The sequence below is a fragment of the Diadema antillarum genome, unplaced genomic scaffold (assembly GCF_040938485.1).
Source record: "Diadema antillarum isolate AM-2024a unplaced genomic scaffold, OU_Dant_1.0 seq00000616_RagTag, whole genome shotgun sequence".
NCBI classification, from domain to species: Eukaryota; Metazoa; Echinodermata; class Echinoidea; order Diadematoida; family Diadematidae; genus Diadema; species Diadema antillarum.
Window position 1 is genome coordinate 707,694 of NW_027271540.1, and position 72,089 is coordinate 779,782.

Consider the following 72,089-nt stretch of genomic DNA (forward strand, 5'->3'; position numbering starts at 1 on the left):
TTTTCGCTCTTTCATTTACAAAATCATTTGAACAATCACACTGAACTTACAGAAACTCTTTTAAGGAAAAGAAGTCAAATTCTCTAGTAACAGCGACCAGTGGTAGACGTTTGCTTTCTTGTCAATGAATCCCTCTAACACGTGATTGGACCAAAGAATGAGCACCATACACCTGAAGTGTCCACGAGTAATTTCATCTTCGAACATTGGAGTATGGGATTTTAAAACTAGTTTCATTTTCCTTTCGTTGTACTTACTTACCTTTTACATCTTGCGTTACTGTCCAAATGCGTGTAGACCCAATAGATGATGTGAGCCTTAATGTTTATCTGTGTGTGTGTGTTAATGTTACCCCATGTACGACAAAAAGTGAAAAGTTATGAATGGAAGTAAACAGTAATGAAATATTTCGACAGATAAATGAATGGCAATTTCATTTTCATCGTCATATCCTCAACGACTATATATGTGTGAATGTGAAAAAAGAGACTGCTAGACAGTGTCACGTGATCACTTGAAATGTGACGATATTGTTGCTTTACAGATGAATCCAGTCAGCTGCTCAAAATTTTCCAGTTTGTGATTTGTGATTAGTGAAGAGCAAATATAAACATTTATAAAGTTCTCAGTAAGAAAAGATACAAGAGTTGCGTTTCTTCTAATCATTAGGGATGATTTTAACGAATTGCTAAAGGGAATGTTATCCTTTTCAGTTACATCAATTGACCTGCTGACAGAGGTAACAATCTAACAAACTCCTATCCGACTACCAAGACTTGAAATTCCTTCTAGAATCTCATAAATGTTTATCTTTGATATGTGATTTGCAGATGAAAGGTGTACCGGTAACCCCAGCTCTGAGTATTTTGTTTGATCTCGTGCTCTTGATGAAGTTAGGAACAGCCGCCTGGATACGGTTTCTTGTCTGGGTAGCCATTGGTAAGCGTACTTGGTGATTTTTTCTCATTGTTTGAAATTGCGTTCAATTCACACGCCTATTTTCAAATGCATTATTTCATATAAAGAACCCTTCCTTGTAACATGTACGTCAGTTAATGTGTGCGAGAACCTTACTGGCCAGGATGTTAGGATGAAACATACAGGCAAGTTAGTACTGACCTACCTGTGGTAACTAATGATTGAGCCTTTGCACTCATACTTTTAGCTTGACGGCACTAAAATGCACAAGGTTTAACGTTGCAAGGGACACTTTTCTTCATGTTTAAAGCGACCTAACTAAGAAGGGTCAAGGAAGACAACTTAAACAGTAAGATCATGAAAGTTAGTTGAGAGTTGAAGTGTTTGCGAAATTTCAAATTTATGATTATTACAGTGGCATCGATCGTGGATACATAAGGAAAGCAGACAAGGCGCCAATTTTATCACTTTACGACTTTGATATTAGCCTTTACATAGATTTAAATACTTGTAGATTATCCACATTTCAGTAACTGTATCTTATTCGAAAGACATCGTTTTTCTAAATCGTTCAATTGTGAAGTACTAGTGTATGATTTTTCATTTCATGTTCATGTCAAGGTGGTAAAAAATGTGCAGGCGAATCGGGGACATTTTAAGCTCTGATATCATCATCTTACCTACTCAGTAATTTGTGCGAGATTCACAGATTACATGTGTGTGTGTGTGTGTGTGTGTGTGTGTGTGTGTGTGTGTGTGCGTGTGTGTGTGCAAAACAGGCAAAACTAAGAAAACATTTTCCGTTTGTTTGGATTAATTGAAACACTGTTGCGTTTGTTTAAAGGGATGGTATAGTGTTGATAAAGATGAGGATTCAGCTCTTAACTTTTTGCGAGATACATGTACTCGAAACCACTCTCCTGCTCTATATGAAATATTAAAAAGCATACAATTCTAAGAGGAATTCAAAGTTTATTAGATGAAAATCGGTTTTGAAATGGCTGAAATATTAAACAAAAATAACTAAACCAAAGCCATCCTAATAAAAGATGGGTTCCAGCTTTTATAAGGATTTCTTTGTTTTGGATATTTTAACATTTTTCAAAACCAACTTTCATCAAATAAACTTTGAATTCATCTTTCAATCATTATGTTCTCTCATATTTCGTAAGAGGTTTCTCATTATCTCACAAACAAAGTTGAAAACCTGTAGCCCAATCTCTTCGAAACTATACCACCCCTTTAAGTTCTGTTGATGAAAATAAATTGGAACATGTAATGGATTTCAACTTAACCAGTTAGATGATGAAGAGCATTGTATACGTAACAAACAGAAGAGCTTACGTCACTGCATTGACGCTTATCGCTTATTTTTCAGGTGTGATTGTGTACTTCATGTATGGATACTGGCACAGTTTGGAGAGAGGCCGAGAGGAGGCCACCCAGGAAGACGAACATGAGAATCAGCAGGCGTCTTGTGCATCATATGGAACCTTAGACTAAAACTTTCTCTTCCATCACACCAAAATTGTCAGAAATTATGTAAATATTATATGGATAGCATATTCTTTTTTTTAATCTGTATTTTCTAAACATAATGAAGAACAGCCATCGTGGCGATGGTTGAAGCTTGTGCCGCGCTGAAATAAAACAAATGAATATATATATATATATATATATATATATATATATATATATATATTTATCAGCATATATACATATATATGCAGATATATATATAGGTATATATGTATATATATATATATTTATATATATATATATATACTTGTATATATATGCTGCAGAATATTCGTTTTATATGACATTGCATTATATATCGTGGCACATTATGCCATTTAGATAATATTATTGTTCTTTTTGGTAGATCCTGATGAAGGCCTGATGACCGGCCGAAAGCTCGATTGATTAAAAGGGAGAACAAGATCGAGAGCAACGTCAACCTCAAGTCTAATTGCTTTCACTACCATATATATATATATATATATATATATATATATGTATATATGATATTTTTATCATCATTTAAATTTTGATATTCCACAATAAATTATATCATATCATATTATGATGCAAAATTTAATAGACAGGAAAGGCTTGTTTAGATGGTTTAGATGGTATCCAAGCTTGGATTTCTGTTCCGGCTGATGCCTCATCAACAACTAAATCAGTTTCCTGCTATTAAGCCATAGAGCGTAAGATATACATATAGTTCAGGTGTAGTCAAGCAAGCAAATTAAGGATATCGTATACGTGTGTGTGGCTACAGAACACAACGGGGCTGATCATGACACTGTACAGGCCTCCATAGCCTTCAAAGAGGTTTTAACGTGGGGCGGGGGTGTGGGTAGTTTGAGCGTGTATTTCACATGGGGGGGGGGGGGGGATCAATCATACCATGCGAGGGAAAACCTCTTATGTTTTCAGGTTAAGTTACATTTAAGAGTTCACAGTTACTGGTTTCTTGGCCGTGATGATGTAGTGTTCCTCCCACAGTCACGCCTTACACCGGGTTTGTTTTGGGTGAGTAGAGTTGTGTATGTCTGACGATTATCGAGGTGAGTAAGTAGGGTGTGCCTTCATTTTCAGTCCCCATAATGTACTTACTGAGCTCAGTTTTCCCTATTGGTGAGACTTGATATGCGTATTCATATTGCGTTCTTTTGAACGAGGTTGATATGAGGCCGATGTAGACTTTCTCGTCACCAGAGATCTCTATAACTTCTGTATGAGGCTCAGTCGGTAGTGTGTCTGCCTCCCAATCCAAATGACACGGGTTCGATTTCCGAGTCTTGTTGAACAATGTTGTGTGTAAGCATAGCGTCTCTGCAAAAGAGGTAAAACACTCAAGGTCCCGACGTGTGCGAGAGAATCAAAACCCACGCACGGAAAAGATCATAACCCGGTGAAGTGGTCCCGAATCCAAGTGGAATCCATGGAAGATCACCAAACAAAAGTTTGATGAAAATAGGTTTTGAAATGGCTGTGATATCAAAAAGCAAAGTAAAATAAAGCGCTCCTGATCAAAGGTGGGTCCTACCTTTTATTGGGATGACTTTATTTTTGGATACCTCACACCTGCCTCAGCCATTTCAAAACCAATTCTCATCAAGTAAAGTTTGAATTCCTCTTAGAATTGTGTACTCTTTCATTATTTCATAAAAGGTTTCTCATTATCTCATAAACTCGTCATAAAAACATTGGAAACCTGACATGCCTGAAGCCCATCTGAACCGAAACTGTACCATTCCTTTAAAATCTATTGATAATTTTGCTCCCATTGAAGATCTCTGGACCAGCACCAAGCGACAGAACGCGTAGAGTCTATTTCCAGCCTCTTTACAAACACATGTGATCAATGTTCCTCTTCCCCTTCACTCTTGAATTTTATTCCAAAGTCGATGGATGACGTTGCGCCTAATATTTCTGTGACTTTTTTTAAAATTTACCGTAAATGGGTCCTTCGCCCTTGTTCTTGAAATATGTCTGGTGCGGCTGTACTTACTAGTAGGTTCTTTAGGTTCTATTTCCTTAACTTCATGTCATTGTGTTCATGTCGGATACGTCTTAATTGTACGGTACTTACGTGTTTGATATATTTGATGTGTATGACCCCTGGTAATATTGATACCTGAAAGAATTGTCTTGCAAATATATGGTGGAACTGTAACGAAAACATGCTTGCTTCTATCGACACATTATGTCAGGATGTTTTATGTACAATGTCTCAAGCATTTGGACATGCACAAAGATTTTTCGTTTTGTAGCACTGCTACAATAGTGATGAATTTATTGATTGGATAATTTTTCTTTTCGTCAATATTTCCTAAACAAAATTACTCCGTCATCAATATTGCCATTGATACAATCATTATTCTCCTCATCATTATCATTTTTATCATAACGCCGTTATGCTACAGCTTCATCATCATCATCATCAGCAACACTGCCATATCTTCATCTTTGAATTATTCATAAAGACACTATATGCTTGCGAAATCCCAAAAGGCCCACATCATCCCAGTTACTGAAACCTTACTTAGACCAATAAATCTGATTGTAATTCAATATTATAGAAACAAAACAAAAGCCATCATATTTGTAAGAAGTGGTGCTAGTCTTTTTTCTTCCTGTACAAAGAATGTTTTAGATTTTACCAGTTGCTTGGAGAAATAATTAAATTCATGACGTACGTAGATCTCAGATTGTTTTATCAAAACATCCTGGAACTACAAAATGAGGAAAAAATAATGAACTATCATCGGAAGCAAGAACAATGAGGAAAAAGAACAAAGACACGAGTTTTGAAAGTAAAGTGACATATTACGAACGCTTGCATAACTCACGTTTTCATATATAGATTTCGAAAATGTACATAAATTAGGCTCGACTTGTATAAACTGAAACAAAACGAACACGTGTTTTTCCTAACTTGACTTTGGCTTTGGCTTTGGTGTGCATCACAAACAACTCTTAAGAATGATCACAGGTCTATCTCTTCTTTAAAGATCACTCCCTTGTGTTGTGGCCAGCGATTTGTCCCTATTGCTCTCCTCTATACTACCATAAGATGGACTGGGTTGATCTTGATGGCCGTCCTCTTCTCGTACCCGTTCCTGCTCCCCTCTCCGGCCTTCCTTGCTATGTCGAAATCCATAGAGAGCATAGATTAGTAGTCCTGTAGAAATATTAACAGTAAAAAGAAATCAACGAAACACCAAATGAAAATGTATAACAGAATAAAGTTCAAGTTGATTTCAATTTAGAATTAGAGGAATTCGACTGCAGCGAAGAGTTGACTGGGACACAGCTCCACTTCTCATGCAATCACTATTATCTGTCGCACGCACAAGGATCTTCAATCATTTCATTTCATTTGATGAGGTTCATTAAAGTTAAAAACATCACGGACTGATTTACAGAAATGTCTCTCTGGACAGGGGAAATATATCATTTTTTATTCTTTCCATTAGGTGTTAGGACATTTAAGGTAATTGGACTGCACAATACTCTTTAATTCCAAGCACTAATGGGGGAACGACACCCGCATTGGTATGTGTGGGTTGGGTAATATGGCAATATTAGTCGAAGACAACAGTGAACTTTTAGGAAAATCGGACAATCTCCTCAAAAGTAATTAATTTTTAAAGATCTGGTGACATCACCAATACTTAAAGCACACAACAGCGCAATGGGATAAAGAAAATATCAACCGAATTCCATTTAGCATCTTTTATTGTTTTGTTTCTTTATAGAATAATAATAACAGAGCACGTAAATTAGATACTTCTTTCGGGAAGCAGAGTGAACAATACTACCCTTACCGTTATGTCACTGAGAAATCGTGGGAATTTTTGCTTTTGATAAGAAATGAAACAGATTTTTGTTAGAAAAATATCCGAGACAAAGAAAGGGAGAGATTCAGATTCAGATTCCGATTTATTCAACACTATCAGTAAAAACAGAGGAAAAATACAGAAAATTGGCAACACCATACTATAACAAGAAAATAATGACCACAATAAGCATTAGTATAACATTACGAAAGGTGAACATATCACATCGGGGCTCTTTTCATTGTTATCCACCCAGAATCCATTGAGTCCTACCTATAACGACCCAGATCAGAAATCGAAGCCAGGTGACAGGCTTGAGTTGCAGGACCAGCATCATATCACACAGGATGCTTAAACCAGGAAGTAACGGAACGAAGTCAACCTGTAGCAGGAGCACGTATGATATAAAGACGATGGAATAATGAGTAAAAACTATACGTGAACCCGCTTCTACAAAACACAATATACAATTTTTAAATCGTCTCGTTGCATTTTTTTTTGGCACCGCCTATTAACAACGTTCTACAAATGAAACTCTGATAACTTTATGCTTTACGTTGCGGCATACGTGTCAGAAAGGGAAAGAGAATGCCCGAGTTGAATCTTCAGAATGGGGATTATTTTTTCTTTAAATTTTCGCTTCCAAAACACGTGATGAATGTCGCACAATGGATTCTTAGTTTTTTATATCCTACGTCCACGTGACGTCTATATGTTCTCGAAAAACTCAGAGAACCACATTAGTTTTCAATGGGATAATCATTGATGCAGCGAGAGTAATTACTATATCTGTCCACTTGAAAAATCATCTATAGCGAATGTAGCCTTGAAAAAAAAAAAACAAAGAACTTTTCCACTGGGAAACACTCTTTATTCTTATCAAAATCATTCATAGATAATTCCTTAAACAGGTTATTCACATTTATCTTGTCAAGCAGCCAGCAAAGTGACTTTCGTGTAGAGACATATTTATCAAATCAAACAAAGAATGAGCTCAGACAGGGTCCTTTCCTGGATGTAATGATAATAACATATTCATGATAACTACATATCTATGTAGCGCATTTTCCACGGCATGCTCAAATGCGAAAGTCCCAGAACTGCAACTTTCAACGACTGTTAATACTGTGCTACACGGTATTATTGTAAAAAGCGCCAAATGTAGCATAACCTAATAATGATTCCAACAAATCGAAGCATATCTTTTCAGGAAATAAGCATCAATACACCCTTGTGTAGCGTAAGTTATCTTTGAATTCGAATAATCGCAATAAGTCGCAAATCACCGCTGGGAGTACTCTATTTTGTTGTGACGTCAGACTCTGACCAAAAGTTTGTTACAGAATGCGCTCCTCTTTGACTACTAACAGACCACGCCCCCTTCTGTCTAAGGGCAAGGAGCACTCCTTTCTATCTGACAACAAGGCACGTCCCTCTTTACTACGACAGTGTCTGTCCCTTTCTGAATTGGTTAGCAGGGTGCACCCCTGTGACTTACCTCATGATAAGTTCTCTATTAATAAAAAGGATGTTCTCCTCTTTAACAATTAAGCACAACAAAAATATAGACTATAACAATATTCTAATGAGCTGACAAATCAGAAACCAGGACATACCAAAAGCTAGGTAGATCTAGGGGAAAATTATGTTGATTGTCAAAAGGAATCAAGTTTTTAAATGAGGTCACACTTGATTGATACGTTGCAATTTTATTGTATGGAAACAGAAGTATATCCATGATGCAGAATATACCGTGTGTCTACCCCCCCCCCAAAAAAAACAAACAAAAACAAAAACAAAAAACAAACAAAAACAAAAACCAAACAAACAAACAAACAAAACACCAACAACTATACACTTTTGAAATGCCCACCGAATGAAAAAATATACAATTCTGGCGGAAAGGTTTATACGTATGGATAGCTTATGGACTCATCTTTCATATAACACCAAAAAATCTGAAAATATTTCATGCTAAGATGAGCACTGCTCACTTTGTAAAGGGTATGAAAATTAGGCTGCGCAGGAACTAGCCTTTCAATTTTGCGAGAGGTGAGTCTGTTGGAGCTTACAAAACTGAATTTGATATGATAGGTAGAGATTGTGTAAAATTGAATATTTAATCATTGATTGTCCAAAAGCAAAAAAGAATGTCAAAGATGTCAGCTATTTGTTCTTCAGGTCAATGGGTAGTCAAGATACTGGACGCATTTCCCACACTAACACACGCATACACATGCATGCACCGGCACAATGCGCCCAACCGCTGACTGCGACATTCCACCAATTGGTACTCCCGAAAAAAATCAGGAGGGGTGGATCTTGTGTACTACAGTGTACATACAGACACCATCAACGTACGTCCGTACGTACGCGGGTACACTGCTTACGAATACAGTCCAGGAAGTGGACTAGTCAATGGGTAACCTGAATAATGAGTAGCCAGTAGCTGTGAAATTCCAACAAAATGTATTTGAATAATGACGTGATATTATCTCTATCTGGTTATTGAATAAATCAATGAGCTATTCTACTAGTCTGAAAATAACTGCACTGTGGGGCGAAGGTTTTCATTCAAGTCACAGATGTAAAAAATAAGAGTGTGTAACACGGTAATTGCAACATGTACCATCACCTCATCCTGACTCACAAGAACACACCACTGAGTCTACCAGGGAAATTTGCAATGCTCCAACAACATATATGCAACTGCGGTTTACTCATGCAAAAAAAAAATTGTTTAATACACCATAAAATTCACTCTGCAAACCCAAATTGACAATAAATTCATCATATCAACTTCAGTATTGAAAGCTCCAACGGACTCACCTGTCGCAAATTTAAAAGGCTGATTCCTGCTCAACCTAATTTTCATATCCTTTACAAAAGTGAGCAGTGCTCGTTTAAGCATGAATTAGGTGATCCGGTTATCCTTCGGATCACCTTCTGTATCTGTACTGATTCTTTATTTCTGGACAAAAGTTGTGCAGAGATTAACTCAGAAAGTCCTCTGCCTATCAATTTCAAAATTATACCATATATGTATCATGTCACAAAGACGACAGATTTTGTAAAATCATTGTGATTAATGTACCGTGACGTCACTATGACGTCATTATATGAAAACATATTTTCATTAATATCTCATTAATGGAATGGAATTTTTCAATGATATTCACGTCACATATAGTTCAAATCAAGCGCATTCTATACACATTTTCTTAAATTTCAGTTTACACTTAAACCGTGCGCGTACGCGCACGTTAAAATGTTGACATGCTCCAATCGAGCTCAATTTTTTTTTGCACACGTTTCAGATCATTTGGAGCATTTTTTGAAAAATTGAAAAAATTGGACGGACGCGTACGCGCGCGCGCATATTCGCACGTACAGCTCATATGCAATTGAAATTTCCCGTTTTTTCACACGGTTCGGATGTATGAAATGTCAAGGAATATTTCTACGAAGTTAAAAGTCAATACTCAGTATGACGTCATACGGGCCCGTAAAAGTTGAAATTCCGCGCGCGCGTCAATGGCGATGTACAGTGCAACTATGCCAAAAAAACTGCCAAATTTAAATCCGATTTTACTCGTCAGGATGGACGGTGACCCCCCCCCCCCCCAATTTCTTTACATATTCGAAAAGCTGATGAGTTGTACATGTCATATCATAGGTTGGCAATGCTGGCAAAATGATTAAAAGATATCAAATTTCTTAAAGTAAAAAAAGTAAATTTTCAAAATGACGTCATCAAATTTCAAGTTCATTCGATCGTCTCTCACTAATCCTTGGCCTATTTTCCCCCGGATTTCAGTATATTGTAGCTTAATTAATGTTCTTTCAAACGTAAATTTACAAAATTTTGATTGGATGACGGTATGACCTCGTAAAAATGGATTGAAAATAATCTTGTCTAATTTGACTAGTTTACGTGTTATCTCTATGGGAGTGCAGTTTTTCTGGAAATGAAAATTGACATGACTATCTTTATCGAGCACTAGCTCACTTACCCTTTGGTAAATTTCTCCCAGATTTTAATATGTTGTAGCTGAGACTTTACGCTACCGTCGGTGTGTTTTTTCTTTTTCATAAGATGTCGGGATCACGTCAAAAATTTTGGTTGAAATGAAAGCTTATCTTCAATGTATTGAGATATTTCTTTCTTTCTGCAACTTTCTTTGCAATAATTCAAGAAAAACAGCCTGTATCACTTCCATATTTTGCACATGTTTAGTTCATGTCACGTACATTATTTCATAAAATAACAACTACTTGATCGGACACCATCTTGGGTATGTAGATTAGGGTCAAAGGTCATACATGTTTCATCCTGTATCTTGGTGAATACCTGTTCTATCTTTCCCATATTTTGCACACTCAAAGACCATGTTACAAGGATCATTTTACAAAATAACGACTTTTTGCTCAGATGCCATCTTGTCTGTGCAAATTGGGGTCAAAGATCATATGTACTTCTTTCTGTATCTTCGTTATGACGTGTTATCTCTATGGGAGGTAATTTTTTTTAATGTGAAAATTGACGTGATTGTCTTTATCGAGCACTAGCTCACTTACCCTTTGGTGAATTTCTCCCAGATTTTAATATGTTGTAGCTAAGACTTTGCGCTATCGTATGTGTGCCCTTTGTTTTTTCATATGGTGTCGGGATCACGTCAAAATTTTGGTTGAAATGAAAGCTTATCTTCGATGTATTGAGATATTTCTTTCTTTCTGCAACTAAATGATCGGACAACATCTTGGGTATGTAAATAAGGGTCAAAGGTCATAAATGTTGCATCTTGTATCTTGGTGAATACCTGTCCTATCTTTCCCATATTTTGCACACGTATAGACGATGTCGCAAGAATCATTTCACAAAATAACCACTTTTTCCTCAGATAACATATTGGGAGTGTAAAGGTGGGTCAAAGGTCATATGTATTCGTTGCTGTATCTTCGTTATTCAGTGTATACAGAATTTGGTACCAAAATTGGCAGATATGACTCCCTTTTCCAAATAATGAGAATCCAAACATCACACGGCCAATGTCTCTAAACACAGATGAAACTTGTATGGTCATGCGTATTGCGATCAGGACTCGAATCATTGATTAAAAAAAAAATCGGATCACCTTAATTTGTCAGTGATGACAAATTACAATCTCTAGTTATCTTTAGACTTTTTGGTGTCATATAAAAGTTGAGTCCATAAACTATCCATACATATAAATGTTTTTTCCCAGAATCATATACTTCTTATTAGGCAGCCATTTCAAAAGCATATAGTGTTTATTTTTTTGAGACACACAGTATATTGCATATACATATATTTGATTTAACGTACAGTGCTGCAGATTAGTCAGAACTTATTCTTTCATAATTACTTGGTAAACATATGCCAAATCATTACATAAAACTGTAACTTAAATACTTTTTTTTTTTAGGCGGAATGGGTATCCTATGTGTAGTTGCTTATTATTATAATGACGTACATGATATTAGATATATCTAAGAGTTTATTTCTGCTTGTTTACATACTTCAGTTTGGCCTTTCGTTCTGAAAAAAAATCCTTCTTTCCTTTTTCATCCTGGAGGCATGTACGTCATAATGGTACGGTCAGTCGTCGAGCAATTTTGTCTCTAAAAAAAAATGAAAGCCACCCGCATAGCGAATGAATTAATGACAATAGATATTAGGAAATTATTCATCGGCAGTGTGCCTTTGGTGACATGCTGAAGTTGCCTCATGATAAGATAGGGAACACTTTGATAAAAGAAATTGATGGAATTAACTCTCATGAGTTTGAAGTTTTTTTTTTTTTTGTGCTCCCCACAGGATAAAAAAAAATATATCCTTCGCAAATGAACGGATTTTTGTACAGACTGAATGGTCTCTAGCCCAACCAAGGATTGAAAGATTTCAGTACACGTGTATACCAATGTGACATGTAAGCAAATGATTAGCACATATTATTACATAATTTCCTTGTGGATATAACATACCCTGTAGTAGTTCCCTGAAGCCTCGTTCTGCTTGTGAAGTGGTATGACAAGAAAAGAGAGGAGACCTCCGCTCAGGGTGATGACGAGGAGAGAAACCGCCCACCACTCCCCCGAGAGGAGTTGCTGCAAACCGAATTCAAGGATAGCCACGGCGCAGAGAAAGAGGACGAACGAGATTCCAAGGCACGTGTTCACCACCAAGCCAGGTCTAAATCTTGTCAGCTCTTTGAGAACGGGCACTCCTCTGAACTCTTCTCGCAGAGTTCCAGGCACACCAAGATAAGGGTCGCCAAGTAGTCGCTCTTCGTCTTTTGATCTGCTGCTTTGTGACGGCGTGGTCCCTCGATCAGTGCTGGCGCTCGGGTGGTCTTGAGATATTGTGTGCATCTCTAATGTCACACTCTCCTCGACCAGCAGTGAGTCGGGCTGGTAGCGCAAGATGATCACTGCCACAGAGACAAACATGTACCCGAGCAGAACGCCGATCGACAAAAATTCCACCAATTCTGACAGAGAGAAGAACAGAGTCAGGAGAACTACTAGAGTCATAGCGAAGAGAGTGGCAACAACTGGAACTCCTGTGCTCTCATTAACCTCTCCCAAACAACTGAATAGCAAACCATCCGTCGCCATGGCATAGATGGATCTTGGAAGGCAATACATGCTCATGAGTACTGATGTGAACATGGCGCAGAGAGCGCCTACTCCAACAGCCCACTGGGCCCACTTCACGCCAGTCACGACAAATGCATTGGCAAAGGCAGACGACACGTCCAATTCCGGATAGGGGACCATCAAAGTTAGTACTGCAGAACAAAGGACGTACACAACGGTTGCGATTACGACCGATATAAAGGTGGCTCGGGGGATGCTCTTACGGGGGTCCACCGTCTCCTCATTAGCGACTGCAATAGCGTCAAACCCGACGTAGGAGAAAAACAGCGTCGCAGCGCCGGCGAGGACACTTTCAGGACCTCTGGGCACAAAGCCACCATAGTCTTGCCAGTTTCTTATGTCAGACTTCTGGAATCCAAGAATGATGATAATCGAGATGATCACTGCATTGATGGCCATGAAAAGACCATTAATCCATGCAGAGACCTTCGCTCCACATATGATGGCCAATGTGGTAAGAATGACAAAGAGAGCAGCGAAGATGTTAGGATAGGGAGCAAGGAAAGACACCGTCCATAGCTTGCCTCTCAATAGTGTGTTGATGATAAAATTCGACAGAGCATTTCCACACAGAAAATCGAGGTAACCAATAAAGGAGCTGGCGACGGAAGCACCTGCTATGGAGTATTCCAGAATGAGATTCCAACCAATCAAAAATGCCCATAGCTCTCCCAGAGAAATGTACGTGAAGGTGTACGCTGATCCGGTGCGCGGAATGCGGCAGGCAAATTCTACATAGCAGAGTGCTGACAACATCGCGGCTATTCCAGCGAGAGCGTAGGAGATGACGATTGCGGGTCCAGTCACTTCCTTCGCCTCTACACCTGTCAATACGTAAAGTCCTGCTCCTATCATGGCACCCAGTCCCATCAAGACAAGTTGGAAGGTGGTGAGTGTGCGGCGCAGTGGCGTGTGGTACATTTCCTCCTCGGTCCCGAGATTCTTCTTCCGACATAACAGGCCGAGAAGCTGCCAGCAGGAGGTGCACGCCATGATGGTAATGCGTCAAGACGTCGTCTGTAGTCAATCAACGCTTCGCTTCCAACTGCTAGTCACACGTCCTGTTCTTGTATGTACTCGGTTATTAACTGGAGTCTCGTCTTGCATCGCTATCTGCTGGCTTCGTACCCTGTGACACAGACAAAAGGACAAAGACGATGAAACCGAGCATGAAATTAATTGAATTTGAATTGAATTGAATTTATTTCCACTTCATGGGGTGGAACACCCTGATCAGCAGAGCTGGTTTCCATAGGGGTCCACATACATACATTAATGGTAAAAAGCGAAAAATACATACATCTTGAGTAAAAACAAATATCATGTATACACAACAATTCATACAAATCGATATTAGAAAACATAAAACAAGCTTCTTTTGAAATTCTTTTCTTGCCAATTTCATTTCAGAAACTTGTTAACTTTACTACAACTACGGTTTTGGATGGTCGACTGTTCAAAAGACTGGAAGAAGAAGAAAAAAAAGTAATACGAAAGAAAAAAAAACCACTCTGACAATACAAGATCAGAAGTTTTTTGTGAAACTTAAGCATAAGGTGACCATTATTCCCTTAGCAAAATGTCTAATCTAATAGACAAATAATGACAGGAAAAGAATGGCTTTTGTGCTAAATATATGCTTCTGATTCTCAATATCAGTTATATGTCTGGATGACATACGCTGGTGTTTTCGTTCACTTTTATAACTTCCCAGATAAGTATTTCTGACCCGTTTTTTTTTTTTTCATTTTCCCTCCATAGAGCATAGAAAGTGTCGATGAATATTTAACTTCTGGCCCCGGCCCACTATTCCAGGGATGTTTCTTTTAACCCATTATTTCCCATTGCACAACAGCCTGTCATGACTACACAATTGATTGGGCCGTAGTTAGTACCTTTGGTTATAGATAGACGGAGTTATAACTCACTCGTGTAAATTCGAGTTCCTGCAAGCACATGCTCGGCTGAAAGTTTTTCACAGTATATAAGCTCAGAGCTCATTTTTATTCAACGGTTTCGAGTGTACTGACTAACAAAGTGTAATCACAAGTGAAAAGAATTAGTGTTAAGATTTGCCCTCTGTTTTAACACCTGTGATCGAAAATAATAATAATAATAATAATTGCATTTATATGGCGCTTCATATTGACGTTTCTAAGCGCACTTTGCTACTCATACAAATAGACTCGAAAACACAATAACATTAACAAAATTAACGTTAACAGTAACAAAAGAAGAAGAAAGAAAAGAAAAGAAAAGAAAAATACATGTGATACAATGGTACAATAATTGATAACTGTGTGCGCCTCCAGAAAAAAAGAAATTACAGCTGATCAAACAGGTGAGTTTTAAGAAGAATTTTAAATGATTCGACAGATGAGGCATTCTGAATATAAAGAGGGAGTTTATTCCAAAGAGTGGGAGCAATGGAAGAGAAGGCTCGGTCACCATAACGGGTTTTTGTACGTGGGCCATGAAGTAATTGGAGAGAGGAAGATGAACGGAGGGGTCTGGCAGAAGAGGAGGAGCGGAGAGAGACTAGGTTTTGAAGATATATGGGTGCAAGATTACGTGTGATTTTGTACGTCAGAAGTAGGATCTTGAAAGTAATACGGGAATGTACTGGAAGCCAATGGAGTGAGCGGAGAACAGGAGATATATGGTCATGTCTCCTACTAAGGGAAACTAATCTAGCGGCTGAATTTTGGATACGTTGGAGAGGGGATATGTGAGAAAGAGGGAGGCCGGCAAGGAGGGAGTTGCAGTACTCCAGATAGGAGGAGACGAAGGCATGGACGAGCCGCTCAGCTGATGATTGATCAAGCAGACGCCTGATCTTCCCTATTTTGAAAATACCCCATGATGCAGACTTACAAATGTTTGTGATATGGTGTTTAAGAGTTAAGTGTTTGTCCAAAGTAAAGCCAAGGTCTCTAACACAGTCAGAGACCTTAATAATCCCATCCCGAGTAGTTAGATCTGGTAGAGGAACTGTGCTCCTAAACTGTGATGAGAAATGGATGAGTTCAGACTTGTCTTCATTCAGACGGAGTCTGTTGGCAGTGGACCAGGCTTTGATGTCGTTGAGACATTCTCTCAGTGAATTAACAGCAGCAATCCTATCGCCAGGTGACATAGTTATGTAAATTTGAGTGTCGTCAGCATACATAGCGTAGTTGACTCCATGATGACAATTGATGATTCTGGTGAGTGGACCTGTATAGAGGAGAAAAAGAAGGGGGCCGGCAACGGATCCTTGCGGAACTCCGCAGCTGATAGGACTAGGACGTGACCAGGCCCCATTGATTATCACCCTCTGTGTGCGATCTTGAAGATATGACTTGATCCATTGGATGGCAGTGTCTGTGATGGAATAGTCATTACTAAGTCGTTGTAGTAGCAACGTGTGGTCGAGCGTGTCAAACGCAGCCGAATAGTCAAGAAGAAGAAGAGCAGCCTCATTGCCCTTGTCGACAGCAAGGAGATCGTTGAGCACTTTCAACAAGGCAGTTTCTGTTGAGTGGAGGTTGCGGTATGCTGACTGGTTTGTGGGAAGCAGATGATTACTGTAAACATAAGACATTAACTGTGTAGACACAATCCTTTCAAGAAGCTTACTCACAAATGGCAGATTGGCAATTGGTCGGTAATTGCTCAGGACATCGGGATCTAGGTTCGGTTTCTTCAACAGAGGGGAAACAAGAGATGTCTTGAAAGGTATTGGAACTATACCCGATGACAATGATGTGTTAATGATGTTTTTTAGAACCGGAAGCAGCTCATCAAGGCACTCTTTGAGCAGCCAAGTTGGAAGAGGGTCCAGACTGCAAGATTTTGGTGGAGATAGCATGATGAGACGTCGAAGCTGTTCATCAGTGACTGGATTAAACTCGCTCAGGTTGCAGTTCAAAGAGTTCTCAGGAGCCTGGACGGATAACTCCAAATGGTTCACGTCAGATACAAAGGAAGACACAATATCATCGATTTTCTTCATGAAGAATATACTGAACCTGTGCGCCAGTTCTGAATCAGATGAGTGTTCAGGATAGATAGAAGAGTCAAAAGGGGTGGACAGTTTCTTCACAAAGTTGAATAGTCGTTTCGAGTCAGCATTGGCGATCTCTTTTCTCAGGTACTGGGACTTTGCATCAGTAATCAGACTGTAGTACAGCTCACATTCTTGACGATACAGGTCCATGTCAGTCTGCATGCCGGACTTCAACATGCGACGTTCAGCACGACGCCGACGCCTCCTGGCCTCCCTAATCTCATCAGAGAACCAAGGGGCATTGGGTCTAATTGTCACAGTCACGGTTTTAACAGGGGCATGCTTGTCCAACAGATTAACCAGCATGTCATTATACATTGAAATTGCTTCTGTAGGACAAGACGTACACTGGGAACTCAACAAAGCCTGTTTAATATCCTGGCGGAAAGAGTTGGTGTCAATATTGCGAAGCTTTCTAAAGCTTACTTTCCTTCTAGGATTTGGTGGGCCTTTAAGATTAATGGCGGAAAGAATGGCGGAGTGATCAGATGGCAAAGATGGCAATACAGTGATATGGGAAATAATATCTTCAGATTTCCTACTAAAGACTAAATCAAGTGTGTGGCCTGCTTGGTGAGTGGCACCCTTAACATGTTGATGAAACCCAAAGGCTTCAACGACATTGAGAAAAGACTGAGCGAAACTATCAGCAGAATCATCTACATGTATATTAAAGTCGCCAAGAAGAATGGTTGGATGAGCATCAACAGCAGTACTCTCGAGGAGAGTTAAAAACTCATCAAGAAAGTCGTTGCTGGTAAAGGTGTGACGAGAGGATGGGATGGGCGATAAATGCAATAAACCCGAACAGTAGATGAAGAAGTGAGATGAATCGTGAAATCTAGCAGTTCAAAATACATAAATTTGTGTGTGTCATTGACAACACAACGCGCAGCAGACCTATTCAGGACGCAGATACCACCTCCTCTAGATGTCTTTCTGGGATGATTGATAATATTGAAATTTGGAAGGGATAATTTCAATTCAGCAAGGGTAGGCTCATCCCTCTGGTCACCTGAAAGCCATGAATCAGTGATGACTAACACATCAATATCATTATCTATGATCAGAGTTGACACTGCATCGACTTTATTCGTCAAGGATCTTGCGTTCCATAAACCAAATTGAGACCCACTGGAAGCATCACAAAGGGACTGTGACCTTGGAATCCTCCGCCTACGGCGTCCCCTGTGAGTACGCCGCTGCTGCGCAATCCCAAGATCACATACCCTTCTCCAAACAGTCAAAGGAAGTAGATGACTGGGCTTCCCATTAAACTGATGGAGGGCATGTACATCATATGTAATACGATTCGGTTGAAAACTACTGCAATACTCATTAGCATGTTGCATTACATCGACATCAGTACATGGACCTGGGTTTGTTTGAATGTCACCGGACAGTAGGATGGCTAACTGAAAACATGCACATGTGTTGCTATAGTATGCAACAGGTTTACCACAGTGTCTGACAAGCCTGTGAACAGGAGAATTAAAGTAGACTGTGATTACAGTTACAAGCATCAGTTGGCAGCATGAATACATGGTTCACGTTCAAGAGAGATACAATCAGAGGTATACAAAAGAAGAGATTCCAGAGACGCCAGATCTTAATCCCCTCCATTGCTGTGGAGGTGATGCTATTGACATACACATGTGAACGGTGTGACAACAAAAGGTGCTATTGAAAGTACAAAGCAAGTACACATACAAGATGCATGAAGCAAGTGTACAACACTGAGCTGGACACTGAAAATGGCAATACAGAGTAGGCTACAGTATCAACATACAAAATTCATCTGCTTAAATATACAGCTAACTTACCAACAAATTGACTGGAAATGGTCTAGCAAGATCCTTGACACAAACAGAATACAGTATAAACAACCATACTGCAAAAATGCAGCAAAAACCAGGTAAAAAAGACAATATAATCAGAGCCCTAAATGAGTGGGGCTACCTATGGAGGCGCACACCAAAAAAGAAAAAAAAAAGAAAAAAAGAAAAAAAAAGGGAACTGCGTTTGGCTAAAATGATTAAAAATATTTGATAATCGATTAGACGATCACAAATCGTTATGATTAGGTATGCTTCTATACAGAAAAGTGAGTTTGTAGCAATCACACGATCTACTGTACGGGGTTCAGGGTTTTCCATCATAATATAGTATGACACTTAAAGGAAACTCCATATACGTCATACGTCTATAAGTAATTCAACCCAGTTTGCCAGCAAAATCTGCTATACGTTAGCTTGTACATATTGATTACAATAATCATACATGCAAACCGTGTGTGGGAGAGAGGTCTCTAACTGGTATGAACCGTACGTGTGATCTCTTTGTACTGACACGAGTACCAGCAACTGTAGAGACAACCCTGAGTAAGTCGGTGCAATGCTGCTACACATATTACACTAAGGTTGGCTAAGCATCACCCTGTTGACAGAACAAATCCGTGAACAACCTATGGGCTTAACATGGTTAACATTCAATATGATCATACTGTAAATTTACCAATAATCGACAGCATGAAATTTGTACAAAATATTAAAGTTGGGAAGTGAACGAATTTATTGGCATTCTGCTAGTATTAATCTCTCAAAATGCCCAAATCAGATTCCGAAAACTCATTGTCTTGGTTTGTTGAATCTCTCTCTCTCTCTCTCTCTTTCACACACACACACACACACACACACACACACACACACACACACACACAAAGACAATTGCCTTTTTAAACAGGCAGATTCACTCAAAGATTGTCGTAATGAGAAAGTTCTTTTCAGATAAACCACAGGTGTCGCTTAAAACTGACTATAACTAGCACGATACACTTTACACACATACATAACATACAACACATACATAAAGACAGACAGACAGACACACACACACACACACACATACACAAACCTCAGCAAAAATCAAAGGAACCTGTATCCCGATAGACCAATTTAATAAAACATTCCAATTTTATGCCGGCCTTTCTGACAATGGTTCTGCTTGACGACATGGAAGCTTGCCCGAGGTTTGCCCAACGTAGCAACAATTAACGTGTGCAAACTGTGTTCTAATTCAGTATTGAATACTGTCTTGGAGGTACGAATTAATCACGTCTTAGCTCGTGACTACGTCTGGACGGGAGAAACATCTTTGAAATAGGTCTCGTTTTGTAAACCAGTCAATTCATGTACAGGCGGCGAGGTAGTATTCTAAACTAGGTTTCACATGACGTGATATCATATGACGTATCATATGAAGGGGATAAAGGGGTGATCATTCGTACTTGAGTAACTCCACTATCCATGTGACCGTCTGAATGGTGAGGATTTCTTTTCTTTTTTAATGATTACGGTGAATGCTCATATCTAAGTCCAAACTGAAGACATACATGATTATAGATTAGATTACGAGATGGACTCGTCATGGGTATTGGATACAGTGACGTAAAGAAAAGCTGCCAGGAAAAAAAAAAAAGGCTATAGAGGATTGGCACTGCATGCAGTATACCTGTACACTGTGGGTTCATACACTGTATCTCACATCTGCTCTACGGTGTATGATAATCCGGAGCATAATAATCTGAATGAACAGAATGAGTGGTATTTTTAGGTATAGTCTAATAAACACAGACAGACGTATCCTGGTACCGCTGAGGACAATTGCTAGTATAGGGGCCGGGTGTCTGCATTCTTGGTAGCTTTGGTACAGAACAGCTCTCTCTCTCTCTCTCTCTCTCTCTCTCTCTCTCTCTATATATATATATATATATATATATATATATATATATATATATATATATATATGTGTGTGTGTGTGTGTGTGTGCGTGTGTGTGTGTTTGCTTGTCATCTTGTTTTAGATTTTATATTGTTTTGGGTATATATTATACAATTTAAACAGAATTTAAGAAGACATAGAGTATAATGATTATTGTATTTCGTATCATAAACATCATCATTATCATTATTACTATTAGTAGTAGTAGTAGTAGTAGCAGTAGTAGTAGTAGTATTAATTACTTTATCAATTTATGTATTTATTTATCTATAAATTTTTACGTCTGACAGCAACAATTAGTCATTTATTCATTTTTACGTCTGAGGGCGACAGCCCGTCCCCAGCACGTAGGCTCCTATTCGATGTTCTAGCATGCAAACATTTCCACCAACTACTCTTAGTACACAAAATCAGACTGTACTGAATGAATTCCTGAAACGTGATCTAAGAATGTTAACCGTTGCGACAATTCATGGTCAAGTCTCATGAACAATCCTTTTGATCCGTATGAAGATTTCAATGTAGATCAAATTCCACGTAACAATTTGCATATTGTTTACGACACTCTCTATGATCTGCTTGGTATGGAGTTTTAGGCCGTTAGGTCAAAGCATTCCCATTATATCTCATCACCTTTAGAATCTCTAAAACAGCTGCCTTTGCTTCAACATAGAAAAACTGCAAAACCACGTCTCTTCAACAAAGAGGTAAACTGGAACGAGGAATTTTAACGGTAGTTTAGCTGTACATGGAGATCGGCAGGTTATTGATTTGTACGTATTCTAGTCACACATATTGTCATCTGGGTTTAAAGCTTTTTCTTCCATTTCCGTGGAGATCACTGTCTGAGAACAAACTATGTATAGGCCCAACACGAAACCATGCTGATGCATGTCCTTGTTATACTGTCATAATCAATATTCGTGTTAATGGCACTGACCCTTTTTTCTGTGGTTAAAAACTGTTCAAGTGGTGTATTTGCTAACAGATGGTGCTCGGTTGACGTTGTCAAACAGCACTAGTTTGGCGAATAAGTATCATGCTTCAATAGGCTGAAACACAATATGGATGTTTGTGCTACAGCACTGACGAATTCTGTGCCATATAGGCCTATTGATATTACGGAGGCATTCTTTGTACATGCACATTTTAGACAGGGGAGACCTGTAGATGATAAACTAGGACTATAGTCGTATATTAGCATACACGATGCAATGATGTACTGCATTATTTATCCACTATATCCACTATATTTATCCAGCCGAGCAAATGTTTTCTTAAATCAAAAACATAGATACATTTGACTTCAAAAAACCTATGTAACACAATGGCTTCCTCTGAATATCTTTATAAAGTAAATTATTCATTAAGGAGCTGTCATATTTCTTTCTTGCATGCTTACACGTCACTATTAAACAAGGATACCAGGATTTGTGTTAAAAGCACAGATATAGACAATATAAGACAATAAAAGTATTGGTTATTCATTTTTTTAATTATTCTGGGTTAAAAGTCTCTGGTTGTTGTCCTTCACGTCAACACTTCTACAGCAACTGGAATGAAACAAAATGTTGCACTTTAAACTGTTAAAAAGTGATAATATCTTGCCTCATAATCCCGTTGACATTGAAAGTTTGAATATTCCACTCGACCAAAATGGTTAGTGTTCTTAAAATCGGCTATGATATAGGGACATAGGCCTATGAGTTTTCACGAGACAGTAGCCTTAAGGCTGCGTTCACATAGAAGTATTCGGGCTCGTTTTTCGAGGGCACGCGAATAGCTTGAATCGAACGATAGGATTTCCTCACACCGGTTCACATAGGAGGGCACTATTCGAAAGTACCGAATAGCTGCGAAAAGTATAGCAAAGTGGGAATCGAGCTTGTTCGATTTTCTTGCAGCGTATACCGTCTCTCGTTTATGAAATAATGACACTTTTGGTCTGGATTTGCCCTTTATCAAAAATAAGCATGTAGACTGACATTCTGATGCAGTTTAGAAATTGTTAATAAGATTTGCTGGGATGTAGGAGGAAGAAATCCTCACTGCATGGGATGATGAGTTGACGGTGCGGGTGATGGTGTACTCGGTGCCCGAATAGCGAATAGCGAATAGCGAGTAGCGAATACCGAATACTTCTATGTGAATGCAGCCTTAAGATGGCACTTGTATGAGAGAGTAACAACTCATGCACGTAAAATATCCCGCTTCATTCATTCATCACAAAGAGCAGGGTGTTTAACCCGGTGAAGTGGTCCCACCTCACACCCAACTGGACCCCATGGAAAACCAGCTTAACGTAGCTGAATATTGGCTATCCAGCCATCTTCTCAGATGGAAAATGAATCAAACAAACAAACAAACAAAACTTTAACAGTTTTCAGATCAATCCTCGTCAATATTGATAATAATGTTAAGGTCAGATGAGGTGATGTCATAGCCTCTTTAAAAACACAAAATATTCTCTCTTGAAATGACAGCAAACTTATTGGAATATCACATCAAATTAAAGCAAAGCTCCAGTAAAGACAGTCAAACGTGGCTCTTGGAAGTTTTTATATACGCACCCTGATAACTTGTACTCTCGTGTCCATACCTTGTAGTAGCTTTCCTTCGCAAGATACGGAGCTTGAATCCTGAAAGGAAAGTAATATGATTATGCGTGAAGTACACAATGTATATTATATAAAAAAAATACCCGAACACTTTCGACAAAAATTGTCACAAAGCGTCTCTGAGAATTTGATTAGATCAGGGAAACTGGGTCTTCCGGCTACCTTTTATTACGTCTTCATGAAGGAGCAGTAGACCTACACACGCGTTGCTCACAATCTATGATTACCATAGACTGCCCCCATAGACCAGGGAGGTATTAAGCTCAACTGGTACCTATCTTCTTGGTGAGCTCTTTCACCCAAAGTGCCCCCATCCCGCGATGGCGAAGCACCGAGCACAGCCAATTTACTCAATGTTTTGTTTTGAAATGCCTTTATTGAATAGAATTTTGAATCTTTAGTTCTTATTTTTTCCTCTTTTGTTTCGGTTCGTCTGCAACGAGAGTCACGTGATAATTGTGACCTAAACTGGACGCTTAAAAAAAATCAGTCGGTACTCACCAAGAATGCAACAAAACTGCAGAGAACAGGATCGGCTCTCGTGCCCACGGAAAGACTCTGACAAACAGCTAAGAACATCTGTGTAAAACGTTACATCTAGATTTCCGTGGTTAAAAACTGTGAAACAAACCGCAATGCAGCCCTGACTGTGCCTTTGTCATTAAGCAATCACGCGTCACGGTATAACGTGACTTCACCTGCTACAGCAGCTCTATAGTCTTTAAATCAGGCTCAATTTCTGCAGCACATCTTCGTTTTACTTTGAAAATTTGACTAATAAAACATGAAAATCTACTAAGTCATTCTGACAATGTGTGTTTATGTTGGTTGCTTGTTTGTGGGGGGGAGGGATGTTCAAGGTGTAGCCCCCTCTCATCGGAACGAAATCCTGAGATGAACCCTCTGAAAATGTTTGATTGTTGGGAGGTTTGTTTGTTTGTTTGTTTTTTCGTTTGTTTATTTAATGCAAAAAAGGAGCTGCAGTTCGATGCCCAAATGTTTCCCTTGCAAATGTATTTCATGTCTTTGATGGAACTTTGTAAAACGTCGTTACTTTGTTTTCATCTATTAACGTAGCGAACCGTGGGAATTACTTGTTGACCGTCTTCGCCCTAACGGTAATGATCACACGTTGTATCACGTGTATAATCTATACTCTATAATACTGACGGCTTCACAGGACAACCACACAAGACTTGTCATTTTGCGCAAAACACGAGTCACACACACAAAAAATCCCAACCACCAGTCCTATCTAACAGTCTGACTGTCATTCAATAGTAAAGTCACTAAAACAATGAGCTTCCTACACACACACACACACACACACACACACACACACACACACACACACATACAATAAATATTATTCATCATAACGTACACCATCACACACATAAACAGACGACCACGTGCTCCTTTGATAAACCCCTCAATTACTTGTTTAGGAATGTATACTACTAAATTTTTACATGCATGGAGCTGTAAAATGCAATGTCTTGAAATGATATTAATCCACATGCAAATCTTTTAATGTCTCCTTTTACTCCCTGACATATCAAGTTTAATGCTAAGTCTTACCGCCGGTAACAACAAAAAAAGGTATATAATATGGCGGAAAGTTACCTTTCTTCGTAGCCACAGCACTGCGTTGTCTAACCGTGTAATATCAGTAGATGCTTTTCATACTGGTGGCTCAAAGCATAGGGCCTACTGTACAATACTATGTTTGTAATGAAATATAATATCCTCCCACACATCCTTTCATCGAGACACGTTTCCACAAAAGGGCAAAATTAGTTCACAAGAACTCAAGAATCTGGAAACGCCCTCTACAGGCGATTTTCTTTTTAATGTAAGTGCTGCCATACGGTTCTACTGCTGCCACTTTTAGCCACTTTTAAAGTCAGATTTCCAATTTTAACAACACATGATACAAATACATGTATTTGTATAATTTGTATTGGGAAATTGGAAATCTAACTTGAAAAGTGGCTAAAAGGGGGAGCAAATGTTGGTAAGAAGGTAAAGCTTATATCACAGGGTCAAATTGATTTTGATCTTTTTTTTTCGGAAATAAAAACAATCTGAAGATTGTGTTTGAATTTAATTTGGGATTATTCTTTTCCGTCACCAAAATGGTGAAATGTCTATGCTCTCGTCGAAAAATGGAATAAAATTCTTATTGAATTGAATGAAAGTGAAAGGCAAAAATCAAATATCTTAAAAGTGTGCGATTGATTCGTTATGAAAATCTATGAAAACAAAGCTTAGATAAATTTTAAGCAAATCGATATCTTTATGCAACTCTAAAGGAATATTTGTGATGATCTCTACCTTACAAAAAATAATGTAAAATGTATACATTCTTCGAAATGCATTTACAAGTGGTGCATGTGCTTTTAGCGCTTTGGTTGTATATGGATATCAATAAGTGTAATACATGTTGGAGATGACCCGGCAACCGCATACTGGGTGGAGTTGTCTTCCGGTTGTCATTGTCCTAAAGGACATTCAGGTTTAAAAAGGTTGCAGCTGGGTAATTCACATTTTGACCCTTTTCGGGTTCGCCCTGGAACATATAGTGAGTCAGTTATTTAATCAACCGTGTGAACAAAGCTTCACCATAATGGAAAGAAAAGAAGTTACCTACTGGTGGTATGGGAAGAATGCTTGCATTGCTCCTATAAGAAATTCAAAAGTCTTAATTATGTTCTGATAGGCTCATTTGTGCTGACTGCTGACATAAAAATTTTAATGAAAAAAAAACTGGCTGAGGTCGAGGATTGTAAGGAATGAGGCTTGGAAGGAGGCCAGCAAACACAAGAGACTGAAGGCAAAATAGATGAGAATCAAAAAGTATATCTTTATGTATTGCTCCGATTGGATCATTACAGGGATGAGCTGATATTACCATGGAAAAACTCGCCTCCCGTCTATCACCCTGCACAAAGAATCTTCACAATTTCAGTTGATAGTTGAATAATTCTTGCATCCTCTCGTCACACTGCATGCTGCCACATTATTTTTCTTGACTAATGTTTGATTTATTATGTGTAGGCTTACTCTCAAAAGACAATGTAGTTTGAAGGAACATATTGACAGTTTCAGGTTTTTGGAATCATAACAAAAAATGAATGTGTAGAAGATTTGAAACGTGCATATTGTAAGGTTGCATGAAATATGGAGATTGAGCGATGTCATCCGTGCCCTGTATCTGATTTGATATTCCACATCGCTCGCTTTATTTGAGGCAAGCAAGGTGAAAGCGTGAGAGTTGCAACTACAGACAACTGTAGGCAACTTGTTGAATAGAAATCAAGCAGAGTATTAAGTGGGAAGAAATCATATAATGCAATAATACACACCACATTCAAGTCGATAAGAAGAGTAAGATTAGGTGAACCGATTTCAATATTCAAGAACAGAAAGACTAAGATGACACAATTATTCAAACTCGTCATTTCCTCACAAAACCTTGCACATTTCTCACGCAAGCACTCTGTATTGTTAAAGAAAGAATGAGCTTTTACAGTTTAACTATGGCGTGCTTCGTTTGAAAAACAAAATATTTCAGACTTGGCTTATCAGGGAAAACTGTTAATTGATCGCCATGATGAAGTAACCTGTGAGATGATTCCGCCCCACGCTCTATTCAATGAGCTATTTAGACTTTTTGTGTTGTTCACTGTTGTTTGTGTCGGTAAGATGTTAGATCGACATGGCCGGGGTATCAAACCTTGTCCATAGGCCTACACTCTTTGAGATTAGATATTTTTCAGAGAAATCTGACCAGAAAATGTTTCATGAGGAATAAAAGCAGTTGAATGATGAAGGAGTCACAAATCTAACGGTAGGATTTTATTGGAACCCTGTTTGATTTCTTCATAAGCCATATAGACCCTGCATCATTTCTACTTTAAATACGTGTAATTACTCCTTAGACCAATATTTCTCCTTAAATCCTATACAATTCTTTTTAAACCATACACAATTCTCCTTAGACCGTATATCTTCTCTCAGTAGAAACTGTATCATTCCATTTTAAACCCTGTATCAATTTTCTGGAACCCTGTATCATTTCTCAATAGGAACGGTATAATTTCTCCTTAAACTCTGCATCACCTTTCTTACACCTCTCTTCATTAATCTCATTAAACCCTGTATGATTTTCTATTTGAACTTGTGTAATTTCTCCGCGAATCCCATAATCATTTCTCCTTAAAACCTGAATCACGTAAACCCTGTATCATTTCTCTGTACACCCTTATGTGTAATTTTTCTTTAGACTCTGTGTCACTTTCATTAAACAATGTATTATTTCTCCCTTGTGTAAGTGTTGTGTCATGTCTACTTAAACCCGTATTAATTCTTCTTGAAACCAGCTTAATCTCTTTTTTAAACCCTCAATAATATTTCCTTAAACGCTGTAAAAATTCTTGCTAAGTCTAGTGTAATTTCTTCTTAAAACCATGCATTACTTTTCCTTAAACATCGTATCCATACTCCAACTTTTTACTAGTTTCCTCCTTCTGCGTGGTCCATTACACTTCCACATATCAATCATACATTTTGATTCTACTCATTGCACTCTTATGCTTTGTAAATAAAGACCGTAGGTAATTGGTAATGATTTTATGTTTTTTTTCGATGAATTTTGACTGCTTAACAATAATTATGGTTATTCACTATTACTAACAATGACTAAATTGCAACTAACCTCAAAGAAAATCGTTTATTTCTTATTTCGTCATTTCTTGCCTTTTCCTTTATGCTACTATTAGAGTTCTCAATGAATACCTTGATGTCGTAGATGAATATCAGTTTGTTATGAAAACATAATATTGTTATACTTGAGTAATAGTGTATCATTAAAAAAAGGACAATAAAAAGATATCAAGCATATTAGATCACGCCACGCATTGCGAAAATATTTCTTTTAAATGTCATATGTTGTAATTATGCAAGGGAAACATAAAGATACCAGCAAGAATTTAATTGCTTTCCATTATGTTTTTATGAATGCTCTGTGGCAAGGCATGGAAATGACACATGAACTAATACCGTAACTTCACTAAATAGAAAACATTGTCTTTTTTTTTCTTCACGCCTACAAAATGGCATCTCACGGTGAAGCACTCTAGTGAAATACAGACTCTTCCTGTCATATTCAAAGTACAATTTCTATCTTTAATGCTCAAACATATTGTTTATAATCATTAATTTTGAAAATGCAACGAATTACAACCTCGTCCTTGTATTTCAAACAACGTTAACAGTCGGCTTACTACAGGATTTCCCAGTCAGTCTTGCGTTATGCTTCAAACACTTTGAGCAATGGATTTCAATAAAAAAAACCCCGATCGCATAAAAAGGAGATTTATATTCCCTTTTGGTCCCTCAAACATATCATGTCAAACTCAACAACTCACTGATTGAAATACAAAGTACGCCGATCAGTTTGAAACAGTGCGAAATGTTATTCGTTAATCGTAAATCAAATTTATCTAACCGTAACTTTGTTATCAATTGAATGCTTCGGTAAATCCTTCTATCCATAGAGACACTTACCTATCAAACTCCATGGTCTATAGAATCAACGCTAACACTTACATCTGTTCTGTGTTGTATTTCACTTTATTTCAGTTCACTCTCATATAAAATTTATGTTGACAGACTACATTATTTCTCAGAACTGACTTAATTGACAGCCAATACATGAACAATAGTTCCCCCATCCTCCAGTACGCTTCCATCACCAGTGAGGACGGATGTAAAATTATTATCGAGGCTTTCAAAGACAACTATGGACTATTAATACCTGCATCGCGAAATGGCTGACCAAGGATCTGTCGCCACATTCTTGCCAACAGAGTGAAGCGACAAATTACCTTGAAGTGGCAACGAGAACAGAATGATTGACAATAACTTTCAAACAAGTCCCATGTGAGTATCAGTACCGTCAAGAGTTATTCTTTATATTAATACATTTGACTGCTAAAAAACCCCCACACATTTGCGTACACTACAATGAAATTGCTTATTGTTTGTGTAAATCTGAATGATATTTAGGCACGATACGCGTGCACATTCTATTTGATTAGCATTACATAAAGTTTCTATGGTGGGAGTTAACGATTTACCGGGACATTCTACATGTTCTATGTGTTATAGTCACAAAGTTGCAGAAAATGAAAGGGAAGAAAATTTTAGATAGTTTTTGGTGTATTGTGGCAACACGACCTTACTCCTAGCGCAATTGCAAGATCGGAGAATGAACTAAGAATTAGGTCCTACACCCTATCAGAAAAAAAGTGTTTTCTTGTCGCTAAGTGCATACTTCTTTTCATATGATGGTTTCGTCATCAGAATCAATGAGAATTACCTCGTATTCCTTTTCAGCTTGGTCAGCACCAACAACTGGGTGGAAATTCGTGGGACCTCTTCTTTTGTTAAATCTGTATTTACATCTATGTATGGATGTATGCACGCATCTTTGTCCAATATGAATGTCTAACAAATCTTCATCTTCCCCTGAACGTCATAAAACGGCGTATTAGTTTGAAATAGCAGGAAAATGCTGCAAAATTACAGGATTGGCCAAAAAAAAAGTCACGACGTATACACAAAATATAAGGTACAGAAACGATACCAGAATCTCTATGATAATCATTATTACACTACCACACTAGGGAAGGGTATAGCAACTAGCCTAAACAGTTCTACAATGGCAAGGGGCAACAAAACTATTAGGCCCGAATTCACGAAGGTGATACAATTTAAACATGATTTAAACCATGGACAATTTGTATCGAGCTCCAAGTGTTGCATGACCTATTTCGCTCCGAAATCAGTCATTTCGTCGATAAAATGATAATTTGTAACGAAATGACAACATTTCGTCGACGAATGATTATTTCGTTGACGAAATGAACATTTCGTCAACGCAATGGTCAATTTGTCGACGAAATGACTATTAAATTTCGTAACGAAATAGGCCATGCGACACTTGGCGCTCCATACAAATTGTCCATGGTTTAAACCATGGTTTCAATAATACCAACTCACCAACAAAGTGATAAGCAATTCATCACCCCATATCATGACAATTATCTTTTATATCACAGTACTGATCAGCCATATTAGTAAATGATTCTTATTTGTAAATTACGACATTAAAATTTTCATTACACACCCTCGCAACTTCAAATCCCATTTCAGTACCATAAGCATCACCAGTCAGTCCCTTTACAGATCTCACAGGCTCCAGACAAAACAGCATAATAACATAATTGTCATATAAATTCGAAGAGTTCCTACCATTTCCCTGTGATTCTTGTGATACCAGAAAAGAAACAAAACATAAAGATCATTGCATCATATCCACAAAAGCACCCATGACTAGAATCAAAATATCACCCGATAACTAGTATACATTAATGATGTTGTATGCTAAGATTCCCTTTCTGGATAAGAGTTTTCTTGCAGACGGAAGACTTGATATAGATATTTATAATCCTAGAATACTGAGAATTTTTGAAGTCGCATATATAATAACTCAGCTTAAAAGGTAGTGCGATTTAAGATCAGAACATGGGATTACATTATTTGAGCGAGGATGGCACTGCAGCAAAACATTGCAACAAAACCCACGTAGCATTCATATCAAACAGATAAAATATAAAGTGAGATTAAAAAAATCAGCCAACAATTTTTGAAATCTTTGATGGTTGTGAAATGTCAGTCGCATTCATCTAAGAAATGAAATGCAACAAGAAGAAAATTGATATGATAGATTAAAAATCATAACGATTAAAAAATATAGTCCATACATACTTCGTACATATACATGTATTGCATATCTGTGCACATATGTGTGTACATTGTATGTGTATAATCTTATTCAATATGTTATTTTAGATTGTGATTACATGTACTTCAAACGTCTAATTAACTCATCCAATTCCATGTCAATAAGGTCGAACATCACGGTGAAGACAAAAAGAAACAGAATTGAACACAGGCTAATCGGGCCTTCGTATTGCATACAGTATCGTGAAGAGTACTCCCAGTAAATTATTATAATGTCAATTGTTATCATTATTTTAATCATTCTCGTTTTGCGTGGCTGCAGCAAATCGATAGTGCTTAATTGGGTGCGTAGATGTCTTCCCTGTCTTGACCGGTGCTGCCGTAATTCTGGTCGGTTGATGACGGACTGTTTTGATGGATTAATTCCGTTTCCTCTGGCCGGTTGGTTCGCAGTCCTTCCTTACTGTGATTATACCCATATAGCGCGTAAATCACCAATCCTGAGAAAAATAGACGGAAGGAAGCAAATGTGAACTTATAATTGTTCTTTAACTAACACACCTCAAAATACACTTCAATCTGAGACTGCTTGAAAGTCCTGGCATTTTTGTGTGGAATATTTCAGTAAAGCTTTTATGCACGCAAAGTCGCAAACACACCAGTACAGGGGAAATATTAATGCCAGAATGAAAAAAAAAAACCCTTTGTATCACCCATATAATCTATAAGGCAAATACTTTTGAATTATATAACAATGTTCATACTTTTAGCCATTCCTGCAGAGTAAGCAACCTTCGACCATGAATGTTCAAATTCCTAATCATAAACGTAATAGTAACCTCAGTATTATGATAAAATGACATTACCTTAACTGCTACAACTGAGCGATGCCTGCTTTCTCTTAAATCCCACTGGCGATCATATTTCCGGTAACATTTTGTCATTCCGAAGATTCTCTTTTCTGAAGGTGCATAAATCCGAAAGTGAGAAAAAAAAAGGTTTTTCGCCAATATTCTGACAATCAGGGCTCCAAAAATAACAAAAGAGCACAGAGCAATACATGAACAATACTGTTTTTAACATAGATGTTTAAATTACCTATGGTTATCCAAACGACAAAGCGAATCCACGTGATGTAGCTCAGCTTCAGAGCTAGAGTTCCATTCAAGAGCATGCTAACAATGGGTACAGCTGGCACGAAGGGAACCTGGGAAGAAACGACATTAGCAACATGTGAGATTTTTTTTAAGGTAACCGATCAATAAATATAGCAATCAATTTGTCATCGATGTATTTTGTAGATTTAAATTCTTCCAGGTAGTACGATATTAACAAGTACTTGAATCTGTTTGCTCAGGCTTAGTTTTATTTGCGGAAATCACGAAGAGAACATTTTCCTGACTAATTCAAGTCATTTCTTCAGCTCTGACTGACTGGTGAGCATTCATCCATGATGGATGTACGCAAGATGCCCCTGTCATTGTTTAACCAGTCGCGAGGCCAAACACCTTCATTTCTACCAGCACCGCAGATCCGGATCAGCCATGTTCACTCTTCTTGATAACGAAGAAGTGGCCATCCTCTATAAGGACACCAGATGGTTTGAAAAAAGAAGAAGTCCAAGAAGCAGTGCTGGGCCCTTTGTAAACGTCAAACCCCCTTCCCTCAACAGAGGAGGGGGATTGCGATGCAAGCTTTGACCAACATCACGAACATACAAATCAGTGATTCGGGAAAGTCCTCGACGTCTAAACAATAAAGGCAGTAACGTCTCCAATTCATCTGCCACTGTCACGGATGCATGCTCGCCAGGGCCAGAGCTGAAGAGGTGACTCAGTCGAGTTTTCTCTGTATTTTTTTTTCTTGATAAGTCCATTCAAACATTAAGTTACAAGTTGTTATAGATCAATGTGCCTCCAAATTATAACAATGAAGTGACTTCAACGTCTTCAACCATTAAGAAACGCAAGTCAGATATTCAGAAAAACAAGCTCTTCAGTCATATCTTAATCATATTACTTGTAGAACAGTCTTGTCATTCTGCTTGATATCTTTTAATTGATTACCAACACAACTTGATGATAGACGTTGACGTAAAACATAAACCTCTCACAAGTTTCGATTCAACCTGAAATTAATCTTAGGTATCACAAGTCCGCTAAAGAAGAGAAAGGAACATTCCAATCAGATTTCTATCAAGGAGAGCTAGAGAGAGATAGGGCTATAGACAAAGATAATGATGTAGTTCAAGTGTACTTACCTTGAACTTATCTCCAGGATCATTCTGCCGGTGAAGCGGTATCAGCAAGAAGGACAATAAACTGACCACAGCACTCAGGACGATGTAACCTATAACCCAGGCGTTTTTAGCCCAGACGAGATGGATCCCATAGATGATCGTGGCTAGCGAGCTGATCCCTGACACGACACAAACAAGCATGGCTATCTTCACCACCTGTCCCGGCCTAAACTGTTCGAGCCGCCAAAGAACTGGCCACTCCCTATAGCGCGGGTCAAGACTACCTCCGATCGGAGTAGGAACCAGAGCATCGGAGTCGGCGTTAATAACAGGACCATCCTCGGTATCTCTGGAGAGTTCTGGTTTTACCTCCGAGTTTTCAGGCGAATGTTCCTCAGTGGAAAACTGGATGTTTATCCCATAGCCTTCAGGTCTGTACCGAATGATAATTATTGCTCCTGCTGCAATGCCGTATGCGCAAAGAACTCCGATAGATAGGAAATTGACGAGATCAGTGAGTGTTAGGAAAATGGCAAGGAGACACGTCAGAATACCGAAGACAATTCCAGCAATAATAGGGACCTGGGTCCGCTCGTCCACCCTGGCTAGAAATTTGAAGAGGAGACCGTCTTGAGCCATTGCATAGACGAGCCGAGGAAGGCAGAAGAGTGATGTGAGAAGGCAAGTGAAAGTGGAGCTAATGGCTCCCACTCCAACAACCCACTTTGCCCAGATCACTCCGTCTATACTGAACGCCTGAGCGAAGGCCGAAGCAGAATTTATGTCATAGTAAGGCACCATGAGCGTCAGTATAGCTGAAGGCAACATATAAAGGACTGTTACAATGACAATCGAAAGAATCATTGCAACTGGAATGCTACGGTTGGGATTCAACGCCTCTTCACTTGATATCGCTATGACATCAAATCCTACATAGGAATAAAAACAGGTGGCAGAGCCCGTTATCAAGCCATTAACACCAAACGGCAAAAACCCACCTTCTAAATTCCAATTTTCAAAATCGACATACTTCGCCCCAAGGCCGATGATTATCAAAACTACGATAAGATTGAACGCAAGGACGATATTATTAGTAATCGACGATGTACCAACACCGAGGAGGACAAACAAAAGCACGCTAAAACAAAAGAGAGCGCCGAGGAAGTCAGGGTATTCTGCAAAAAATGGGACATTCCAGGGTTTCCCGCCTAAGATATATTCGATCGTAAAGTTCGAATAAAATCCATTGGTAAGGGCATCAATGTATCCACTGAAAGATCGTCCAACTGATGCGGCCGATGCAACATACTCTAGTACAAGATTCCAGCCAATAAGAAATGCCCAAAGCTCGCCAATTGTGACGTAGGTAAACAAGTAGGCAGACCCTGTCCTTGGTAAACGACACGAGAATTCAGCATAACAGAGACCCGCAAGAATGGAGACTAAACCCGCAATGAGATACGATAAGAAGACTGCGGGGCCTGAATAATTAGCCGCCACAACTCCAGTCAAAATATACAGTCCAGCACCGAACATGGATCCAATTCCTAGGAGGGTGAGGTCGAAAGTGCTAAGGTAGCGACGTAATTGCGTTCTGTAGCTGGTTTCATCTGTGTCGTATTGCTTTCTTCGATTGATCGCAAACCAGTGGTGAAGGCACCCTGTGGGGGCGGGCTCCTCGTCAGCAGTCTGTGACATTTTCTTCCGTCTTTCCAAGCTGATCTAGTCGTAATGCAACTTCTTTGGCGGGAGAAAAGAGATGGGCGTGACGTGTCTTTTCTCACATACCTGTTCAGCAAAGAGAGAAAACAGAGACAACAGAGCGATGCATTATTTTATCCGTTTTAGAGAAGTAAATCGAACAAGTGTGATCATCAGAATCAACACCAGTACAAGCTATTCTGACTTCTTTTGGCAAAAGAATGCAATACATACATCATGTATAGTTCGGTCTTCTTTAGACTGAACGTGGCACGTCTTCGTGAATGCTATGATCCATAAACACAATTTTCCTGAATGATGTCAAGGTCAAGGACGTTTCATTTCATTCAGAATATAATAACCCATTTATCATATCATGTGGTTTTCTTTTCTTTTCTTTTTGCAGAATAAGATTTTTTTTTCGATTAAGTCTACTTTGAAAGCCAATTTGAACTTGGTGTAGAGATGAACTTTCAGATAACATTTTGACCGGAGCTCAAAGCGTCTTTTAACGGACAACACTATTTCTTTTCTCTGTCATGGTCGCTCATGGATGTCACTGTCCGTTGCTGATCTCTGATACAGGAATCCTTCTCAAGTCCTCTCTGTCGTCGCACAGGAGCAGCTTTGCCATGAGGATTCTCTTTCGCCAATCATCCCAGAAAACTTCTATAAGGAGCGTGGAATGTCCGTACAATCATGGGCAAAGACGAAACAGTAAGGTCTCAACGGAGAATAGCACTAGTTGCCAGAGAGCTGTCTGGCTACATCATTGATATTGCCGTCCTCAGTGAGACTGCGATTGCAGAGGAAGGTTCACTCACAGAACACACCATTGGCTACACTTTTTTTTTCTGGAAAGGAAAAGCCCAAAAGGGAGACAGGGTCCATGGAGATAGCTTGGCTATAAACATCATTCTGCTCAGACAAATTTCAGACTTACCCACTGGCATCAGTGGACGACTCGTGACGCTACGTCTGCCCATCAGTCACAAGTGACATGCGACAATTGTTCCTGCATACACGTCGACATTAACAAGCTCAGAGGAAGCAATCGAACAGTTCTATGACAACCTCAGCTTCATACTCAGTACAATCCCGGCCACTGCGGTGTTGGCAAGATGAAGAGCAACGGCCTCCTGCTGTTGAGTAAATGCGCAGAGTTTAACCTCATCATCACGAACACAGTGTTTCGATTCGAGTGTTTCGAAAACAAGTACAAGACTACCTGGATGCATCCCAGATGCAAACGATGGCACCTGATGGACTATGTCATTGTTCGCCAGAGAGATATCCGGTAAGTCAATGTTTCCAAGGTCATGTAGGGAGCAGAATGCTAGAAAGATCACAGGTCGGCACCACCCCGAATTTGCATGTTGCCTCATTTCACCATACATGACCAAATCTCGTTCATTTATACTATATTCAACACAGCCAGACTCAGGTATCATTTCGTCCGGTTGAAGTTCCAGTACGAGCTCAATGAGAAGCTGTCTTCTATTGGATCACTAACTGGAGACCCAATGCAGAATGGAACCAGTTCGGAGAAGTGTTGACAGATGCTGCAAAGTTAGAGCTTGGCCCCAAGAAGCGGCACCACCAGGAGTGGTTTGATAAAAAACAACGTTGCCATCAATGAGCTGCTTGCTAAGAAGAACAAGGATTTAATGGAATGGCAGAATGAAGCAAACTCCACCTCAGAGAAAGGCCCAACAAAAATTGCGCAACATGCCAGATCAGTGGTGGGGGAAAAATCTGAAGAGATCCAAAGCTTTGCTGCTTAAACAAATCCAAAGAGTTCTTCGGCTCCACCAAAACAATCATTGACCATGTAAAATCTAACTCTTGTCCATTGCTGTCAGCAGACGGACTCATCATCATCAGGGACAGGACTGCATTAATGAGAAATGGAAGGAACACTTCAGCCAACTCCTGAATGACCCATCTGCAGTTGGGTAGGTGGTGCTTGAAGCAGTAAAAGAGGAACTTTATGTCCCATCATCCATAGCCGAAGTCAAGAAAGCCATCAAACAGATGAACCCAGGAAAGGCATCTGACCAGGACGGTATTCCTGCAGAGTTATACAAGGCACTCAGCGACCAGGCCTTTGAGGTATTCTACGATGTTCTTACCAGTATCTGGAATGAAGATAAAATGACAACTGACTTCCGTGATGCCACCATAATTGCCTTATAGAAAAACAAAGGCTCCAGAGTAGACATAGGCAACTACAAAGGCATACCCGTCCAGTCCATTGCTGGAAAAATTATCGCCCGTGTCATTCTGAATAGGCTGATCTTCACAATAGCAGAGAAAAACCTCCCTGAGACTCATTGTGCTAGCTGCTGTCTCCATAGATCTCACAAAGGCATTCAACAGTGTCAACAGGGAAGCACTATGGATGATTCGTAGGAAACTCTTCAGCGCAGCAAAGTTCACCACACTTATCAGATTGTTCCATGAAATTATGACTAGTGAGGTTCGTCAAGTGGTGAACCATCAAAAAAAAAATCTGTCATCTCCGACGGTTTAAAGCGGTGTATCTACATAAGGTACAGAATAGATGGATCACCGTTTGATCTTGGACACCTTCCTGCGAAGACAAAAGTGCTGAAGAGGAAGAGGTTCATACTTAAAGCTCTGCTGACGGCACACGAAGAGGGTGGGGGAGGGAGGGGGTGGCTGCGGGTAATATCTGGAGAAAACGGTTTATAGAAGACATGTATGTAAGCAATTTCTTTCTGATTATGTATTTTTCTGTGTGCTTCGAGTACGCACACGACACAGTGTTTGATCTTCGTTTCTACTTTGATGTTGTTTTGTGCTCAGTAGTGCTTGCTTTTTGCCTTGACATACATTCCTTGTACGCTACACCAAAATCGATCTCACCTGTGCGAACCAACAAATTGATTTTTCACAATTGTGCCAAGTGCATACTTATGAACGTACGTATAGCCACATGTATGTTAAGATCTAAACAGAGAACTGGTTTGTTATTTTCATTATGTAAAGTACCAGTACTTAGTATACCTGTCTATATTGCTATTTTCACGCACACTGTGCTGTCTCTCTTAGCGAAATTCACAAAAATTTACATAACAGTGTTAATGAACTTCCTATTGCGTATGCAAAAATGTGTTATGCCGGTGCTCTCCACAGCTACCAACTTGTCAGCTTTCAGTAATCTGCCATCCTTGTGTATGCAAAAACGTGTTATTCCGGTGTCTTTGACCGCTCAAACCAACTTACTACCTGTTCTCAGCTATTTGTTATTGTATATGCAGAGATGTATTACCACGGTGCTTCCGACTCCTCTCAGAAATTTGTTATTAATGTTTATGCAAAAATGTGTCACCCTGGTGTATCTGACTCCTCTATGTAAGTTGCCACCTACCCTGAGCAAACTGTTATCCTTGTGTTTACACAAATGTGTTTCTACGGTGTTTTCGACCACCCCCAATAATTTATTGTCTGTTTGCCTTTGCAATTACCTCTCTGAACTGTTCAGTGCAAGTGTGCCCTCCTGTAGACTAGTAACAACCACATTCCCTACGCATTATGCTCACGCAGATACCGTTGAATTTCTGACATGCCTTGTTTTGCGTACGGAAACTGAACATTCCTTAACCGTCTATTATCAGGGTAAATGTTCTTTCACCTATTTTCCTTTAAAATCCAACAGCAGATGTATTTTTGAGCACCTATTTTCTGTTAACAGCCTATCTTTATATTCACCTATTCTGTATCATGCACAATGATGAATCCAAATACCACTGTTAACTCGAACGCCGCTGCTGTTAGCATGCTTTATCCTCAGTCACCTGCTGATATGACACCAGTAATCTCAGTAAACAGCGAAGAGGGCGAAGATTCCGACATCGTCACTTTCTTAAATATGCAGACTTCTGAATTGAGACTAGATTTCGACTGTAACGATGCCGCAGTCCAAAATGTATTCACTCACTATCACACAGAGGATGAACTTCTTTCACTCACTCATAATGACGTAACTCAACTTTTTATTTCACATTTTAATATCAGAAGCTTAAATAAAAACTTCGATCAATTTCTTTCTCTTGTGAGCACGTTGAAAACTGAATATAATATTATCGGGCTCAGTGAAACTTGGTTAAAGGAGACATCACCCTCTTCGCTGCTTACAATAGACGGCTTTAGACTCATAACAAATAATAGAACATGGAAGAAAGGAGGAGGAGTCGGATTTTATGTGTCACAGAAATTAGATTGTGTTTTTTTGGAAAAATATAGCGTGATGTCAGAAGTTTTTGAGAGTGTATTTATTGAGGTCAAAACCTTGAATAAAGGTAATATTATAATTGGGGAGATTTATCGACCACCCAGCTCAAACCCTGCTGAATTTTTAGAGTTATTTTGCGACCTTATTTCAAGCAGTTATTTTGATAGTAAGACATGTTTTGTCATGGGTGACTTTAACCTCAATCTTCTTAATTACAACGATAATCTTATGTGCGCAGATTTTCTGAACCTTATGTTGTCGAAATCATTTATTCCCCTTACAAGAAAACCGACTCGAATAACTGATGATGTATCTACTCTTATTGATAACATTTTTGTAAATGATTTATTTTCTGACATCACATCTGGCATAATAGTTTCTGACGTCACTGATCATTTTCCAATCTATGCCCTTGTGTCAAATTTTATGACTACTAATGTTTCTCATACCCACAATCCGGGCATTCGTGTAATGTCTGAATCTAACCTTAATAAACTTAGGGAGAAATTAAGTTCAGAAGATTGGTCCACTGTATACTCTCAAAGCGATACTGATTTAGCATTTGAAAATTTTATGAATATTTTGACCATTAACTATGAATCTAGTGTTCCTCTTCAAAGGCCTCACCATTCAAATTACAAAAAAGTACCTCGACAACCATGGGTAACAAAATCTCTACTCAGGTCCATTAACCGCAAGAATAGTCTTTTTCATAAATATCGCAAAGATCCATGCCCTCGAAATAAATCAAGATATACTCGATATCGGAATATATTGACATCCTTAATACGTGTTGCTAAGCGGAATTATTTTTCGCGACAGTTTGTTAAATATAAACATGATGTGAAGAGTACGTGGAAGGTGATTAACGAGACACTCAAATACAAAACCAATACTGATCTTCCCAAATATATTTTGGCGGACGGCCGGCAGATTAACGATCCGGTTAGCATGGCGGAATCTTTTAATAATTATTTCGCAAGTCTTGGTCCACATCTTGCCAGTAAAATCCCGAAATCCTCAACTGAATATCATAGATACTTAGGTAATAGGAATCCTCAATCAATATTTTTCGAACCTATTGTTAAAGAAGAAATTGTTGATATCGTCAAGAATCTAAACGATAAAAAAAGTTCAGGATATGATGGAATTACAAATTTTCTTTTAAAAAATGTTCTGAATCAAATCATTTCTCCTTTAACATACATTTTTAATCAATCTCTACTTAATGGTAAAGTCCCCAATAAAATGAAAGTTGCAAAAGTTGTCCCTATCTTTAAGAAGGGACAGAAAGATTTGGTGAATAATTACCGACCAATATCTCTATTGACTTCGATCTCTAAAATCCTTGAAAGGTTAGTTTACACGCGATTATTGAAATTTCTCACAAATCATAATATTTTATCAGATTCTCAGTTTGGTTTCAGAAAACATTATAATACAACCCATGCTTTACTCACTTTTATAGACAAGGTAGCTCATGCTATAGATAATTTTGAGCATACAATTGGAGTTTTTCTTGATTTCTCTAAAGCTTTTGATACGATAGATCACGAAATTTTATTTTCTAAACTGTATCATTATGGAATTCGCGGGCCACCTCTCGAATGGTTTAAGAGTTACTTAACTGATAGAAAGCAATTTGTTAACATTAACGGCTATGATTCGCAGTTAAAACTTATCTCATGTGGAGTCCCACAGGGCTCCCTCTTGGGCCCACTTTTATTTATTTTATACATAAATGACCTTCAAAAATCATCGCCAATTTTATCATTTATTTGTTTTGCTGATGACACAAGTTTGTTTTGTTCTCATCGAGACCCTAATACATTAATTGATATGATGAATATTGAGCTTAGGTCTGTGCAATCCTGGATTTACGCCAACAAATTATCCCTGAATATAGAAAAAACTTATTATATGGTATTCAGTAATTCTTTGAATGTTGTCCCACATGAGATCAAAATAAATGATATATGTTTAACGCAGGTCAATAACGCGAAGTTTTTAGGGCTTTGGATTGACCGAGAATTATCCTGGAAAACTCATATTAATTTTGTAAGTAAAATTTTGTCCAGAAATATTGGAATTTTAAACAAGCTTAAACATTTGTTCCCTGTTTATATTTTGCAGAGTATATATTCTTCTTTAATATCTCCACACTTTAATTATGGAATTTTGGCGTGGGGAAACGCAATCAATTTACTATTAGATTCCCTTCTTCGCATTCAAAAGCGAGCAATAAGAATTATAAACCACGCCGGATATTTTGCTCATACCAACTGTTTTTTTCATCAAAACAGAATTCTGAAAATTCCAGACCTATTTTATTATAATCTTGGAATTTTCATGTATAAACTAACAACTAATGAATTACCATCCGTTTTTATTCACATGTTCAAAAGAAATCGCTCTATTCATTGCTACCCCACTCGTCAGAGTGACGCCTATCACCTTCCCCGTACTCGCACTATTTTTGCAAAGAAAACAATTATGTTTACTGGACCCAGATACTGGAATGACCTCCCTCAAGATATTACTTCTTCCTTATCCTTATTCACCTTCAAACGCAAACTAAAACGGCTATTACTTAGTGGATACACACTACCCGGCTCTTAGCAACATTCTCTTTTTTAATACCCCCAGTCTTTTGTCTTTGTCTGCAGCTCCAAGTTACTTCACGATACCGTTATAGCACTTTGTGTGTGTGTGTGTGTGTAAACACGGCGAAATATGTACAGTCTCGTTTAAGCGATACTAAAGTATTCATGTGGTTCGTTAGTTCGCTTTTAATACTGATTTTGCACTGGTACAATTTAAGTTGGTCGAGATAAACATGTCCGTTCTCCGTGTAATTTCACGCCTATAAATTCGGGAACCTACAGTTTTTACAAGCGTCATTGCTTTTATGTAGGCCCCATCATATTTCTGACATTTATTTGTGATATCCTCAGATGAAAATGACCATTTATATTTGTGTGTAATGTTAGTTTGTCTTTTTTTCTTCAAACATAAGATATGGTTGTATATGTTTTGTACTTTTGTTTTATTGTCAATCATTTTGTGATCCCATCACTGAGAAATGGAAATATGAAATAAACTTGAAACTTGAAACTTGAAACTTGAAACTTGAATCAGGTGAAGTTCTCCAAAGCATCGAATATGTGACAATTAGTCTTGGAAAGACAGACGCCCTCCTCCAAACAGTGCGTCCTGGTGGCCAAGCATCACTATCAATGGTACACAGCTTAGGAATGCCATTTAATTCAGATACCTTGGTAGTACGCTCTCCAGCGATGGTATCCTGGACGATGAAATTGCAGCAAGAATACAGATGGCCACTTTTTGCATTTGGAAAACTACGTACGAAACAAGAACGTTCGCCTTTTATCCAAACCCAAGGTGTACAACGCAGTTGTCCTCTCATCTCTGCTTTTTGGCTGCGAAACACGGACCTGTACCGTTGCCATACCAGAAGGGCTTGAACAGTTCCACATGTGATCTCTTCGGTCTATCATGCATATTCGATGGGAAGATCACATCGCAAATCAAGAGGTCCTGCACAAAGCTAGGACATCAAGCACCGAAGACAAAATCCTCCAAGCTCAACTTTTTGATGGTCCGGCCATGTCATCCGCATGGAAGAGTCGAGGATCCTTCGTCAGCTCTCCTATAGCGATTTGTCACACGGCAGTCGCAAGCAAGGCAAACAAAAGACAACAACAACAACAACAACAAATGTTTTAAAGACAATATCAAGGCCAATCTCATGAAAAGGCACATCTGCAGTCCGCCAAACTTGAGACTGCTACTGCTGACAGAAATCCCTGGCGAGCCCTGACAATGAAAGCTGCAACTGCCTTTGGATATGCTGCCGCCAACGCCTTGCAGCTGCTCGGGAGAGACGGCATCAAGCTGCATCTACCTGTGTCCTACCGTATGGCATTCCGTGTCTTTACCTGCTATCGCATGTGTACCTCTAATTTTGGCCAACTGCAGTCACATGTGGACACATCAACGAGGGCGCAACACCTAGCCTTCCTCGATCTTCGAGAGACAACCAAGAAAAAGAAAATACAAAATATGGCACAATGCGCCAATTGTGTTAGAATAAAACGTAAATGGACGCTGTGTGCAGACGTTTTACGTCAAGTCAATTGCATTCTTTTCTGTCATACCATTAGGAATGAGTGAATAAACTTAATAGATTTCATATCTACTATCAATACTCTGAAGATATATTTGTTTTAAATAAGGATCAATTAAAAACACTACCATTTGGTGATTGCGACTTACTATAAAACCTTTCCAAAAAATGCTGCGGTATTGACAGTTACTTTATTCTCATGATCTTTGTATTTTTGTATGATTTTTCCCCTGTCCAAACTTTTGTATTAGATAATTACCATCTCTTGAATTTCACTCCCAAGGACGAGAGTGGAACATTGCAATCTGCTAGGCATGACCAACGAGAAGCCACTAAAAGCAACTCTAATGTCCATCTTCATAAAATAATGTCAAATAGTCGCAGCAATCTTGAAATGAAAAAGAAAACAACGTGGTGTAAAAATACGCAGTACAAAGGCAACTCTCCACAACTCAGGGAGTCCTTTTATTTCAAAATTCGAAACTGTAGAGGACATATCTGTCCCTCCCCCTCCCCCCATCGTGCTCCAATTATTTTGTCTAACACGGTTTACAACCAATATCAGTCTCCTAACGCTCTATATTGTCTTGCTTTGTCGTCACCCTTCTATGGAATCTGAGCAGCAGTGAACGTTACGTCGGTAGGGTGCCTTCCCTGAATAAGGTCTGACTTTTCTACTTGAATTCACTTTTTGTGCTTGATAACATCGACACAATCACCGTGGGAGAGCGCTTTGATTACGAACACTTCATGGTCTCTGTGATTTGCAGAATAGGCAATGTCACGTGAAGAGGTCAGAAAAGATAAAAAATCTTTATTAGACATGAACCTCGTCAAAACGCAATCGCCCTATGATTAATATTCTATTCAATATTTCAGATTAAATCATGAACAGGTAATAGTGGTACAGTACACGAACATAGACGTATACATTCAGGATTGTTAAGTTAATTAGGAATGTATCGTGACTGAAATATTATTGCTGTATAGCCTTTATGTTTTTCATCTCCAAGTATAAAATGGATTTGTTTCCACAATATCTGACACTCACAACAGACACAAGAACACACATTAAACATTCTCTAAAAAATTCTACTTTTGTATTTTTTTTTGCAACCTTCAACGCTGCATGAACAACATTTTGATTTCAAGCAAGGGCATTTAAATCTTAAAACATTTTGCAAATCATAGAAGTACAGATTAATTACTGAGAGGTCAAATGAGAGTCAAAGGAGAGTGCACGCCTACGACACGTGTTGTAAGCAAGGCGTTAAAGCCTCCTGAAATACACCTGAACTTTAACTTCAATCCAGAGTCAATAAAATATAATTCCATACGTAAGTCAGTGCATTACATATGGGTTAAATACATACCAAAGCTGATAACTTTTTTTTTTGTATTATTCCAGTGTACACACACACTGATGTTTGACGCCCTTACCAAACGGAATGTCCCCAGTTACAGTCTACCCTATCGCACAGAACTCTTAATCAAACTTCTCAGATCCTATTTGCAAACAAATCTATTACTTGACGAATTGTAGGTAACTTGAGTGTGATATGGCTAAATGATTATTGTATATTATGTTAGTGGTCAGAGTACATTCATGTCCACAGAAGTCTGGTACTTCTGGTGCCCACCAGCCCACTCCCCTCTCGAGAGTTCCTTGTTACGCTCTATCCTGCTCGTGGTTCACTTCCAACCGTTACTAGTGGCTTCTTCAAGGTTGCAATGATGCTTGGATTCGATCTATACCTTGTTACGTTGAAACCTTCCGCTCTTCCATTCGATCCACTGCCGTGACTGCTGGCCTTGCCCGATCGGCTCCTCCGATATCTTGTCAAGTAGCTCTACTTACGATTTCTCCCAAATTTCTGAGAAATGTCTCTTGGTCTGGTAGCTGTATACAGCCAGATGGTTAGTCACCCACGGTCAATAAAAGGCTCACCAACTGAGAGCGAGAAACATGGTAACTGTTCAGCTGACTACTCTGACGAGCTGCAGTACGCGGGTATCTGCTTGATTCTGTTCCTTTGAGAAACCGTGCCGTCTTTGTTTGTTTGTTTGTTTGTTTGTTTGTTTGCTTGCTTGCTTGTATAACATCGGTGTATTACCCAAAACGTGCCGTAGATAAGCCGGGCTTTGACTTAAAGGAGATGGCTAGTAACTGATCTGTGGGAATCAGTGGGAAATATTGGGGATGAATGTTCCAATTCTTGTAGGATTCATTTAAGAGTACATTATATATCTATTGTTGTGTGAAAATTATTTACTTCAGAATGATCTCATATTCAAGTATAGTGCAGTTTAATGATTCCAGGATAGCATGCCTGTACAATGACGGGGCATTAAACAGCACATTCCTGGAATATGAGACCGTTCTGGAGCAAATGACTTTCATAACAACAATAAATATATAATGTACTCTTAAATGAACCCCACAAGAATTGGAACAATCATTCCCCAGCATTCCCACTGATTCCCACTGATCAGTTACTAGCCATTACACGATGAACTGAAATTCGACTCATTTTACTCTGTCTTGTGACAGTTTTTGACCCTGCTTTCCTGGTATCGTCATGTTTTTTTTTCCTTCAAACCAGTGAAAACAGGTTTTCTCGTGCAATATTGTATCAATTCTTATCAATTTACAATTCTAGCAGCCGCGATGTCTCACGTCCGTCCCGTTTTGTCAACGGTGACCTGAAACGGGACTGCCGTGGCCGCCGGAAACATGGTGTGAACGCAGCATTAACTGTGGAACTGTACATGAACCTTATAAAATTTTGCTCTGTGTTGTGGCTGATATGGGAGCCAATTAATGCCCACCATGTTGGCATTTAAAGTATATATCATATTGCTTCATGATAATGTCTTTAAAATGCTGTAATGTGACACGCGTGAAATAGATAACTGTTTGAATTCAGTGCGCTCATGCGGTAGCTACAGGTATATGGGAAAATAATCTCACCCATCACTGACCTAGCTTGCCTGTATAGAGTTACAATGAGATGCGGGTCAGCATGACAAGTAAACCAATAGCCAAAGTCACGCATGTCATGGCAAAAGTTGTGGGATTACGTTTGCACCTCCTACAACATCCATTCTCAAATCATATTGAAATTAATGAAGCTACTATCATGATTATGACGTGTGAAGGGGAGGAAGATGGGAGAGCTAGCAAAGCGAGTGAGCGCACAGACACACACAGAGTGACACGCTTGAATACTAATACTCAATTATCTGTCATTCTCGCTAAGTCCAGCTTCACCATTAGATGTGCAAAAATACCCACAAAATGTTAATACTCTTATACTCCCACAAAAAGATTACAGTTTCACTTCTTACCTGTTAAAAGTTGGTATGGAACAGCAGTAAATCAACGCCCACATAACCTTGTGAATCTCTCCAAAGTATTTAAGTAATGATCTAAGATTTGAGAGATCTCACTTCCCATGTTGCTCGAATTGGAGCGCTCAATGCCACAGCGACTTTTCAATCATTATACACCAGTGCACCTTTCCTTTTCTTCTTTGGAACCCACCGTGTAGTATAATGAGTGGCCCGTACAGTGTAGTTAAATGGAAGGCTGAGTCTCTTCTTGTAAGTCACCGAGGCCTTCTGAGGTCAACACAAAGGAGTTTGCAGTCCTTCACTTTGGGTGAAAACCATTCAAGATGTGAATGCGTATGACCTTTAGACATCTTACTCAAAGGCGGAGATTTTTTTTTTGAATATACTTTTTTTTTAAATATAACTGATACACAACGAAGTGGAATGATGGTTGTTGGAGCGAATCAATTCAGTTGCCATCACGCAAACCTGAATAAAAACCTACTCCTTTACGTTCTTGCCGTCGCCTCAAAGCAGCTACAGATGCATTCAACTAACACTTGAGTGAGAAGGTATGGGTCGTATCCTACTGTCACAATGAAATTTTTATCTAATAAATATATCATAAAAGATACTTAGAAAGCGAATTTACATCATTTACATAACCCTACCTCACAAAACATGCACAAAGTCCCAAAGTCACAAAGAAAGGATTTGCCAGGTAATTTCAGATTATTTATTTGAGTCAAACTACAAAAATAAATTGTAAATTCATGTAATTTTTGAGCAATTGATTTGAAATTTGGTACACATTACCATTTTAGTGTAGATAAACACAGCTGGATACGTACATGTATATCATACAACTGTGCTTGTGTTTCTTCTTGTTCTAAACCAGTGGATTTCATTTTCAGTTGTGATTACTTACAAATGTGTTGCCAATCTTTGATGGAAAGCTGTGTTTTTGAAGAGGAATGCATTTGTAGTAAATGTAATAAGGCTCATTTTTCACATGTCTATCTAATGTGAATAAACATGCTATTCTATCGTTCTATTTGTACATTTTACATCAAGGACACACAGTTCAGCCGCAGGGCTGCTATGTTGACTCCTACATTCCTTTTGATAGAATAAACCAATCCCTATCTATCTATCTATCTATCTATCTATCTATCTATCTATATCTATCTATCTATCTATCTATCTATCTATCTATCTATCTATCTATATCTATCTATCTATCTATCTATCTATCTACCTATCTATCTATCTATCTATCTGTCTATCTATTTGTCTATCTATCTATCTATCTATCTATCTGTCTGTCTATTTGTCTATCTGTATATCTATCTCTCCATCTAATCTATCTATCTGTCTGTCTATCTCTTCTCTGTATAATTATCTACTTACCTATCAATCAATCTATCTATCTATCTATCTATCTATCTCTCTGTCTATCTACCTATCTATCTATCTATCTATCTACCTATCTATCTATCTATCTATCTACCTATCTACCTATCTATCTATCTATCTATCTATCTATCTATCTATCTATCTCTCTGTCTATCTGTTTGTCTATCTGTATATCTATCTCTCCATCTAATCCATCTATCTGTCTGTCAATCTCTTCTCTATCTACCTATCTATCTATCTATCTATCTATCTATCTATCTAAATCTGTATAGCATTACATTTAAAAGAACACATGCAAAGGCGAATGCCTATTGCTAATCACAGTATATGATCAGAGCAAATATATTAATACATGATACTCACGAAAATCACTCAGTCGCAGTTGTTGATACTTTTCTTGACAGCATGATGTAGTCACTTGTCTTGATTTGTTTTCTGGACGGGATGGCAGCCATACGTCAAAGGGAAGAATCTAGAGATATACTGACCAAGTGCTCTTACGATATCGATGGATACAGAATGACGTATTTCACAAGATGAAGATTCGATCGCTTCGTCGAAGTTTTATCAAGTTGGGAAGTGAACGCGTGAAAGTCCGTCGATCACATGACCTGACATGTCACCACGGTCTAGTGACTCGCGATCATGAGATTGGGAATGATTTTTGAAGGGATACAGGGTAAGTGGGGTGACGGTGAGGTGGCACAGAGCAGTGCCAAAACATAACGTGCCTTCAAAATCAATTGTCTGAAACAATATGTACTGTAAAGAAAGGTACAAACAGGGAGGTTCCTCAGTACAAAGACATGCGGTGCAAACGATGCAAACCTCTGCTACAATGAATGTAATTTTGATCTAGATAAAAGCAAACTCCATATAATTGATATCAACCGATCAGAAAGATCACGTGTTGTTGTTGGGTGCTTTGGATTACCATTGTAGGCATTAGTTTTGATGAAAAGTTGGTTTCAATTACATAATCGCGTGGAGCTTGCCTGAAGAAAACCTTCAATTTAATTTCATTCTCTCTATTCTGCTGGTGGTATGATTTTGTTCATTTGATAAGCTTTAGCGGATACAGTTTCAACGATCAACGGAGAATTTTAAAGGAGCTGATGTGGTGGTTATACCCACCGGCGATCAGATATCTTCATATTTCTTCCGCAAATGCACACACGTAGCAGGCAAAACAAAACAAAACAAAACAAAACAAAAAACAACATCACTGTTCTTTGAAGTCGCAGGGACACGTCAATGTCAAATTCCTATATGTACGATCTCAATGCACACAATGTGTACAAAATAGGTAAATAAATTAAGGTTTCGTAAAGAGAAGAAATGACATGCACTAGCACTATGTAGATCACCTTTTACCAATAATATACTATTTTGACATCCTCTCTGATTTGGTTTCAATTGAAATTCCAAACCATGTCAAAGTTTGGTTAAATCAATAGTGTATCAGCTACTTTTCATCAATTTTGCTTGTGACAAAAAACGGTCATGGTACTGTTAAAGATATTTGTTGCAGCCAAACACGTAAATCAAAAGACATCGCGACGCAACTCTGAATGGTCTGTACACAGTATATAATCATAAATTATTCATTTTTGATTTGGCAACTGCATTCTTTTCCCCCAAGTCACCTTTGGTAGGCTATTACATTATGACAACACTACATTGAAATTTATGATATCAATATGATGACATTTGTATCATTTTTTAATTTTGTGCCAAGAATTTTATGAAGATCAATGCACAAAGCAACTGAAGACACGTACGGTGATGACATTACCTTTGTTAATGTTTGTCGATAAAATCATTTGTGAATATAGGACTGAAACAACTGATTTTGACAACATGGAAAACTATAGAATTCAACAACTTTTCTTTATTGGGTCCAAGTTTTATAAAACTATTAATCTATTCAGAAATGGCTATGATTTGACCTACCTGGTCCAGTATACATGATATGAATTCTGTAACACCTATCTCAGACTTTGCCAGTTTATCTTGCTACTATGATCTCATCCTAATCCTAGCCCACGTTTGTGGACGACTGGTGCAGCATCTAAATCGTCCTCTCCGTTTTGTCAGAGGGACAAGTTACATTCTCACATTTGTGCGCCTTTATAAACCCACATCAAGCCATTCCATTGTACATCGCTCATCTTTTCGTGTTAGTGCTCGTTATTCGTTTTTTCCCCTTTGCTCTTTAATCCGCTGCTCTGCTAAAAGAGGTCGTACAAGTGTCTGTTGTGCAAACCCTTTACATTGTAGGAAATCTATTATTGTGGCTTTCATACATCTCACAAAGCATGTCGAGCCAGCAGAGAGGAACCAACGAAGGCAGCATTATAGATACCATTATAGATACATGTAATCTGAAAAATGCGGATGTATTGAGGGATGACAGCGTGCTGGAAAGAGCTCAAAGGTGAATATACACACAGCAGATGTTGAGAATACACCATGATTTATCCCCCCCAGGATACTTCAGTAAACATGCTCACTGTGGAAGACATAGGCAGCTGAGCGTTGCCGCAGCTGGTAAGGACCTCCCTCTGGCGATAGAGGGAACTTCATTGTCCTGAATAAAACTGGTAACCCGGCTCATCCAAGATTTTTGCTTTATAAACCTTTCTTTCTACCTTTACTTCGGTAGAAAAGAATGTCACATTATATGCCATAAAATGGAATCGTTTCATGGAATTCAGGGATTCCCTAAGGCGCATAGTGTTTATTTGCAGTGGAGATAATGGCGTTCTTTACCAATATTGATATCATTTTCTTCATCCATACTTCTCTTCCTCTATGGATATGGCGCCCTATCTCTCTCTCTCTCACCACCATCAATTTATCTGCAAAATCTATACATCTATCTCTCTTTTACTCCCTCCTTTCTAACGCATTTCTCTTGTGATAACAACAAATGACCAACATTTTGCATTTTAGTCTTGGGGTTAGGTCATGTCGTTTCAGTTCAACGGGAAATTAAAAACATGAAATATCTTGCAAACGTTTTCAGCATCGCGGATCGCTTTTTGTTCTCGAAAATGTATTAAACACTTCATCATGAATATGTACACAAACCGTCCTACGAAAGACATGCGTGATGCTTGCAATTTTTTTGTAAAACCCGAACATATCCCAACAGTTTTGCAAATGTCTCCCTTATCTTTCGCGAAAGTAATCTGCTGATCATCACAAATCCTCACGAGTACCAAAGGATTCTTAATTCATAAAGAGTGATAAAATGGTTGCTGCTATTGCAGGTAACCCAATAAATCCGTTGAAAGAGGTTAAAAAATGTGGCAGTCCTAAGTATGGTTGTTAAAAACGGGGGAAGGAGGGTATTCATGGTATTGATGAAATGTTTTCGCACAAAGTGTTAAAAGTTGTAAAGCATTGTGTTTGAGATGGAAGGGAAATGACTACTCTGAAAAAAAAAAATCTTATTGAAAGTTCAACACACGAAAAATGTAGATGTAATTCATGTGCTCAAAGTGATAATGTGTTTATAGAAGCAGATTAAAGGTGGAATGATTTAAGCCAAATGAGATAAAAAAGGATGTTAGTACACTGGAGTTATGTCGGATCACTATATCTGTGGCAATGATACGGTAAGTGGACTTATATTACAACGTTGTCACCACAAGGATTACACACGGATATATACCTGACAATATACCAATAAGCACAATGATCCCAATTCCAGATGTAAAACGTGCAAATATGGGAAACCTTTACATTTCTTCTGCAATAACTCTGAATAGTACTATTGAAGAAATTTAGAAATAATCATTATGGAAAGAGAGATGGATCACTTTAATAAGCACAAATGGCTTAGTTGGGTTTAAAGAGGGGTATGGTACGACTATGTGTACACGTATATGGTTAAAGAACAGTTTCTTATCCTACTCATGATAAGATTAATGTTTGTGGATTTGTGTTAGCAGAGGTTTGTGATTTTTTTTCTTCTGTGGATTATTTGAAATCATGGTACAAAAAGGGATTTGTCCAATGTTTGCAAGCTGCTTTAATGTATTTAGATCAGTCATAGAATTAGATTCTAATGGAAAAAGTCTCACTCTATTTTTTTTTGTTTCATTGTTACCAATGGAGTTAAAGAAGATGTGATTCTATGTGGATGTATATTTTGCTTGTTTATTGATTGACTCAGGACCTTATCAATTAAAAGCTCTCTTAGTAAAAATATTACTGTTTAATGGGCCAACTGGTTAGTGATGCTTTTTCATATGCTGACGATTTGACTGCATCCCCAAATTTTTTAACCCTGATGAAAATTATTACAATTCATCAAAAAGTGATCTTCAGTTTGATTTAGGCCTAACGTGACAAAAGCCAGCTTAAGGTATTCGAATGTGATTGGAAAAAATTCCAGTCAATCCAATTGTCAAATTTCGATGACTCACATGTAGCCTTTGCTTTTATCCGAGTTTTCTTTCACTCTCTCTGTCACTCTCTAGACTTTCATGCTCACTTGCATCTTACTGTTCTGACTGACATGCAGATTCACCCACACCAACCCCAACACACACACACACACACACACACACACACACATAATTATACACCATTCAATCTCATTCAATAAGAAGAATGCATTTAAATATAGCTATGACCGAAATGTTGAATTTACACTTGACATTCAAAAAGTAATTCATCTGTTATTCATTTTCTGCTGGCATTATAAGTAGATCAAATCATGGTGTCAGCGAGGCTCCTAGACTAGGATACGACCACAGAAATGGGCTGGTTATCGAGTTGTCAGCCTGCTGTAGAGGTATAAGTCAACCATGTTCTCGATGAGAGCTAGCTGAAGCTATGGTCGAGCTGCCGTGAGTGAACGGTGCCAGAGCTCAGGCAGATGGCGCGGTAGAGAGGATCACACGTACGGTTTGACAGGAAGGTGAGCTGGAGCGATGGTCTTCACGGGTACAACAAGCAATCAGCGGACTGTTACCAGATGGCGCCAGGTGTATTCCAGTTCGCTGGGGGAAAGCAGTCCACGCTTCATGACCAAGGCAGAGACAGCTTTCAAAGTTCGTAGCATTATCTATGTTAATCCATACTTACTGTGAACGGCCTGATTATTTTGCAATTTGCGAAAGAAACTACTAGTATATCTAATTATGGATTCTTGGTTTCACCAGTTTAGACTTCGTTCGAAAAGCACTTCTATGCTTGCATTGGTCTACTCAAATCAAAATAATGTCATGACGCTCGTGGCAATAGTGATATTATTCAGACGGCACATTCTGTTATTTGCGCTTATTTTGTCTCTGAATTCCTCATACATTGGTCTAAAAAGGGAACCATTTAACGCCACAGATTTTGTAGTACAGAAACATATTATATTCTCGCCTTTTTGCGTTTAAAATGACGACACTTGAAACACGGTTTCACAAAAGAAGTTTGCATTCTATAGCAAAATCCTTACACGTATAGAACCGGATAGTTTACAGGTTTGAGAGGTATGAACAAATCTGGTACTTACTCCTTACCTGATGGAAATTTGAGACATTGTAAGTATTCCTTCTTACACTGAACACTAAAGAAGACAGAATGAATAATCAAACGTGGTGAAACTGATGATGCCATCAGAAATGTTGAGGAAATAAGGGAATTTATATTCATCATGTAAGAAAACAAAGAATTTTTGTCTTTTAAAGTCCCAAGAATGTAATGATGTGATTACTTGGGTCTCTATGTATGCCTGTAGTACTTTGACAAAACTGGAATGAAATAGTAAATTATCAGGGAGATTTGGTACTAGTACATTGTATCAAGCATAAGTCACTTTGCCGTATTGTTTATTGTTGTAGTTTGACTTTACATAATTACGACTGTCCAGGGGATAGGCATAGATTGAAATGGAAATTAGGCGCCTTTGCGACATGTTTAAGCTCTTGATTTTTTGTTTGTCTTTGTGTGTTGTGTTGTGTGTGTGTGTGTGTGTGTGTGTGTGTGTGCATGTCGCTGTGGTACATGGTTATAGATGTCGAAATTTAGTGAGTATAGCAGTGACGTAGACATTTTTCCCTTAAACCATCAGATGGGTCGAGGGGGGGGGGGCCCTGAAGTACTTGTAATTCTGAAAAGCATATTTTTTTTTCGTATTGCAAAAAACAAAAACTACTTGAATACTTCTGTGTCTTTGATCTCCTTGAAAGTATTTTGAATATCTGCCTATTCCCCCCATAACTACATGCTTTAAATTGTGCTCCCGCAAAAAAGCAAAGGGCCTTTTCGTGCGTTTATTATAGATCATATATAAAAAATGGAAAAAAATAATGAGCCATATATATATATATATATATATATATATGAGTATATGAATATAAGAACGACCCAAGTCCATGGAAGACCATTTCGAGTAAACTTAAAAAAACTTCATATCTTTTTTATTTGTCCAATAATATTCTATTTAACTGTGATGGGAAGGCAACATTGTATATACTAATTAGAACATATATTATTATGACAATTAACATTTACATTAATTGTGTAGAGGTCATTTTGTGTGATGGACTTGGGTCGTTCTTTGATTCATATGGACTTGGGTCGTTCTTTGATTCATATACATGATATTCTGCTATAGAGATGAGAGAAGGACGAGAGAGGGCGCTATAATATGAATGTAAGAATGACCCAAGTCCGTCATTCTTACATTAATATAAGATTTAACTCATTCATTTCAGGCACTTCCGGGGGCAATTAGGATTTATCATTTATACACAAGATGAGTCCATGCATAAGCCACAATTTCCCATGTCAAACTGAATTTGGCCAAAAATTGGACTTGGGTCGTTTTTATATTCAGGTCCTCATATATATATATATATATATATATATATATATATATATATATATATATATGGCTCCAAACGAAACCCCACATCCAGGCCCTGTCCAAAATATCTATTGTTTCCTCTTATCTTCTTACTCACGTTCAACCCGATACTGAAACACTTGCAAGCGAATGAAGCGAAATTCGGATACGATTTGAACGGAAGACGATTCATCTGCGTACCATTCGCTGACGACTTCAATCTTATAACGGGTAAAAAAAGAACCCATCAACGTCTCATGAACGAAATATCTGGTTTGGTAAAGTCTATGAAACTCTCCATCAAGCCATCCAAATTTCGCACTATTTCGATCTGTGGCGGTAACCCTACTGATATCACTTTTTCAGTTGACCAACATACTATTGAAACAGTTCGAAATAAGCCGGAAAAATATCTCGCTTCTCTTATAACGTTTAACATGCAATCTGCGGATGCTTATATTTTCATATTGGAGAAATTACGTTATATTATTACAAATATCAATAGTTGTTCTGTTCGTGATGAATACAAATTGGCGGTATTTACCAGATACAGCTTACCATCTCTTCGATACTTACTGTCTGTCCATGATCTTACTAACACTCAGCAGGACGGTTTGGACAAGACTGCAATTTCTCAAATTAAGAAATGGATGAAAATTCCGTCTCACGGAGCATCAACCGCTTTTTTATTTAGCCCCGATGGACTCGGCTTTAGATTACCCTCTCAACTTTACAAAGAATCTCATGTTCTCGGACATGTTTCTTCGCGTATTCGTGGTGATGATAAGGTCCAAGCTGCGCTGGATGCGAAAGTTTCTCGCGAAGGTCAATGGTCGAAAAAATGTCCAATTGCAATGCTAAATCATGTGAAAAGTATTGTTCTGATGTGGCTGTATCTGATTGGGAAAAAGTGAAAAATGTAGTAAAAAAAACCCTACATACTGAAGTTAAAGCATTCTGGATGGAAAAGGCAGCTCCCTTGTCATGCAAGGTTACTTTTTAAAGTTTTTGCAATTAGAGAATTCGGATCTGATATGGCGTTCAATTATGTTCTCTTTTCCAAAAAGCACCCTCAGTTTTATCACGAGAGCGTCCAACTGTCTACCCTCAGGTGATAATCTCCGCAGATGGGGAAAGAAATTGAATTCACGTTGTTATTTGTGTGTTAATCATGAAATGCTTTTCCACATAATGAACAATTTATTGTAAAAAAAGCGTTGGAACAAGAGCGATATAATTACAGACAGACATGACAGCATTTTGAATTATGTGAAGAATGTTATTAGCAATAACATTACTTGTACTGGAAATTTGGATTTGTATGCAGATTTAGATGGTCATCGTGTGAATGGTAGCACCATACCCTCTGATGTTATTGTGAACAGCAGAACGCCCCATATTGTGATAGTGAACAAGAGAGATAAGCAAGTTGTAATTGCAGAGTTTACAGTTCCATTTGAGCCCAATATCACAGATGCAAATAAAAGAAAAGAAGAAAAATATGCGCCCCTTCAAGCAGACATTGAATCCCATGGTTACAAGTGTGATCTCATTTGCTTCGCAATTGGCTCCCGAGGACTAGTTACGAAAGAAAACAAAAACAAAAAGAAAATCTGTTCCATGTTAAGATTCGCAGACGAACAAGCAAAAACGAAACCCCACATCCAGGCCCTGTCCAAAATATCTATTGTTTCCTATTATGCCATCTATAATGCACGTAAAGAACCCACCTGGAATGTTAAAGCTTTACTTACACTGTGAAGTTGAAAACAAGTATTGGCGTTCGATATACCATGAGTATTGTATAGCGGTCTTGATTTTAGATGGGATGATTGTATATTCATTTACATAATTAGTAAAGGGGTTTTTTTTTAGTGTGAAGATTTTATGTTTAGGTTTATATACGGAAAAAAAGAATTTGAGATTTAGTTCATTGTTAGTATATGCTATGTTAGATGTGATGTTATAGGATTTGGTATTGTTAATTGTTGTTATTTTTATTGAGAAAGTTAAAGTAGAGTTTTTTGGAGAAGTTACGACGGTGTAAAGTGAATTAACGGTAATGGAGTAAAAGAAAGGTATAAGAAAAGCAGGGGGAAGGTAGAGAGAGAGAGAGAGAGAAGAGAGAGAGAGAGAGAGAGAGAGAGAAGAGAGAGAGGGAGAGAGGGAGAGAGAGAAGGTTTTATGAGAACGATTTATGTGAAACGTCAAGAAACGAAAATAATAGAATGAGATGAAGTTGTATTATTTGGATAATAAGGTATGTTTTGAAATGAAATATATGTATGACATGTTTCAATTCGTTTGTGTATAAATGTATCTGTGGTAAATGTTATTTGTTTGTGAGTACGCAACTGTAAGTGAGTGTGTTCTTTTTACAATGTATGATGTATTTACATGTTTGTCTGTATTGTCCTTTGTCTTTGCCTTGTGCCTCCTGTTCAATCCAGGAGACAACCTAGGCCTTTCATGTTACATTGTTTATTGATATAATAAAGAATGCTGAACAACAATACATGTATAATATGTATGATATACAATGTGTGTGTTTGTGTACGCATGTAAAGGTCAAAATGTATACACTATTGTATCAGATACATCGTACACAACGATTTCAATTTTGGATGAATAAAGCAGAATATGGACTTTTTCGTTATTTTTTTTTGAATTTCCCAAAGTTTATTGGAAAAATTTCGCCGCACATGAACATACCTTTTAACACCTTAAATTCGATTGCTCTAAAACGAAATTACCTGCTGCAGGATGAAATTGCTCACTGTTTACGTGAACTTGAAAGATCAATCGACTCGATGTTCGTGGTATCATCATCTTTAAACTTCCATTTCACAGAAATTGATTGGCAAGAGTTTAAGATTTACCAGGAAATCTCAAATTTGTTTGAGTTTCAAAGGTGCAAATAAGTAAATATGAAGTAAACGGCGTAAAAATTTTAGGTATAGATTGCTGCAACATAGCCCCCATATTGTAGCCATGGCAAACGTAAAGTATACCGAAGGATTTGCACCCAATAAGAACAAATCTGAATGCTCACAAGTTTCAACCTTTTCATTAATGTCATAAAACGACGCACTCCTCTAAGTAATAAAAATATGCGGCAAATATAATCACAAGATTGGCCAAAAAAAAAAAAAATCATGGTGTACACACTAACATCACACACACCAAGAAAATTTATAGCACCTCTTTACTGAACCACACACGGAAATGGAAACAACCACGTAATTTCCCACGTTGCGTGGGATAATAATTGCACCATAATGTCCAAAGTGAAGTCATCGTTCCAAGAGAATAAATCGTTATTAATATGCTCCTTTGTCCTTCATTAGCGCCCAAACCCTCCAACATTCACTATGTTTAATAGCGCCTCATACATTTAAAGGTAAGGGATACCTTTTACAGACCTCCCAAAATGCAGCAAAACATTAAATATGAACCTCAGGGGACTTGCTAAGGCCACTGCTTAGAAATTTGGAAGTCAACAGTTATCTAAAATTTGAATAATGCACAAAACTCAACTACTCAGTAGTTCTGTGTGTCAGCCACACTTAAGCCTTTTTGTTGCAGTCTTCTGTATTTGTTATCTATAAACACAAATCTAAAAGTACAAGCGCAGATGTAATAACATATAGAGTGTGTGGCAAGAATGTATATAGAAATGAGGCTTGTGTTGATGAACTTTCTTCACAAAATATACATGATGAACACACATGCAGTGCATGGGTCTGCAAAGCTAGCCTAGTAATGTACTGGAATTTACGGTGAGCCCCGAAAAAAATTCAATTCAAAATCTAACGGTCAAAAAAAGGTACTAAATGTTACCTTCCACTTTCAATACTTTATGGGAGTTTCTAAAATGATACTCTCTTCAACATACCACTGTATTTGTACAACTCTTCATTTAAGGCATGCAAATGGGATTCCCTACCTTTAAAATCACTGTTTAAAGCCCATAAATAATAGCCAGTTAATACCATTACCGATTTGTAGAGAGACTTAAGGCAAAACAATGTGTACATATAAGTGCATCATATCTTTGACTAATTACTACCATTTTCTAATTCATATTCCTTTTGATATCAGAAAAGAAAAAAAAGAGTCATTGCATCAAGCCACGAAGAAACCATAAATGAATTAAAAGCAAATATCTCTTGAAAGTATAATATCGGGCCTGTTCCCTAAGAACTGCCTATAAGGTATTGATTATATTATTTAAGCAATGTTCCCCGCAATTTCTTGGATTCTACTGAGTTGCCGACAATATTAATGTTCTTACAGACGATATTTCAAATAGATGTTGATATATATGATGACTAGGAAAATATTTAAAGCCCCACCATATAAAAATTTTGTGCTAAAAACAAACTGCAATCTAAGATGAGAATACACCATCAGGATCATACTGTTTAATTCAGGATGGACTGTAACAAAACATTGCAATGCGAAACACGTAACACTAACATTTATTAGTAGAATATCGAGTCTGAAGTCAGCCATCGATATTTGATAGGTTGAGATATCCCAGATCAAGATGGTTCTGAAAATAATGTCGGTCGCACACAATTTAGAATGAAAATGAGACAAAATAAGATTTATATGAAAGAATCGGTTATGAACACATACTTATTTCTAGAAACACACATACACACATACATCCTTATTACTATATAATTATTTCAGAATATAATTAGCAATAATTGATTCTTTCAATTCTATCTGCTCAAGATTGGAAACCACTGTAAGGACAAGAGGAAATAAAAACGTACGCAATTAAAATTGAGAGCGCTTAATTAGGTGAGTAGATGTCGTCCGTATCTTGACCGGTGCTGCCGTAATTCTGGTCGGTTGATGACGGACTGTTTTGCTGGATTAATTCCGTTTCCTCTAGCCGGTTGGTTCGCAGTCCTTCCTTACTGTGACTATACCCATATAGTGCATAAATCACCAATCCTGTGCAAAATAGACGGAAGAAAGGGAGTGAAAATCTGCATTAAAAAAACAACAACTAACACACCTCAGCCTAAGTTCAATCTTAGACTGCTTGATAAATCTTATCATTTCATTTGATACCGTACTATAAGCTTTAATGTTGAACATTGAATGCATCTTTGAGAAATAAGGCCAAGATACCAATAATTGACTCTAATTGATATCACAGTTTCCAATTTGGTGAACAGATTTAGACTTCATTTATATATGGATTTCTATCGAAATATCACTTTTAATTACAATCTGTCAATATTTTTCCCCTATTATGGGTTTGATGTATGTGTTTTTGACTTGAATTGAAGGGACTCCACTAAAATCAAATATTTTCTGATGGAAAGCAGCTTATCAGTTTCTTATGTGTGTGGTCGTGAAAGATGACCTTAAAGTGTGTCAGCTGTAACAAGCTCATGACAGGCCACGGTAATAGAGGATGTTATAGCATCTATGAATGTAAATGTAACGACAGTATTGTAAATTAATAACTTATGATTGTTACATTATGCTTATGTCTATGGTCAGTTTAGTGCTTCTATTTCTGAATCGGGTATATAACATTGAAAAAGTCTTAATTGAAATCTGATCGGCTGCTAAAGGCCGAATTATGCAGACATATGTAAAAATACATAATTTGACGTAACAAGAACACTTTCATGTACACGTAGTATGACAATTAAGATAACAAAAATTCAAGAAAAATAACACCAGCACCAAACAAAAAAACAAAAACAAACAAACAAACAGACAAACAAACAAACAAAAGGTCATGAACTCCCTAAGCAATCAGAAACGTAACAGCAAAAAAATATCTTTTCGAATTGGAGGGAAGCGAAATGTACGCCTTTTATACAACAGAGCACAATGCAATATCAAATTTAGAATTTTTTGGAGCTTAGGTGTTCAAATTACCTATGATTATCCAAACGACAAAGCGAATCCAGGTGATGTAGCTTAGCTTCAAGGCTAGAGTCCCATTCAAGAGCATGCTAACAATGGGTACAGCTGGCACGAAGGGAACCTAGAAAGAAGTGACATTGGGAACATGTGAGAAGTAAGACTGTTGTCTTACGTCATAATTACATTGATATAGATTTTGATTCATCCAGGTAGTAGCCTACATTGTAACACGAAGCTGAATCCATTTGACTGTACCATAGACGTCTACTTGCGAATATCACAGAAAAGACGGTTTCGTGACTCACCCGAGTCACTTATTCAACTCTGACTGGTTTGCGAGCATTTACCCGTGATGGATAGATGGAAGATGTTATATACTGCCTATATTGTTGGTCCAATAAGGGTCAAGAAAAGGAGTCACAACATTCCTATTCCCTTTGATTCACCTTTGATGCCGTCAAAATATGTGTATGTATGTATGTGAACACACACACACAATACATAATATATATGATGTGTTTGATAAACTGGATGCGCCTCACAGATAGTAAGACAATTAATTCACGTCTCGTGATATAACGACCAGCCACTTCGTAAGGAAAATATGACTTTGTGATGTCATTTACTTCTCCCCATCCATACTTTTAACATAATGGTACTAGAGACATGAGGATGCGAGAATAGAAATACAAATGCTGTAGAGCAAAGTTCACAACCTGCTGGACGCTAAAACAAAACATTGACTTTCCATCTTTCTCCTTTGAATGACTTGTAATTGAATGATCCCAACAGGTACGAGTGATATAATCACTCATGAAAACAATGAAATAAATTACTAATAGACGTAATACCCAATCCATGTTAACTTTGTGCCAGAATTAAGCATATTCACCTAAACCGGACTTTGGGTATCCCAAATCCATCAGAGAGGAAAAGTAAAATAAAATGTCGATATGAAGTGATACAAACACAAAAGAAGAAATCAACAGTGTTGCGAAGAGAGACAAAGAGAAAGAGGGCCTATAGACAAAGATAATGATACATTGAAAAGCGTGCTTACCTTGAACTTATCCCCAGGATCATTCTGTCTGTGAAGCGGTATCAGCAAAAATGACAATAAACTGACCACAGCACTCAGAACGATGTAACCTATAACCCAGGCGTTTTCAGCCCAGACGAAATGTAAGCCATAGAAGATCGTGGCTAGCGAGCTGATCCCTGACACGACACAAACTAGCATGGCTACCTTCACTACCTGTCCCGGTCGAAACTGTTCGAGCCGCCAAAGAACTGGCCACTCCCTATAGCGCGGGTGAAGGCTACCTCCAATAGGGGTAGGGACCAGAGCATTGGAGTCGCCATTAATATCAGGAACATCTTCGGTATCTCCGGAGAGTTGTGGTTTTACCTCTGAGTTTTCAGGCGAATGTTCCTCAGTGGAAAACTGGATGTTTATCCCATAGCCTTCAGGTCTGTACCGAATGATAATTATTGCTCCTGCGGCAATGCCGTATGCGCAAAGAACTCCGATAGACATGAAATCGACGAGATCCGTTAGTGTTAGAAAAATGGTGAGGAGACACGACAGCATACCAAAGACAATGCCAGCAATGACAGGGACCTGGGTCCGCTGGTCCACCCTGGCTAGAAATTTGAAGAGGAGACCGTCTTGAGCCATTGCATAGACGAGCCGAGGAAGGCAGAAGAGTGACGTGAGAAGCGCGGTGAAAGTGGAGCTAATGGCTCCCACTCCAACAACCCACTTTGCCCAGATCACTCCGTTTATACTGAACGCCTGAGCGAAGGCCGAAGCAGAATTTATGTCGTAGTAAGGCACCATGAGTGTCAGTATAGCTGAAGGCAACATATAAAGGACTGTTACAATGACGATCGAAAGAATCATTGCAACTGGAATGCTGCGGTTGGGATTCAACGCCTCTTCGCTTGATATCGCTATGACATCAAATCCTACAAAGGAATAAAAACAGATGGCAGAGCCCGTTATCAAGCCATTAACTCCATGCGGTGTAAACCCTCCTTCTAAATGCCAATTTTCCAAATTTATATATTTTGCACCAAGACCGATGATTATCAAAACTACAATTAGATTGAACGCAAGGACTATATTATTAGTAATTGACGATGTACCAACACCGAGAAGGACAAACAAAAGCACGGCAAAACAAAACAGGGCTCCAAGAAAGTCAGGATACTCAGCAAAAAATGGGGCATTCCAGGGTTTACCGCCTAAGATATATTCGATCGTAAAGTTCGTATAGAATCCATTGGTAAGGGCATCAATATATCCGCTAAAAGATCGTCCAACTGATGCGGCCGATGCAACATACTCTAATACAAGGTTCCAGCCAATAAGGAATGCCCAAAGTTCGCCAATTGTGACGTAGGTAAACAAGTAGGCTGATCCCGTCCTTGGTAAACGACACGAGAATTCAGCATAGCACAGACACGCGAGAATGGAGATTGAACCCGCAATGAGATACGATAAGAAAACTGCGGGACCTGAATAATTAGCTGCCACAACTCCAGTCAATATGTACAGTCCAGCACCAAACATGCATCCAATTGCAAGGAAAGTGAGGTCAAAAGTGGTAAGATAGCGACGTAATTGCGTCCTGTAGCTGGTTTCGCCTGTGTCGTATTGCTTCCTTCGATTGATCGCAATCCAATGGCGAAGGCACCCTGTGGGGGCGGGCTCCTCGTTAGCAGTCTGTGACATTTTCCTCTAAATTTCCAAGCTGATCTGGAAGTAGTTTCCTCGCAGAAGGGAAGAGGTGGACCTGACGTGCCTTTTCTTACATACCTGTATAGCAAAGACAGAACACAAAGACAACATACAATGTTCAATTAATGAATCATTATAATATAATTTTTAGAGAATTGATTGGAGAGCAATGCTTCTTGCAAGCCATGGAATCATTTCTTTCTCCTTTTGGACAAAAAAGCAAGAGAGAATTCATCATACATCCTAAGAGTTTTTAGACTGACGTAGCACGTCAATTGCGGATGGATTATTTGTGACCCTGCATCACAAAACCACCAAAAAGTCGCCAGACAAGGAATTCTAGTTAAGGGCAGATCCTGAAAGAGCAGACTCTAAGCTAAAATGATGTATAACTCAATTCAAATGGACTTCCCTAACCTATCTTAAAGGGGATGGCTAATAACTGATCAGTGGAAATAAGGGGGATTGCTAGGGAATGATTGTTCCAATCCTTGTGGGATTCATTTGAGAGCACATTATATATCTGTTGTTGTGTGAAAATTATTTGCTTCAGAATGGTCTCATATTAAAGAAATGTGCAGTTTAATCGCCCCGTCACAGTACAGGCATGCTAACCTGGAAACATTTAACTGCACATTACTTGAATATGAGACCAATCTAAAGCAAAAGATTTTCACACAACAATAGATATGTAAGGTACTCTTAAATGAATCCCACAAGAATTGGAACAATCATTCCCCAGCATTCCCACTGATTCCAACACTGATCAGTTACTAGCCATCCCCTTTGATACTAAAAAGAAAGCACACATTCTGGAAAAGTGTGAACTGAGAAAAGAGGCTCTGAAGGACAGGGTCCATTCTAGCGCTTAACCTTTACCAAGCCGTGCTAGCTGTGTGATAAGAGGTTCAAAACACAGGATGTAAACAACCGAAGCAACAACAATGAAGGGATTATGAGATTAAGCTGAAATTAAGCATGCTTTATCAACACATTCTGCCCATAATTAATGCCAACTTTCAAAGCAGTAGCATATATCCTTTTGAAAGTTATTAGACCTGAAAGTGAAGAGTATGCAACGGATTTCAAGAAATGAATGGGGGACCTCTAAGACATAGCTGATCATTCTACTCTCCCCCCAAAAAAGGGTTGTAGAAAAACTGCTCAAAACACACTTTCCCATTTATGTTATGATCCCAAACTTAAGAATAACGCAGAAGGATAGGCTTTTTCAGAAAATATGAAAAACTGAGAACTGACTCGATTGACTCATTTCACTTTATTTGAGTCCTCATGTAAAATAAAGGGGTGCGAATTTTTGTTCGTTTTGTGATGCATGGTCACATTTGAACAAAAACACAACTTCCCTTGAGATATCAGGGTAAAGAGGCAATGAAAATACAGTAGTGTTAATGTACGTAGCTTAGATATTTATATTCATAATACATTGAATGGGCGCAAATGTCAGATTTTCAACCTTTACCTCGTTTTTCCTTCCCCTTGTTTTGACAGTTTTATCCTTTTTCGAAAGGTCTTAAATTCCAATCTGAATGATGCAACTCTTGCTTCCTTGAGGGGTTTGAGGTATTTCGAGATGGCAACCAATTTGCCGCTGATATATGAAATTTCTGTATAATATTTCCATATGAATGGTGAAAAGTTTAAACGGAAATGAAGAATCTATCTTATTTCGAGGGTTCCTAATCCTCATCTGAATGATGCAAGTTTTGTATCCTTGAGGATGTTTGAGATATCTAAGATGGCTGCCAAAAATAGAAATAGCCACAGATTTTATTAATATGGTCAAAATCTAAAGGATTTGATAGTTTATCATTCATATTTCGATGGAGTGTGCAAGCTCGGAATCTGTGTCATCACCAGCAAAATGTGTTCTTTACCAAATTCCTACTACTGTTCTCAAAGTGCTCTGCTTTGCTATGACCCATGTCATAACAACCATTATCTACGCCTTTCTGCAGTTGGGAGATGTTCCTGAGGTATGGAAAGTTGCTCAAGTTCATCAAGTCTTAAAGAAGGTTCATCTTGATCCTAAGAATGTGAGCAACCACTGCCCTATCTCCATCTTAGCCTTTCTAAGCAAGACTCTTGAACGTGTTGTGATGAATCAATTGTGTATCTATCTCACAGAGAATTCCTTCCACTATGCCTGTCAGTCAGTTCATCGACCTCATCACAGTGTCGAGACAAAATTACTGAGGATGCAGAATGATCTTCTTTGAGATATAAACCACAGTGAAATAAATTATAACTCCTGGTACTCCTGGATCTCTCTGCTGCTTTTGACACAGCTAGTCGATCATGACATTCAACGCCTTAGCGCTCAGGTATAGAATAACTGGAGTGGCCCTCATCAAATGGTTTTGTACACACCTGACGTGTTGGCTCAGCTATATTTTCTCAATGACACTAGTTGACTAGATCGAAATCATTTTTTTTTCTCTTCGTCACGGTGTGCTTCAAGCGCTCGTCTTGGGCCCACAGTTATTCTGCATGTTCACAGCATCCATATCAATTATTATCAGAAGTCACGGTCTCCAATATCATTGTTATGCAGATGACATATAGATATATTGCCCTGTTGCTCCTTCTGCTGTGGATTCAGCTCTACAACGTATCGAATCCTGCGTGTCTGATCTTCATAGATGGCTCTCAAAAAAAAAACGAAAAAAAAAAACCTAAATCTGAATGAGGACGAAACAGAGTCACTTGTTATGGATCACGTCAGCAAAGAGCTAAAGTGAAGATAGATCACCCTGGTAACTTGCAGCTTAGTATTGCCACAATAATAGACCATCTGATCAAATGAGAAATCTTCGAGTGAACTCTGATTCTTCACTCACAACAGAGCGGCACATAACATCTGTGTCTAAAGCAGCTTTTATCTGCATACGAAACCTTCGCAAGCATCCACAAAGCATCCGCAAGCATGTGAATATATCATGTTGTTTAACTACTCATTTATGCCTTTGTGACAAGTGGACTATAGACGTGATGTGCAACTCAATTCTGATTGGTTTGAGACGACCTCAACTGCACAGACTTGAGAGACTCCAAACTATGGCTTCACGGATTGTGTACTTGACAAAGAAAGATGGTTCTCATTAGCTTCATTCTGCGAGTTCCTCATCGGCTTCATATCAACAACAGGATTGCAACAGAAGGGTTTTTTATGTTTAGAGCCCTTGATGGCAAATCTCCATCCTCCATCTTGGAGCTCCTCGAGTGTCATCAGCCATTGTAGCCTGAGAACAGCAAATCAAGTTCTATTGAGGGAATTTCAGCCGCATAGCTTGGGGAAAATAGAACATTCTACATTCACTGAACTTTGGAATGCCCTCTCTCGATGGATCAGGAGTGCGGGTTCTTTACCATACTTCATGATTTACTTAATAACTTACCTCTCCCTAGTACACCTTCCCAACAATAGTACGTAATCTTTGAATTGGGATAATGCATTAAATATCCCAACATCATATAGGACCATTGCCTGAATGGTTGGACTTGAGACATTCTAAATCAAGCGCCATGGCGCCATCCAAAGGTGGATACCGACGCTATACAAGAAACCATCATCATCCTCATCCTCATCATAATCATAACAAATTGAATTCAAATTAAAGGATTAACCCTATTTGGAAATGCTGAATCTCAACCTGGTAAAGGCAACTCCTCCCCCCCCCCCAATAGTTTTGTGATATTCAAAATGGCCACCAAAAATCAAATTCCACGATAAGTTTGTCCTTATAAATGGTGAATAAACTGAAAACAAATCGGTGGTCCTACACATAGGCTCTTATGTTTATTGCGATATGGGACATTAAGCCAGCTAATGCTGAGTTTATGTACACGTTGGTACAACTGACCCTCTTCTCAGTTGGTTGGAAATTTACTCGTTTTTAAAGCGACGAAATACTTGACATTGCCCAAAATAATAATTCATGGGATTCATCAATCATGTTCAAACTACAGTATAGTTTACCAGAATCGTCGATCAGTATCATTATCATCTCTCTGAGAAAGCATCAATTTAATTATTTTGCATTGAATGTGTTAATAAGTATTTCTGCTAATATTGCCAACTTGGCCTACTCTTCCAGGGCAATTGTAAGCCAACACTTTAAACATTGTGGGACGTCACTGCCTACATAGGTACTGAAACATCACCATTATATAACAATCAAACGCGTTCTAGCCGTCAGAGGTGAAAGGGGGGGGGGGGGGGAGCAGCAGGGTGGTATCGGGGATAGCAACACACAGCCATAGACAGACAGAAAGACAGACAGACAAACAGACACAGACACACAAGTGTCTTTCTCACTCAGTGCATCTTCACCACAAGATAATGATGAAATACCCACGCTGGTAATAATTAACAGTTTCTCTAATGAAATAGTTTTACTCTTACCTGGTATACTAGGTGTTGGACAGCAGCAAACGAATGCCAAGAGAACCATAATGAATCTATCCACACAATTTATACACTGATCTAGGGTTGTAGCGAGCTCATTTCCCGAACCGATCTTGCGTCAAATTGAAGCGCTCAGTGCAACACAGTCTTTTCCAGTCATTACAGTGGCGCACCAGTCCACATTCCTCTTTCTTTGTTGGAACCCACCACGCACTGAAGTGACCTGTCCGAACAGTGCAGTTGAATTATTTGAAAGTTGCGTCTCTGGTTACTCACTGAGGTTTTTTGGAGGTTGTTACACAAAAGAGTTAGTAGTCCTCGGCTCTACGTGAAAATCTATTCAAAATTATTAATGGTAACAGACGTCATGCTGCGTTTACACCATGTTCCCGGCAACCACAGAAGGCAGGTTTTCAGGCCAACCGTAGACAAAACGGGGTGAAACAAAGCGGTGAGATGGAATAGGCAAACGTGACAGGCCGTGACTGCCGTGATTTCTAAAACTGTAAAAAATGCCATCGTAGACCCAGTGCTAATGAAGAATCTACAAGTATGCTGTGATAGAAGGGGGTGAACGCAACAAAACACGCCGGCACGTAACAAGCCGTCTAACGGAACTTTGAGGCGGCCCGCACAGCGGGACGCGACAGAAAAATATTGATAATTTAGCCTGACCAGAATAATGCCGTGAGAACAACGTCTGATAGCTATTATGTTTACTAGGGCGAGGAATGGAACGAACAAGACAAAAACGCGAAGGGGAAAAACAGGATAATGTCTCATCTACCCATGGCGCACTAAATTTTTGGCAAGCAGGGCTGCCGTGCCCACTGGGAACATGATGTAAACGCAGCATAGACAACCTTTTTATTTTGAACGTGCATATTTCAGATTAATAAAATCTTCCGTTTTCCTGTAACACAAATGCATGCAATAAACAAATAAGCCAGTTCAGAGTTCCAGTTTGCGCATGAGCAAAGACACTTAGGTCATTTGGACCAACAGACATAATTATTGGTGTTTTTTTTTTTTTAATTCACTGGGATAAGCATCTGTAATGCAATACCTTTCACATCTACCTGACAGCAGAAGTTGTATCTGGCAATATCGATAGAAAGAGATTGTTAATACATCCAAAGAAAGTAATGAAATGGATACTTTCCAAAGTGTTAATTGACGGATCATTCTGGTCATCTGGTCAACGCGAGCTTATTCTTTGTTTAAACAGGATTGATGAATCCTTAAATCATTGTTACGTAAAGTTGCATTGTGTCGCTCTGAAAACGAGTGAAGTACGGCTACCCCTAACCGCGCCTGAGAAAAGAGAAAAGTCATTCGTACCACTGTGTCTATGAACTAACTCCGAACTGGCTTATTTACTTACCATCAGGGGACCGTTTCATGAAACTTTTTGTCAGTGATTTACACTGACAACTGTTAAAAGCTACTGAAATCCTTGCGTCTGATTGGCTGATAGCAAATTTGTCGGTGAAAACCTCCGCCGAACTCGTTGATGAAACGCCCCCCCCCCCCCCCGATCTGTGGCTTCTTTACTATGTTCTTGCTTTCGTCGTGCTTCATAGTCGCTGCAGATTCATTCGGTTGCCATATAGTTCGACTTGCACCTCATATCAATGACTCATGGGGTGTTGGTGTGTATATTATGGAATCATTGCAAGTATTACGTTGGACGTGCCCTACAAAATATAGTTATCTTCGTAATGAAGGAGGAATGGGAGAGAAGATTTTATATGATTCCAGCAGAAATGGATTAACCGAGGCTGAAAAACGAAAATGATTTTGATAGGTGGGAAATAAATTAACAAATAAATAAACAAAACTCAGCACTACTTGCATGTTTCTGTGATATTAATGTGACTAACAAAAGACATGGCGAGGGAACATGCAAGTTATGCTGAGTCGAAGCCGGGGAAGGTGCATTCCAATGTCTTTTGTTTAACATTTCAGTACTTTAGCAATGATTAACAGATGAGGTCATCTCAAGAATATTGGTTTGGAAGGATTTTTTTATTTTTTTTGTGGGCGTTCCCAAGTAATCTGAAAAAAAAATAGAAGAAAAAATCATTAAAGATATATGGAAAGTTTTTAGATATTCGTTTCACCGCAAAAGTGATGTTGAGGGTATCATGAATCAACACAAATCAACATGCATTTGGATTTCAGGGCCCCTTTAATGGGCTTTATACGATTTCCCTAAGGCGCATAGTGTTTATTTGCAATGAAGATAATGGCGCTCTTACCAATATTGATATAATATTCTGCATGCATTCATTTTCACCTTTACAATATTGGCCTCTCTCTCACTCTCCGCTAATGTAGGCCTACCTATAAGTCTATAGAATGTATCTCTTTTACTCCCTCCTCTCCAATGTATTTCTTCCGTGATAACAGACTACATGGAAACTTGTGTGGTGTCATTCATGGTGTCTGCGCATAAGAATATAAAATATGACTTGTAAAGCAACACTGTTCCAAGTTCTTTCACATCATGCACATAAAACGGTATTAGGAAATGTTATACTAACATCTCAGTTAGCCTTAACATTAGCTTACGGCTTTCTCTCATGATAAAAATGTCTGACAATATAAGTGCTGGATACTTGTATGAAGAATACACTTTTCCCCTCTGTCATCACTATGTGAAGATATTCTTCTTCTTCTCTACAAAGTACTGTATATGTTTGCTCCTATTGAGTATGTGCAGAGGTCATACAACTTTAAAATTGATTGACTATCACGGAAACAATGGAAACCTGAAACTGGAGGTCATCACTGCAATTAACAACAAAATTGAAAACTGAAAGACAGAACATTCACTCAAACAAACAAACCTCAAAAGACAGAATGAGAATAGAAGCATAGATGTGAGAACAAATATTGCAATTTCTTAAGGAAATTTTGGGAAAAACGCCGTGTGTTTCTTCAAACAGTAAGTGCAATAAGTCACGTCGTTTTCAACAGGAAAAACAACAGAATCATAGAGATTTAGTCAAAATCAGAACACACGAAAAATGTGTGGCATTTTGAAGTTTTACAATTTGTCACGAAGCCTACAGTATATATCAAAAGCAACCATTGGTATGTTATGCATTTTAGTTGAAGTGATGACGTAATGATGCCTTGCGAGGATCATTTTGACATAAATCTGCTGACATCCTTCGCTGGTTTTCTTTGTGACCCCCCCCCCCCCCCCAAAAAAAAAAAGGAAACATAATTATACTGGCATGAATTTGCGTGTGCTCAAGTAACTTATCAATAACAACCAATAATTCTATCAGGGGGCATTTGAAAGCATTTGAAGTGTTTTGTCAAATATTTTGTCTAAAAAACTGATAACAGATACTGAAATCCTTGCATCTGATTGGCTTAGAGCAAATTTTGCCCGACAAAGTTGTCGGACAAATGCCCCCCCCCCCCCCCATCTTGCTTCATCTACACAAATAGGCAATTCATTAAAAGGTCCGGTGTCTATCCCTAACTCACATTTAAGAATTATTTTACAGCACTAATGCTGGGTTTTTGTTTCTTCTGCAAATTGTAAATTATGCCTTTAATTCTTTGTGTGCCAAGGTTATTTCCAGTCAGTAGGTTTGAGTGTGTGAAATTTGTGCACATTTGAGTCATTTGCACAGAAATGGTTCATAAGCTGCGATTACAATAAAAGACAGTAATTTCCTTAAAAACGCAAATTTTATCTAGCACTTAACAATTCTCTTATGTGGTCATTATATGAAATCTCTCAGCTTACGAGAGTTTTCTTGGTAAAAAACTGTGAGTAACATTTGCATGGGAGAAGGGCATGCTAAAGCTTAATTAACTGAAGAACTCAACTGAC

The 72,089-nt window shown here is 38.4% G+C and overlaps 3 protein-coding genes across 3 annotated transcripts; all 3 read right to left on the minus strand.

The window, feature by feature from the left end:
* Nucleotides 1-5,438: 5,438 nt before the first annotated feature.
* Nucleotides 5,439-13,946, minus strand: LOC139735971 (cationic amino acid transporter 4-like). Its single transcript, XM_071646725.1, has 3 exons — nt 12,279-13,946; nt 6,546-6,654; nt 5,439-5,614 (listed from the first exon to the last, which is right to left on the minus strand). The coding sequence occupies exons 1-3, from the start codon at nt 13,944-13,946 to the stop codon at nt 5,439-5,441; spliced, it is 1,953 nt and encodes a 650-aa protein (XP_071502826.1).
* A 17,600-nt stretch (nt 13,947-31,546) lies between these two features.
* Nucleotides 31,547-35,147, minus strand: LOC139735972 (cationic amino acid transporter 4-like). Its single transcript, XM_071646726.1, has 3 exons — nt 33,471-35,147; nt 32,309-32,417; nt 31,547-31,710 (listed from the first exon to the last, which is right to left on the minus strand). The coding sequence occupies exons 1-3, from the start codon at nt 35,145-35,147 to the stop codon at nt 31,547-31,549; spliced, it is 1,950 nt and encodes a 649-aa protein (XP_071502827.1).
* Nucleotides 35,148-59,964: 24,817 nt separating this feature from the next.
* On the minus strand, nt 59,965-63,798 carry LOC139735973 (cationic amino acid transporter 4-like). The gene is made up of 3 exons (XM_071646728.1): nt 62,122-63,798; nt 61,074-61,182; nt 59,965-60,128 (listed from the first exon to the last, which is right to left on the minus strand). Exons 1-3 carry the CDS (start codon nt 63,796-63,798, stop codon nt 59,965-59,967), a joined length of 1,950 nt encoding a protein of 649 aa, XP_071502829.1.
* Nucleotides 63,799-72,089: the final 8,291 nt, after the last annotated feature.

Coding starts and splice junctions, on each gene's coding strand:
- LOC139735971 (XM_071646725.1), bottom strand. CDS start 13,946: ATGGCGTGCACCTCCTGCTGGCAGCTTCTCGGCCTGTTATGTCGGAAG. Junction 6,655..12,278: donor CTTCAGGGAACTACTACAGG/GTATGTTATATC, acceptor CTCCTGCTACAG/GTTGACTTCGTTCCGTTACT. Junction 5,615..6,545: donor TCTGATCTGGGTCGTTATAG/GTAGGACTCAAT, acceptor ATATTTCTACAG/GACTACTAATCTATGCTCTC.
- LOC139735972 (XM_071646726.1), bottom strand. CDS start 35,147: ATGTCACAGACTGCTGACGAGGAGCCCGCCCCCACAGGGTGCCTTCAC. Junction 32,418..33,470: donor ATCCTGGAGATAAGTTCAAG/GTAAGTACACTT, acceptor GTTTCTTCCCAG/GTTCCCTTCGTGCCAGCTGT. Junction 31,711..32,308: donor TGTCGTTTGGATAACCATAG/GTAATTTAAACA, acceptor TATTTTTCTCAG/GATTGGTGATTTACGCGCTA.
- LOC139735973 (XM_071646728.1), bottom strand. CDS start 63,798: ATGTCACAGACTGCTAACGAGGAGCCCGCCCCCACAGGGTGCCTTCGC. Junction 61,183..62,121: donor ATCCTGGGGATAAGTTCAAG/GTAAGCACGCTT, acceptor ACTTCTTTCTAG/GTTCCCTTCGTGCCAGCTGT. Junction 60,129..61,073: donor TGTCGTTTGGATAATCATAG/GTAATTTGAACA, acceptor TATTTTGCACAG/GATTGGTGATTTATGCACTA.